The sequence below is a fragment of the Ictidomys tridecemlineatus genome, chromosome 4, assembly GCF_052094955.1.
Source record: "Ictidomys tridecemlineatus isolate mIctTri1 chromosome 4, mIctTri1.hap1, whole genome shotgun sequence".
Lineage (NCBI taxonomy): Eukaryota > Metazoa > Chordata > Mammalia > Rodentia > Sciuridae > Ictidomys > Ictidomys tridecemlineatus.
Window position 1 is genome coordinate 126462679 of NC_135480.1, and position 72089 is coordinate 126534767.

General features: G+C 36.9%; 1 long non-coding RNA gene across 1 annotated transcript; it reads right to left on the reverse strand.

Moving 5' to 3' along the window:
* Window positions 1–9083: 9083 nt before the first annotated feature.
* On the reverse strand, window positions 9084–36326 carry LOC144377242 (uncharacterized). The gene is made up of 2 exons (XR_013438016.1): window positions 12736–36326; window positions 9084–9412 (listed from the first exon to the last, which is right to left on the reverse strand). It is a non-coding gene; the product is annotated as an uncharacterized LOC144377242 (long non-coding RNA).
* Between the last annotated feature and the right edge of the window lie 35763 nt (window positions 36327–72089).

Below are 72089 nucleotides of genomic sequence, written 5' to 3' on the forward strand. Positions count from 1 at the left end.
GCTCAGGCCCCAGAAGCCAATTTCATGTAGGAAAACAGAGGGTGAAGCCTCCCTTCCAACATGCAAAAAACTTTGCTGGCTCCTGAGCCTACAGGAAGGTGACCAATGGGACTCTCTGTGCGTAAATGTTTTTGTATAGCTCTGTGCCCTCCACCATAGTAGCTTTTGCTTGGATGTTTAAAGGTTTGCTCTGGAACAGATTGATAAACATGTTCTATAAAGTACCAGATAGGAAATATTATAGACTTTTTGGTTTACATGTGATCTCTTTTGTATGTTTTGTTTGTTGTGGGTTTTTTTTCTTTTTAATAACCCTTTTAACATGAGAAGCTGATCCCTAGATTGCTGGTTATACTAAACAGGTCACAGGAGAGATTTGACCCATGGGCCATAGTCTAGTGAACTCTGATCTAGAAGATGCAAGGAAAAGAGTTTATCTGTGCTTCTTGTGATTTCCTTTTTGATCCCTTCTCTGACTTCCAGTTTATTGGAATAAACCTCCTGACTGTCTCTACCTAATACTACTACTCTGGTCTGTGCTAGACCCTGCACCAGGGTACATTCATTGCAGAACCTCACTGAAGAATCTTTCAAAGTTAGGGTTTATAAATTGAAAAATTGAGATGTACACTAAATAACCTCCCAAGATCATACTGAGTCAAGAAGCAAAATTAATCCTGATTCTAAATCCCTCCTTTGCTCTTTCCACTAAACTTGACAGTACCAGCTTTCCCTATTTCCTATCTACTTCCAATCCATTGTACATCACTTTACTCAATCAGTCTTCCTATATATCAGTTTAAAGACATTTGATCATGACATTTCCCTTGTACCACTTGAAATCCACTGTACTGTATATGTTTTCCATATAACAATGCATTCAATTTCTTCATTTTCTTCACCCAGAAAGTGTTTGGAATCTTTCGTGGCTCTTCAGTACTTAACAAATATAGTGAGAGCTCTACCACTTTGCTCTGATTTGACCTCAGCTTAACTTCTAAGCTTTATTTACCTACCCCCTATGGTTTTCTATATTTGGTCACGCTGAGTTATCCTATGCTTTCTCCCAATGGAACTTTCCCATTGCCCAAATGGCCATTTCCCACTGCCATATTTTTCTTCATGCCATCTCCTCCCTCCTCACGTCTCCACATAGAGTCATCCGTTGGTATCTGTGGAGGATTGATTCCAGGATCCTGCGGATATCCAAATCCTTAGATGCTCAAGTTCCTTGTATAAAATGGCATTCTATTTGCATGTAACTTATTCACACATCCTCCTGTACACTTTAAACCACCTTTAGATTATTGGTAATACTCAATACAATGTATATGCTATGGAAATAATTGTTATACTGTATTATTTAGGGAGTAATAATGAGAAAAGTCTACACGTGTTCAATACAAATGCTGGTTTTCCCCTAATATTTTCATCCCATGATTGACTAAACCCATGTAGAAGAATCTGCAGATTCAAAGGACCAACTCTATCTCCCTCTTGTTCATCCCTTTGTCTTCTCCAGGAAGCCTGTGCTATGGACCCTCTTCTTCCAGGTAGAGGTGGTGAGCTCCACTTAGTAGAGCTATGGCCCTTTGCTTGCAACTCTATTCCAGGAATTAAACTTGGTCAGGGAAGAAATGTAAGAAATGGGCATGGCATAGCCATCTGGTCCCTGACTCTTGGAGGTGAGGAAGTGCAGCAACCCTCACCTAGGCATGGTGATGGCATCTGCCAGCAAACTAGAACAAACACTCAAGGTCTGCAGGACTTGGCATATGTTTTGTTTGATAGTCTGCTGTTTCTTTTAAGAGCATAATTCTGCTTTAGCTAGAGTTTTCCCTAAGAGAGAGCTTCCAATTATTCACTACTCAAGCTTGATCTTGTAAGATGGAGCCTTGGCTTTGGTTAGTACTGAAACTCCCTTCTCACATTCTATCGTCATTCATGTCTTCAGCTTTCTAGACAGCTCCTATACTCATACACATCATTGTATTTACATATTTAACGTACTTCATACTTGGCACACTATTTTCAAATGTATTCTCACATTTAATCTTCATTTTTAAAAAAAAATCCTGTAAAGCCAATGATATATCCTTGGTTTATTCATCTATAAACTAAACTGGAAGAAGTTAATGAGTTTGTACAAGAATCACATTGTGTCCTCACTGAGCACCAACATTGCCTATAAATACTATCTTGTGTATATAAATGGCAGCTCCATATCCATACATGTGAACTTCCTTCTACACATTGATTAAAAATGCCTATAACCACAAAATTGGGTAGAGAAGGAAGGGGCAGAAAGAAAGGACAATAAATATCTGAAGATGGTTCTGTCCCAGGAACTACTTGACAATCTCTATAAGGCTCTAACACTTTATGTTATGAAGGAAATTTTTCTTTCCCTAATGTAACATCTTTTACTCTGCAGGCATACCTTTGCCTCACCCAATCACCCATGAGGACTTGTAACACAAAAATTCTATTTCTGAATCTGATATATCAAACAGCCTTGGGGAAGAAAAAATACATACTCCTAAGGGAGTGTGTGAGCATATGTGTGTGCATACATATATGAGTAAGTATATAAATATATTTAATAGCTCCAGGAAAGATGCACAAAGTAGATATAATTGTCACAAGGTATTGATTGCATATATCATGTGTAAAGCTGGAGAAGATGTGACTATTAAAAAGAAAACTCCAATGTTTAAATAGAGAAAAGAAAAAGGTAAACAAGAATGATAGAAACTGAAACTACTTCAATGCTCATTCACACTCACCAGCAAGAAATGAGACAGATCTGAGGTTAGCAGAATTGATATGAATGGCCTCGTTGTCATAGTTTCCAGCTAAGAACTTACCTTCGGGCAAACCATAACCAATTTACAACCTCTGCTCAGCATATCCTGAATCAAAATTATTAAGTGCATAAATTTTGTCTTTGGGGAAATTTTCTCATATCACTTCTGATGTTTGTTCATTCATTCATCCATCCATTCATTCATGCACACATGCATAGTTGCATACATTCAAGAAGCATTTCTTGAGTTTCTGCTATGAGCCACACAGTCTGGTAGGTGCTATTACTGGCAGAGAGCTAATCAAGTAGTAGAGATCAGGCCTCACAGAGCATAATAGAAGTGTCAGCTCCTATTTGTGAAGTGCTCCCAATATGCCATTAATTATCCCATTAATATGCACAAATACCCCATGCAGTAAGGTTCTTATTCTGAAAACTGTGGTAGTGAGGGTGCTCAGGAATTTTCCCAACATCCTGCCCAGTGCCCTCTGCCTTGGACCCGGGCTTCATGTGCTCTGCTATACTGCAGCACAGTTTTGCACAAATCTCATATGAGAAATGAATTTAATTTTAAATTTCTTAGTAGCCACACTTGAAAAGAGGTAAAAAGAAACAGGGGAAAATAATTTTAGTTATGAATTTTGTTTAACCCAATATATCACAAAATACTACTCTATCAATGTAAGTACAAAAGTTATTAAGATATTTCACAATTTTTCAGCTCCCAAATCCATGTATGTTCTACATATACTGAACATTTAATTGAACAGGCCACCTTTCCAGGGCTCAGTGACAACCTGAGGCTAATGACAATTGTATATCTAAAGCCTTTTCTCCTGCATTTACACTGGATCCCATGTGGGTACAGGTGATAATGACCAAAGAATAAGGCAAGGGTCAGTCTCTGTGAGGATATAGAGAGAAGCTTGGTTACTCCCCCATGGGTTAGGATATTGGGAAGAGAAGCCTTCAAAAAAAAAAAAAAGCTATTTAGCCAGACCTTGAAAACAAGGAGGGAACCGATGAGAGCAGAGGAAAGTTCTCCTAGGCTGGGTGAGCAGGCAGAGCAGAGCAGAGGGAGAGGGGCTGAGAAGCCCAGGCTGTGAACATGAAGGTCAACACCACTTCACACTGCCTGGAGCATGGGATCATGGGAAGGGATCATCCCTGGGTGCAATGTGTTCACAACTTTTTTAAGAACCATGTTTTATACACCCTCACTACCACAGTTTTTAGAATAAGAACCTTACTGCATGGGGTATTTGTGCATATTAATGGAATAATTAATGGCATATTGGGAGCACTTCACAAATAGGAGCTGACACTTCTATTATGATATGTGAGGCCTGATCTCTACTACTTTATTAGCTCTCTGCCAATAATAGCACCTTCCAGACTGTGTGGCTCATAGCAGAAACTCAAGAAATGCTTCTTGAATGTATGCATCTATGCATGTGTGCATGAATGAATGGATGAATGAATGAATGAACAAATTTTCTCATATCACTTCTGCCTATGATTTTTCAAGTTTACAGTGCTGCAAAAAAAACGTATGCATTCAGTAGAAACTATCTTCAAACTTTGAATTTTTCCATTCCCAGGCTAGTTATACACTTTACAATCCTTTCCCAAGATTCTGGGCAAGGGAAGTGAGCCACAGCTCCCATGATCACAAAGGGAGACCACCTGATGCTCTGTAGCATATTCCAAGCAGTAGTAATAGAAGAAGCAGTCAGCAATTAATTTTAGTTTTTTCTCTTGTGTGTGCAAGTGATAGGTGTCCATACCATCATTCTGCTTTTCACTTTCAGTACAGGGTTCATAAGTTTCATGAGATATTCAATTCTTATAGAATAGACTTTCTATTAGGTAACTTTGCCCAAATGTTAGCTAATATAAGTGTTCTGAGCACATTTAAGTAGGTTAGGATAAGTTGTGATGTTCATTAGTTTGGGTGTATTACATGCATTTTCCACTTAAAATATTTTCAACTTATGATGGGTTTATGAGGACATGCCCCTATTGTAAATCAACATCTGCACAAGTACACGCATGTGCATGAACACATACCCCCACCACCACATTTCAAAAACAAAGTTTTCCCCAAACTTACTTTTATATTATGTGCTACATTCTGATAGTTTCTATTAAATTCACTTCTACCATAATTCTTCAATGTTAATAGTGATCCAGCAATTGATTTCACAGTCACTCAGTGTTGGACCTCAAAGAAGCTACCAAGGAGGATATGAGTTGTCTGCATCTCTAACCCCCATTTCCATCTCTTCTCTCAATGCCATGTCCATTTCTTCAGGGAAAGTTTATCAGTGGAGCTGACCCCATCTCCATTTCTAGGAGGACACATCTAACTCCAGCATAGCCCACCAGAGAGTTGCATTGCAAGGTCATTGCAACTGATTCAGAGGTTAGTAACCAATCAGAGATTATTCTACAATTTTTCTGCAGTGTCTAGAACAAAGAAGAAACTTTTATACTATACATGGGAGAATGCAGGTGCCCCCATGGGTTGATGTCCTGCAAAAAGGGACTTCCAAGAGAGAAAAGAGGGTCGCACTGCAGAGAAAACCAAATTTTGAAAATATGATTTGATTCCTGGAATAAGCCATGCCTGATTGCCCATCCAAAATCTACCATGGAGTTTTGAAATTATGAATCAATAGATTCTCCTTTTTCCCTTAGGCCCATTTGAGTTGGATTTTCTGTCACTTGAAATTAAAAAAAAAAAAAGTTGTCTGATAAAAATCCCATATGTATCACTACCAACAGTGTATTTTATCACCTGCCCTTGTAAAGATCCAGGCATTCTTCTTTGTGGCAATTATTTGTCCTTTACAATGGTCCCTTCTACTCTAGAATTCAGAATTCTTTTCTCTATGCATTCTTTTCACCATAGTGTTAGTGTCTCTGAGCTACTTACCTAGGCTACTTCTCCTGCAATTTTAAACTCATTAGTTTGAAGAGTTATATCTAAGGATAGCATTTTAACAGTATGGAGAGCAAGTAGGGAGATATTTGGGAACAAAGATTCACCTGGTGCCTGCTCCTTCTGTACACAGGGGCTTATTTTTTTAATCAATTTAATGATCACACTTATATAGATTTTGTTGTTGTTGTTGCTAGGTGATGGGTTCTGTCCCGAAACTCTAAGCCTCCCTCTGGGGTTTATGACTCTCCAAAAATCTCTAGCTTAATTTGAACAAGGCACCCAAAGAAGTATCTTGCTAATTCTTGGTTACTTAAAGGAAAATATGAAAGATTTAAAAATAAATTCTCTGCCAAATTTTCAGAGCTGCAAAAGGTTGTGTCTAGAACTGTCAAATGTCAAAAATAATTACCAGGCTGAATGTGACTCACATATCTAGAGGGTGTGATCAAAGCTAATCCTTCCTGCCTCCATATGTCTGGACAAAGCAAGGTAGGAAAGCTGCCGGTCCGGTGCCTTCAGGCCTCATGATTTGCAGAGGAAGAGCCCTCAACTTAATACTGAAGAATTCTCTTTAGCTCCCAGGGGTAATTTTATATATTCACAGGTCAACTGCTGATAATTATATGTGTGTTTTTATATACTTGTAGAGAATACTTCATAAATGCATAGATATATTGTGTTATATTTACCAGGAGGTTTTTAAGCTTTTCATTTAAAGTAAAATATAATCCAGAAGAAAAAAAAACTATACAAAGCAAATGTAAATCTTTACAAATTATTATAATCATAACCCACGCAAAAAAAAAAAACAGAACTTTGCAGACAGCCCAGAAATCCCTGTGGTTTGCTTCACCTCAGACAAATATATATATATATACATACATACATGTACACACACACCACTGTGGGGGTCATTGTGGGGGTCCCCTGTCCTCCAAGACATGACCACTGTTGGACTCTCAAGATAATCCTGTCCTTGTGCTTCTTCACAGTCTACACTCACAAGCAAGTTCTTAGACTTTGTAGTGTGGTCTTGCCCACTTTTTCTAATTTGGAAGGTCTTCATTTCTTCTCTTCATGGGTTCCCTTTAGTCCTTTTCTTTTCCTTATTTTCTTATTGCAGAACCCAGCCTGCTGCTTTAGGGCTTTGGGTTTTTTCCTGTGTATTTCATGCCTGTTATCCCTCATCTCTTTCTCTCAGACTTAGTCACATCCCAGAACTTCCCTCCTCTACTTGACACCAAGTAACTTGTGTTAACAAACACCCATGATCCTTTGGTATTTTCTCCAAGCTCCTAAATCATATTGTTATGGTTTGGATGTGAAGCTCATGTGTGAGACAATGCAAGAAGGTTCAGAAGAGAAATGATTGGGTGGTGTCTTAACCCAACCAGTGAATTAATCCCCTAATAGGGATTAACTGAATAGTAACTGAAGTGGTAGGCTGTGGCTGGCCAAGGTGGAATTGGGGTGTGACTTTGGGATATATATTTGTACCTGACAAGTAGAGACCCCTTCTCTCTGCTTTCTGATCACCATATGAGTTGCTCTGCCACACTCTTTCGCCAGGATGTTCTGCCTCACCTTGAGCCCCAAGGAATGGAGCCAACCTTCTATGGACTAAAACCTCTGAAACTGTGAACCCTAAATAAACATTTCCTCCTTTACAGTTGTTCTAATTGGGTCCTTTAGTCACAGCAGGAAAAAAAACTGACTAAAACACATGTGTATTGATAGAAATTTATGCATGCACAGAAGTTTTTCAGGATAACATCCATATTTATTGAGCAGAGTCTACTCCTGTCACCTTTCTAAGTCTTCTTTCTAAGTCTTCTAAGTCTTCTTTTTAGGAATCCTTCCAAGTCAGCCAGTTCAGATTCATTCTTTTTGACAGCAGTATAGACATATAGGATAAAGAAATTCCAGTTTTAAAGCAACAGCTGGAGCATGGGATCAGGCTGAATAATTGTTGGACCTTTATTTTGTGTCCAGTTTTTTGCTCAATGAATAGTGCTACAAATAACGTCTTTGAACACATGCAGAATAAGAACTTTCATGTCTCAGAGATAGATTCCCAATAGTAAAATTGCTGTTTGAACCATAGGTTCAACTTTTAATAGCTGTCAACAGATTGATTCCTCAGATGTCACCAGCGGAGTACAAGAATTCTACCCCTCATCACCATCAGGAAGAATTCAGCCTCTTTATTTTTCACCAGTGTGGTGGATGGGGAGTGTTCTTTGCTTCTTTAGATTGTTGAGCATCTTTTCATCTGCTCTTCATCTTTTTCACTGGTTTTTCTCTTGGGACCTCTAGTCTCATCCTTGTGAATTGGCAAGCCCATTTATCAATTAGCAATCTAAACTTTATCTATACAGAAGGCAGCTTGATTATATACGAGCAGATTTAATTAATTCTCAAGGGCAGCAGTTTGTATTCATTCATACCAACAATTCAATTACTTCTAAAAAGTTGGTGTATTTTATTCTCTGAATAGCATGAAATGGGTTAGAATACTGCATTGATTCGAGATATTTATTCCCTGAATGTGAAGAGAGAAAAGTTAAATTTATGAGAGAGATAAAGAACTCAGAATATTCCTGGGTCCACATTACTTTCTTCTATACCTTGTAAAGGTAGCCACATAGATGACAATGTCCCTGCTAAGATTTTTATGGTGACAGATTTTCCAAGACAGTTGCCAAGTTTCACTCTGGAAAGAATTAGTCAGTATTATGGTTTGGATGTAGGATTAATATTCACCCCACAAAAGTCAAGTAGTTCTCAAGGGACTGGATCAGTTACTATGAGGGTGAGTAGTTATAATGGGAGGCTGCCCCATGTGTTCAGCCTCATCCACTCATCACTTTCACACATTCCCCTGTGTGATGCCATCTACCATGTTATAATGTAGCCAAAAGGTCCTCACCAGAGACCACCACATTTGGCCTCCTGACCTTGGAACTTTAGCTTCCAACTGTGAGCTAAAAAACCTCTTTTCTTTATAAATTATCCAGCCCCTGGTATTTTGTCATAACATCACAAAACAGACTAACACAATCAGTCAACTATTATTTATCCAACAAGGTTCTGCCTCAGAGTTTTGAATTATTTTCTTTTTAAAATTTTTATTTATTTATTTTAATTAGGTATATATGACAGCAGAATGTATTTTGATTCATTGTACACAATTGCAGTACAACATTTCATTTCTCTGGTTGTACATGATGTAGCGTCGCACCCTATGTGCAATCATACAAGTACCTACGGTAATGATGTCCATGTCATTTATTAAATTGTTTTCTATTCAATAAAGTCCACATTTCTAAGTTAATTTTCAAGGTCCCTGTTTTTATTTGGTTTTCTAGAAAGTAGAGCCTGAGATAAGGCTTTGGGTGCAAGTGATTTATTTAAGAAATGAGTCCAGGTCATGTGAGGGAGGGCACTGGGAGAGGAAAATGGGGAAGAAAAAGGCAAGGAAACCATGATATATAGAACCAGCCCCTTAGAGGAAGTGAGTGGAAAGTGCCTCATAGTTGACACTCTAAAAGAATGGAGGCTTGAGGCTTTGACTACCAAATCTCAGTTTCCTTGGCTGAGGGTCGCCCCAGGGATGGGAAATCCCCTATGCTTCAGGAGCATCGCTGCACACTTCATTCCTGAAACAGAACAACAGGGAGACACTAAGGTACACATATAATAACTGTCCACCACAGATGCATAAAAATCACAGGAGGGCCAAGGGAAAGTGATTCAAGACACAAAGGGCACCTGCTACTCCCCCTCTCAACAAGCCCTGATCTGGCTTCCTGCATCAGCCACCTCTCTTTTCAAAGATTATCTCTAACTTTTCTGCTTCCATAATATTATGGATCAATGTTTTCTCTCCTGCTATTAAAATCCTCATTTTCTTCTGAGCCCAAAATAGTTTTACCATCTTTGAAAGCTCAGATTTGAATACTACCTTTGAGTGGCAACACAGTGGTGGGACAGTTTGGACTTAGGTGTCTGCCATAGTTTGGATCGTGAATGTCCCTCAAAGACCCTATGTGTTAAAGCCTTGGTTCCCAGATTGGTGCTATTGAGAGGCAGTAAAAACCAAGAGGTTCATCCTAGTGGGAGGTCTTGGGGTTATTTGGGATGTACTCTTGAAGGGGATTGTGGGATGCCAGCCTCATTCTCTCTTTAATTTCTCAGCCACCACGAGGCAAGCCACTACTTCCACTGTGTGTTCCCTCACAAAATGTGCTGCCTCCTCAGAGGCCCAAAAGCAAAAGGGCCAACCAACTATGGACTGCAACCTTCAAAAGTATGAGCCAAAATAAACCTCTCCTCTTTTTAAGTTGATTATATCTCAGGTATTTGTTTGAGTAACAGGAAGCTGACCAACACAGGGTCCAACATAGGTGCCTGCTATGGTTCAGCCTCTTTCTGGCTATACCAGAGACCTGAAGAGCTAATTTGAGGTCCCAGAGAGGCAAATGGCTTCCTACTGCACATATACAGGGGAGTCCAGAATCCAATTCAGCCAGAACCTCTGCTGAAAACAAGAATCTCCCTCTGTGCCAAAAGTCTCAGTGAAGCTTATGCCCAGCATGTTCCAGCTCAATAAACTCTTCTTCTGTGGAAACTAATTAAATAAATAAATATTAAAAACCTTCGTAAAATAGCAACAGAGGATCAGAAAGAGCAAAACAGGAATTGATAACTCGATGAAACTGGTCTCCTCTACAATCCTTTAAACAAGCCCTCTGTCCCCTAAACGTCTCCAATATCTCTCAAAACCTACTGCCCAGTCACTGTGGCCTGAGTCACAGAATCATAATAAGAGCAATAACCCCATCTGCATAAAACTCAGGATACTTTGAGAATACAATGAAAGATGAAACTTGTCCCCTCCACAAAAAAAAAAAAAAAATTAATGAGAAAGTAGGAGGGAAGTGTTCATTACACTCACAAAAGGGAAAACATCTGGATTTGACAAGCTGGAGACAATTCAGGTATGTGCCACTGCTCACATTGTGTGAATGTCATTTCCTACTTGCCTCTGAGGCTAAAATATCAAAACTGACACTATCTCACAACTTGAGAGCTACTCCCCGCAAAACGACAATATATAAATTTTATCATAAACAAGTCAGCACAAAAGTCCTCCCCTCCTCACTTAATTTCAGAAGACACTATGCTAATCCTTTAATTAAGCAGCATGTTTATCTGTCAAACTGACTTTCCCTCTGCTGAAAAGTATTTTGTTATCACAGAAGCTGTTGATTAATATCCTGCTCAGAGAATTTATACTGTTACAGAAAAATTCCCTTTAAAAAAAAAAACAACAGCAGAATGGAAAACTTAATCTTTTAATCCTTTCAAGAAAGCAAGCACTACCCAGGCCTAATCAGGAGCCACTACCCTCATGCCAGCTTCCTGCTGAAGGAGATGCAGACATACACCCAGGAACATGGTCTCAGTGCAGGCAGCCACTCAGGGTATATTTCCAAAAGGATGTTGGAGGATTTAACTGAGTAGAAACCACCAAAAAAAAAAAATGTCTCAGATCCAGCTGAAGCATCGCCTGCTCCCAGGCTGGAAGAAGGTATGCCTCGTGGTGGGGCTAAGACTGAGTGGAAATGGGGCAGCTGTTGTTCAGAGGAAACATAGGGGCCTGAGTCCCAGCTCTGCCATTTGGGAGCTTTATGAAGCTGACAAAATCCCATAATCTCTATGTGAGGCATTTTCCAAAAGTAGGAATAGCAGCTCTGTCTGGGAAGTCTTTTGTTAGGAAATGAGAGAGTGCATATGAAAGCACTTTGCAAAGTATAAGATAGTAGTGGAATTAGCTGGTTGCTCCAGTGGATTGTGTTTACAGGTATGTAGAACCCAATCAAAAAAAAAAAAAACTAAGCTTATCTATCTTACTCTACTTAGTTCTCCTATGTCCCAGAAACTCAAAAGAGAATCAAAAAAACTTTATTCTGGCAACCTGTACATAGTTGATTATATTCTAACAATGAAACCTTTCTGGTATTAAAGCCAGAAATCAGGACAGACTAAAATGCCCAGGAAAAAAAAAAAAAAAAGGAAGGCATCTCAAATAAATGAGAAAAAAAAAAAAAAGGTTCGGGGAAAACTTGCCAGTCAAAAAGAAAAAAAAAATCAGAAAAACAATTTCATACTTCATTTCTGAATCAAATTAATTTTAAATGTATGGAAGATCTAAGCATTAAATAAATCATAAAAAGTACCATTAAAGGCATGATAAGGAATGCTTACAATTTTATTGAGGATATAATTTAAAAAAAAAAAGAAATATTGATAAATTCAACCACAAAAAGAAATTTAGTATTGGAAGTGGTTAAAAACACACACACACACAAAGCAAATACACACACACACACAAAGCAAATGTAACCAAAATTTTTAAAAACTCACAACATACCACAGCAGACAGAAAATTAATATAAAGAACACTATTTTAGGGTCTGGGGTTGTGGCTCAGTGGTAGAGCACTTCCCTAGCATGTGTGAGGCACTGGATTCAATCCTCAGCACCAAATAACAATAAATACATAAAATAAAGGTATGTTTTTTTAAAAAAAAAAAGAACACTATTCTACAATAAGAAAAAGCTGGGCAATCTAATTGGGGGAAAACATGTCAAGAGTTTTTCAATACTTTTTGAGAAAAAGAAATCCAAAACACACTAAATAAGTGAGGGGTTCTGCATGATAATGAAATTCATATAAAAACAGGCATGAAATACCATTTTCACCTATCAAACAGGAAATAAAGTGTTTGAGTATATCCAGTCTTTGGGAGCAAGAGGATAGAAATAACTTTTTGTTAGAAGACTATTATGAAAGGCCATTTAACAGAAAATTTTAAATCATATATTCAGCAATAATATTTCCAGAAAAGTATATTGCTTACAGGTGTACAAAAATTACATGAAGAAGAACATTTAGGCCGGGCATGGTGGTACGCACCTGTAATCCCAGTGGCTCAGGAGGCTGAGGCAGGAGGATTGTGAGTTCAAATCCAGTTTCAGCAAAAGTGAGGTGCTAAGCAACTCAGTGAGACCTTGTCTCTAAATAAAATACAAAATAGGGCTGGGGATGTGGCTCAGTGGTTGAGTGCCTCCGAGTTCAATCACTGGTACCTCACCCACCTCAAAATGAACATTTGTTGAAATAATGTTTGCTTTAAAAAAAAATGTGTCTTAAGTGCCCATTAGTAGACAAATAAGGTAGGAAGTATTCATACAACAGAATTCTAAACACCTATTGAAAGAAAAAGAGAAAGTTATTTATACTGACATGAAAAAATGCTCATATATTGTCAACTGACAAATCCTACTTTGCAGAAGAATACAGCTTATTCAGGTTAAGATAACATGTATTTTGATTATATAAATATATAAAATATATAAATGGTCTTATAAGTGCATAGAAAAATCTATAATGCTAACCAATAGAAGTGAAATTTAGAAAACTGGGAAAGAAAAAGTACTTTTATTTTTTATTGATTTTTAAAAAAAATAAATGACAATGGAATGCATTAAAATTCTTATTACATATATACAGCACAATTTTTCATATTTCTGGTTGTATTTAAATTTCAATTTATATATTGTAAGAAAACTTTACCATAAAGAATAGAAGGGAGGAAAAAAAAAGAATAGAAGGGAGACCAGTAGAGTAGAGGAAGAGAGCCAGGGGGCAGAAGAAGGAAAAGAAAGGAGGAGGTCCTGGAAAATGAAATTGATCAAATTATATTGTTATATTTGTGTGCATGTACAAACAAAAGAAATCAGACTATTATGTATAATTGTAATGCACCAATAAATGAATAAATGTTTTCATTAACTTTTATTAGTTTTATAATATAAAATAAGAAAAGATAGTGTCACCTTATACGTACATAAATTCCAACAAGATTAAATGAAGAATATTCTCAGAAATAAACTAAATCTATTGTCCATGATGAGTATAAAACTCTTGGGAAGTATATGAATCTTTACTTGGGAATGTGAAGAACAATAAAAACGTCAAGATGAATTCTTAAAATTTCTAGAACATGGAATATCTGCAATTTTTCTTAAATATAATTGTTCCCTATTTTATTAAATTACTTAGGAATGCCTCAATACCATTCCTAAAAGAATTTGGGACTTATTAAAATATGCAAAAGTAGTTTAATAAGATTTAAATATGTGTGAAAAATCAAAGAGGAAATGGGGGGGGATAAATGAAATAATGTTAGTAGGAAAAAAAGTATGTTGTAGCATCATGTCTCCATAACTTAATTTCTTAACATTTCTGCCAACAAGGAAACACATATCTCCCTAGACTTCATAGTGTCCATAAAGTCAAAGCAAAACAATTGCTTATGAAGAGCCTCATTATTGGAGTAGTGATTCCTGAGAAAAAATTTCTTTCATGATAAATTAACAAGGTTCTCCAAAATATTCCTACAGAAATTAATTTTATAGAGTGGTATTTATTGAGGTAAGAAAAGCAGAGAAAAAAAGAAGCTGCTGGTACTCTTTACTTTCTAGTTCAGGATCTTTTTCAAAGCAAAAAAAAACCAACACTAACTTGCCTACTTCACAGTCATGATATGCAATTCAGATCACTAAAATCTCAAGAATGCTAATGACAAAACAATTTTTGTAAACCTTCAGTCCTTGACACTTCACCCATCCTGGTACATAGTATGCATTCAAAAACTATTTCACAAAAGCATTAGAACACGGTAAACTTGGATTTTGTGTGAACATTCTATGGTCACCTGCTCCTCTGCTAGTCTTCCATGATGCCTTTCATCAATGACAATCAGGATTGCAAAGCAGTAAAACACACAAAGGAAGCTTGGAATGTCTTTCAAAACATACCTTTCTCCTGGCCCTAGGAGTTAGGAGGTGGGTACAAAATTGTTAAAAGATAAAGATTTGGGGAACAAGACCAAAACAGTTCAAAAGATGCTATTGTGCAGCTGTCAGCCAAGGGGACTGTGCTGCAGAGCTAATAAGAATGATATGGGAAGTCTGCAATTTAATCAGCTACAGACTCCTGACCCTTAGTGCCTACATGGAGATGCATCCATCAGGTGTGTATTTCATAGAGTGGACATTTAAGAATTAGGGAAGAAGTTGAAGGTGGGAACAATCATTGACCCAGGACCTCCTTGCTATTAGAGAACTTCTTATAGATAGCAGCTACATCACCTCATCATCTTTAAAAATAAAAAGGTAGATCCCCCAAATAGACCTCATAGAGGTTACTCTCAAGGGACTTGATATTCCCTCTTTACCCTTTGGTCATAAAATTCAGTATATGACACTGAAATATTTCAACCTCTAAAGAACTAATTTGGAAGGGGAAATACCTGGGAATAACATTGGCCAAATTATATTGTTACATTGTGACTATGTATGAATATGTTAAAATGAATCCCATCGCTAAAATTATAATGCAGCACTAAAAATGGGAAAAAATTAAAAAGCAAATTTTAAAAAGTTTTTTTTTTTATTTAAAAAAATTGCATTCACCAGCTAAGCAAGCAGCCTTTCCAAAATGAAGAGTAGGACTCAACCATGTAAAAGAATCCTTTGGAAGAAAGGTAAGTGCATCAAAATAAGAGGGTCAAACTGAGTGCAGCACTGCACTCCTGTAATCCCATCATGGTATATGCCTGTAATCCCAACGACTGAGGAGCCTGAAGCAGTAGGATCACAAACTCAAGGGCAAGCTGGGCAATTTAGTGAAACTCTGTCTTGAAATAAAAAAGGAAAAAGTCCAGTGGGCATAGTTCAGGGGCAAAGTGCCCCCTGGCTTCAATCCCCAGTACCATAGATAGATAGATAGACAGACAAATAAATAAGTGGGTCTGTAACTGAGATATGAAACTAGAAACACCTGAAAGCAGCAAATATTCACTATAACCAAACCAGACAGCAGGCAGGAACAACAATGGGAAAGGTGGAATTATTAAACAGGCTTCCATTAGTATGTTCCTGTCCTTGTAAGATAGTCAACTGCAGTAGCAAAAAATTAAACTCCTGTTGGCAGCTGGGGAAGCCACGCTGAGTGCCCTCAGCCTGGAAAGGACACACACACACATCAAAGGCCATCTCACCCCTTAGGTCTGTAATAAGAGGGAGCAGAGTACACTCAAGTAGCCACAGGTTTACATACTCCTTTTTCACACTTCCACTCCTTTCCTTCCCTGTTGGATCACAAGGTCATGACTTCTCTGTCCTCAACATCTGCATTATCAATAAAGAATCCTGAATAAGCTAAAGTCCACTGGTAAATTATTGATCCCATCTGAGTAGTAAATAGAAGACATCAGTGCACACCACCTAGACAAAATAAAACAGGAATTTATTCTATTTTTAAAGTTTTCCAAAAAATAAAATTCCACATATTTTATTTTGTAATCCAACCCTAAACCTTGGACTTAAAGATCAAAGTTTTAAAATTTTTTCACACAAGTGGGGGGGGGTGGTATATGCAAGTGGGGAGACTACAAAGTGGTGAAGAATGCAATAAAAATTAACTTCTTTCCCCAGAAGAGCAAAGTTGGCATTGCTGTCCCTTCACAAATGGAAGTCAACCATATAAGACAGAGCTACATGAAAAAAGGGGTGTCCAGGGCTTGGCTGGGACTGGAATGGGAGAGTACTTGGGCAGTCCCAGGGCTCTGGCTACCAAATGGCCCTCTCCTTTTTATACCTAATACCTCAGATCAATTCACTTAGCAGGCCACTGAGGTGTCACTGCTGCCAAACAATGTACAGATGCCCCAAGAAAGTTCCTTCTGCCAACAGTATCTCTTACTAGACATAAACACCTACTTTCCAAGCTTGAAATTTATTAGCACCCAAATGATGTTTATTACCCCCACACCTTGTGATCCTGTCATGGATTCTATCAACCAAGGAGACTGGATTAGCTCACATACCTAGGTATTTATGACTCTGAAGCGAGCCAGTTTTCAGAAGGAATCCTGAGGACACATGGAACTGATCGCCAACAGGTAGATGAGTTCCCCTGGAACAGGAAGGCAAAAAAACCAGCCAGGACAGAGGAGAAACTGCAAACTAATAAAGCAAGAGTCTAAACCCTAACTAGCAACTGACCAGAACTAAAAGACATGAGCTAATCAGGGTGTAAAAAAGCAACCAAATATTGCAGTAATATCATTTTTTAAAAAGTAGCAAGATTTTTCATTCAAATAAAAAATTTAAAAAAGAGCAAATGTCATTGAGATTTATTCTTAATGGAACACTCTGAGTTATCTATGTATGAATATGAGAGCAATTAAATTTTTTTTTGGTGGTGGGGACTGAATCCAGGGCCTCATGCATGCAAGGCAAGCACTCTGCCCACTGAGCTACATCTCCAGCCCTGAGAGTAATTAATTTTTAAATAGTGGAGGTTTAAAAAGTTTTTTTTCAAACCAGAAATATATATATTCTGAAGTGCAATTCAATATCTATTTAGCCAAAACCTTTCAAGAGAAAATGGAAATTTGAAGAAACACTGATGGTTTATATGCTAAATTAGGAGGTCATGGAAATAGAAGCAGAAGGACCACTATGATGGAATAAAATACTAAATTTCCAAAAATATAGATGGTATAAAATATCCTAATCACTTCAGTATTTTGTTATCATCTTCTGCAGTAGTTGTTAATTTTTGTTAACTGTTGCTCATTGTTCTAGGGAACATACAAAAAGACAATTAAACTTGGGCTTTTCTTTTGGAATCTTCACTCCAGAACAGGAGTAATTGGTATCAGAGTCTTTCAGAAAATTATTTCAGAGAGATTTACACATTTATTTCCTGGGCCTTCTCCCTACCTGACCAGTGTGTCAAGTTCTATCTTCACAGTCCCTTACTTTGTCTATTTGTGTTCCCCATCGTGTAGATTATAGGAAGTTTAAGGTTCTTCACCAATTTTGAAGATACAATAAAACATTGTTTTCTAAAATATCTACCTCTCTCTGTTGCTGCCCATCCCAAAACTTATTCTATGTCCAGCCACTAGCAAGTGAATCCATATGGGATATTTACTAATAAGTTTCTGTTTATACTTTCTCAGATATTTTTTCACCATCAGATTTCCAGCAATGTAAGCAACTGGAATGTAGGCAATCTGAAAGTTGTAGGGTCAGGAAAAGTATCAAAATAGGCCCAATCACTCATTTCTTGGATCAACATGACCCAGGTTGCCAGACGGTCTATCATTTTCTATTTTGCAGGTTTCTCACCTACCTGTTTTGCATTTTAACACAAAATTCTGGGAAGGAATTATCACCAGTATGATGAGAGAGAACTTTCTTTTAGTTTGAAATCTGGATGCTGTCAAGTCAATGGAAAAGTCAAATTAAACAATTAACTAAATAGGGGCAAAAGATGTTCATTGCCAATTTGGGTAACTGGCTGTGATTATCAGCAGGTTCTTGAATGCCCACAGGGTATATGTGCATGTCCATATGGAAAGACAACTAATGAGAATGTCTACATGGAGTCACTGAATAATGTCACCTGTCACCCTCATTCTCTACCTCTCTGTCTTAGTGGAGACTGGCCTATGTTTTCTCAGTGCAGCATCAGTCCCTACAGAGCCAGATTCCCTTGGAAGAAGGAAAAGTCACCCAGGAATGGAATGTGAGAAGAACTGGGGAAGCCAGGCTCTCCTGATGTCTAACTCAGGGAAGAACTTCAATGTGCCTGTGGCACAACATTTAACCTATTTGTGTTTCCATCTCTCATTTGTAAATAGGGTAATTATAACCTCCCTGCCTCATATGGCTTGGGAAGCTTCATTAAAGTTGGTAAATCATTTTGAAGATGGGAGTTATTGCTCATGAGTCCTCCCTTGGCATTTCCTGGCAGCTGGCTTTGTCTTAGATGGAAGACAGAGTTCTTTCCTGTCCTTCTATCAACACTGAACATCCAAAGGGAAACTTTCTTTTTTCCCAAAATCTGTGTTCTCAGTTATATATTTTTCATCACAATTCAGAAAGTATTAATGATTTGGGATGCAATAACAAAATAAATATCCTTGTAAAAAATCCCACAAAGGCTATAGAATTATCATCAATAATAATTTCTATTCATTAAATCATGCTGATATCATGTTCAAGTGTATATTTCTATAAATTCAGAAACAAAGGAATCTTGAATATTCTCTCCATTGGGATTAATACCTAAATCATTTTGCCTTTGCTATATAGTCCCTTGAAGGTCCATGTGTTAAGGTCATAGTCCCAAGCTTAGAGCTTTCAGGAGGAAGAAGAACCTTTAAGAGGTGGGGCCTAGTAGAAGTTTTATGGTCATTGGGGGCATACCCTCGAAAAGAATTGTGGGACACTGGTCTCTTACTTTTTTGCTCTTTGCATCCCAACCACGAGCACTTTACTCTGCCATATGCTCCCTGCCATGACTGGGAGCATGATGTGCTGCCTTGCCATGGGACCAAAGAAGCAGGGCCACTGAACTGAAACCTCCAAAAGTGTGAGCTAAAATAAAACTTTTCTCTTTATAAGCTGATTATCTCAAGTATTTGTTACGGTAATGGAAAGCTAACACAACCTTCTTTAAAAAAAATTACCATTTTTAAGTTGCTCTTTCATACACATATATACACACCAATGTGTAAGAAACTCTTAAATATTTTCTTATACATTGAAACAAAAACAAAAATGCCAAAATATCTTTCAAACTAATTTTTGTGTTAGACTATTTCAAAAGAACTACATTTTAACCAAAAAATCTATGGATATATTAGCTTGCTTTGGATGGTTGTTTTTAATTTGGTTTCGGTTTTGGTTGTGTTGGGGGATGATCGATACTTGGGCCTCATGCATGCAAGCATCAAGTATGTGCTCCCCCACCAAGCCACAACCCCAGCCCAGCTGCTTTTTTAGATATTTAAAAACATAAAGTTAAAAATAAATTTACTTAAAAATGCATGTTTACTTAAGTAATCACTACTAAGATGCTAGTTACATAAAATATGGTACATCCACTATGTATATAGGAACACATACATATATGCAAAGAATAAAATTCTAGATATGTTTTAATTTTAAAAAAATATAAAATAATGCTTATTTTATCATATATATTTTATTTTTATAGATGCTAAAAATAAGGAATAAATTATAACATGTAATAAAAGAAATATTTATAAAACATAGCATGCAGACTATCTCTGGAAGAACAAAAATAAAATAGGTAACAGTAGTGAAGAAATGAACAGCCTCAGTCATTTGAAGGAAACATGCTGATACTGGGCACTTTTTGCCTTTGCAAGTATAGTAGTAATTTCCGAAGGGTTTGTTCAATTTTAATCCTAAATAAATCCTAAAAGGCCTGGTGATAATTTCTGAACACACTAGGCCACGTGCAACCTTTCTCTTTGGATCTGTAAGGTTTTTTTTAATCCAATATAATTCTGTATAACAAGACAGAAGAAATATTCCTGGACATAGTGAATGCAAATTTGCCCCAAATTAGTTGCTTTTATTGTCTGAATTACTCCATACTTTCCTAAAGGCGAAATGCTTTCTATGTAAAACTAGGAATCAATATGTCCAGGAATATTTCTGCTCTCTTGTTATACAGAATTATATTGGATTAAAAAAAAAAAAACTTACAGATCCAAAGAGAAAGGTAGCACGTGGCCTAGAGTGTTCAGAAATTATCACCAGGCCTTTTCAACCAATGCCCTTATCCCTGATTGTCAATGTTAGGCAGTGTCTATATGGATTTTCTGGGATAGGACTACTTAATAGATCAGAGCCCTTTACTGATTGATACTTACCAATGAAAGAAATATTCATAATATGAAATGCCATTGCAGTTATGGTCCTGGACTCAATATCTAATAACTTCCTTGTGAAATGATAAACTGAGGAGGAAACAAATGTTGGAAATGTGGGGCCAGAATGCATAAGAGACCAAATGTTCTCTCTGATATGTGGATGCTAACCCACAATAAGAGAGGGTAAGGAAGGGAAGAACAGAAGTCCAATGGATTAAACAATGGATTAAACAAATGAAGGGAAGGGGGAGATAGGAAGAACAATAGAATTAATTGAACATCACTTTCTAATCCTTGTATTTGAATACACGAGCAGGATTACTCTGCATCATGTACAACCACAAAAACAGGATCCTAATTATAATAAGTTATATTTCATATGTATAATATACCAAAATACATTCTACTGTCATGTATATCTAAAAGAAACAAATAAAATAAAAATCTAAAAAGAAGCATATTAGTTCACTATTCATTTTGAGGAGTGAGAAATCAGGATAATGGGAGCTACTCAGTGCCCCATCTCTCTGAATCCAAGGATCTCTTTTTAAAGAAAACAAGATTTTAAAAATCACAGTGATCCAAAAGAGGCTGAAATTTCAATCCAGCCTATCGGACAACCCCCAAGTCCTGGGAAAACAAAATCATTCATTAATTTTCTGTCAAATATTCTAATGATCTACATGTTTGCTTGATCATCTATCCATAGCCACATAATAGAAGTGTATCTCCCCTCCTCTTTCTGCTCCTCCCACTAAAGCAAAAAGCATTTTTTAAAAGTTGTTTGGAGAGGTTGTTCTCAAGTTTGTGTGTGAGGTTAAATTTGTTTAACCTCAAGTTTACACTACACTTGGGGTTCTTCATGGAAGGTAGAATAACAGTCCAATCTTAAATCCCATTTGCTAAGCAAGAAAACCTCAAACCCTAGATAGGCCTGTGGTCAGCTAGACACTACCTTTGAAAGATAAGTGCCTCAGAGACTGAGGCCGAGGTCAGAATGTTCTGTTGCAGCTTGGTTCTTCTGGCTGAAACTCATATGCACTAAGACAGATCTGGCCCAAAGTGAATGTTAGATACTAAATTCTTTCTTATTATTTCCACTTTTAGCTCACTCATAACTTATTTTACATTATTAAGGCCCATTAAGGCAGGAAACCAGTTTCTCTTCTGAAAGAATTATAAATGACCTCTGAGCTTTGGCACCATTAGTTCACAAAGGTTTCTGGTTCTTTTAAAATTGTTCTTTGCTTTATCAAATAATTTTTCAAATTATAAAAGTATGCCACCATAATATATAAGAAGGAAAATCTATCCAATTCTTCCATGTGCATCTTCCATAATGTTTCTAGGCTCAAATAAAAGCACAAATTAAACACGAAAAGACACAGGATATATATTTAGATGGGTAGAATGATGGGCTTATCATTAAATCATGCATGATTTAATAGCTTTGGCTTTGCAAATTAAAATACTACTTCCATTACTCTGGTATATTTTTTGCTTTTGCTTTTCTAGTATATAAGAATAGATTATCAATATATAACTTGATCAATAGATAGCAATACATATATGATCAATAGATCAAGTACTAACATATCTACATAAATATACTAATTTTATGTAAATGAAATCCTATCATCTTTGATAGAGATCTGCTTTGTGCAACTTTTTTTTTCTTTTTTTTTGCTTGCCTTCATTTTCCCTAAGCCCATAATTCCTTAGCATCCCATGACTGCAGCTAAAAACCATTGTCTTTGTGTTCATGTCATCATAGAAATACACACCCATACACACACATAGAGAATTATTGGTCCATGTTTATTTTACAAATTGGATGATTTTATACAGTTTTTGTTCGTATCCCCTTTTTCCCCTTCTTATTTAGTAATACTCTGCCAACAAGGATGACTCCAATATATATCTAAAAATGTACCTTGGTGAAGTGATACCAATTATTCTACCAACAATTCCCTCAGAGCTTCTTTGTTTACAGCTTATATTTTTTTTGTGGTTTTGCTCTTTGCCTTTACTAATGATGCTTCAATAAATATCCATGTAAATATAGCTTTCCATATTAATTTTGGTGATTTTAAAGCCACCTACCCTAAGGAGGACTGATTCATAAGAGAGTTTTAATAATTACTGAGTGCCAAGAACATTATATGAAACTGAATTACTAAATTAGAGTTGGCTGGGCACATGAGGATAGTGTTGATCATGAGAATGCATAAGTAGGGCTTTTCAGAATGTTTACATTTCTGAGGAATACAGTCAGAGGAATGGACTGTTAGCATATGTATTTATAAATTTTAGTGGCTAAATTCATTGTTTCTTCCCCTGAACATGGTAACAACTTAACTTGTTATTAGCCATGCATGAAAATGCCCTTTTCCCAGCCACCCCACAGCAATAGGTAGGAGAGCTTTAAATTTTTGCCAGTGTTATCTCATTGTTACTTTTTTTTTTTTGTACCAGGAATTGAACCCAGGGGTGCATAACTATTGAGCCACAATCCTAGCCCTTTTTATTTTTCATTCTGAAATGGGATCTCACTAAGTTTCTGAGGCTAACTTTGAACTTGTAATTCCCTGGCCTCAGATTCCACAACCACTAGGATAACAGACATGTGCCATCATGCCCAGCTCGTATTATTTCTTTTATCTGTGTGCTCCTCATTATCAGTGGGTTTGAGCATCTTTTTATAATTCTTTAGCCCATCTGGAACTGTCAATATTTTTACTCAGTTGTCTTTTCCCACCTTGCCTCTTGAAAAGTGAGCAGAAAGTGGGTGGAAATTACAGCTAAGATTAAGAATAACCAAGAGTTACATGTGTAGAGAAAAGAGCTAGGAAAGGGAAATCACACACAATTTTGCCAAAAGGCCAGTGATGACTAGGAGGCAGTTCTACTTTACACACAGATCTATAATGGGCTTTTGTCCTCTATTTTTTTTTCAGGAACAGATCAAGAAGACTTTCCCAAGAGCCCAGGAGCTGAGTTGAACTAGATTATGGAGGAAGTGTCTAGCGAATGAAGAGGGAACAAAAAACAAAGAGGTAAAGTGAAGGAAAGGAACACATAGTGAACACTTGGGCCAGATTCTGTGAACATTTTAGAGTTATAATCTCAGTTATTCCTTGAAATAAACCTACAGGATGAGGTAGGTTCTTGTCTCCATGAAAATGCAAAAACAGAATTAGCAATGCCAAGTACCTTCTTCTGAATCATTCAATTAGAAAGGGATGGATCTCAGAGCACAAGCCAGACCGCACTCCCACATCTATGCCCTTTACTAGTCATAGTGAAGATGCCAGAGGAAACCCAAGCAATGCACTTGACCTGCCTAGAAAAGCCAGGGAGACATAGGCTCTGTAAACATCCTGAAAAGCCCTGTTTATGCAGTCTCATGATCAACACTATCCTCATGTGCCCAGCCAACTCTAATTTAGTAATTCAGTTTCATATAATGTTCTTGGCACTCAGTAATTATTAAAACTCTCTTATGAATCAGTCCTCCTTAGGGTAGGTGGCTTTAAAATCACCAAAATCAACAAATTAAAAACAAATACTGGTATTGCCACAGGTTGAATATCTCAATTTCTGATCAGTTATGATTACAGTAAGATTTATCACTTACCAATTATTATTACACAATGTGTCCTTAAAGTGAAAAATGGCTTTTGCAACAAGAACAAATATTAGACATCTCTCCAAAGGAATGTCCTTGGAATAACAGCTTCAGATACCAATCTAGATATTATATGTCTATTAAGGATTTCAGGGATTTGGGGGATTCGGAGTATTTATTAATACTCCGAATCCCCCAAATTTCTGGATAATGAGTATTATTTTCTCCGTTTGTAACTTGACAGTTACCTCACTAATCAGTACCTTTTTCTTGTCTCCTTGCTAACTCAAGCATTTTTGATCACAGAAGTCCACTAAAATTTCATTCTGGAATAAAATCCAATTGTTCAATGTTAATTCTCCATTTAGGGCTCCAGAAAATAACTTTGGATTTTTCCATGGAATAATTAATTATGCAAAATATAAATGATTACACATAATATGGAAGTTATCAGCACTGTACTGGAACAGATATGATGCAGCCAGCCCATCCAGCCCGTTTCAAAGGCTATAAGGGACAGACACCCATTTGAGACATCTGCTTCAATTTCTCATTGCATTGTCAAGCCTCATTACATAAAGGTGGTTTGTGTTTCACATTAATTAGCCAAGAGGTTTGAACATTAATCCAATACCCAATAAGCATCCCTCTGCAATGAGTTAGTCTTTGAAAAAAAAACAGTCCTGGCTTTCTTATATTTATTAAAGTGAGAAAAATAGACATGCCATTCTCTTGAATGTCAGCTGACGATATTCCTGCTTTATTCTTTTACATGAGTAATATTTCCTTCTTGTTCCATGTGCCTTGTGGGCACATCATTCAAGTGCAAAGACAGTGGGGAATGTCATCTGAAAAAGTTCAGTAAAATGAAGCTGTGTGTATATGATGAGGGGCTTTCACCAAAAATACATGAAGTACCCCTACAACTCAATAATAAAAAGAATACAATTAAAATGTCAGAAGTAGACATTTTTCCAAGGAAGGTACACAAATCACCAATAAGCACAAGAAAAGATACTGGTCATCATTAGACACTAGGGAAATGCAAACTAGAAATATGAACACATATACCACTTCATGCCTACTAGAATGGCTAGAATAAAAAAGACAGATAATGACAAGTGGTGGAAATGATGTGGCAAAGACTGAACCCTTATATGCTGTGGTGAGAGTATAAAATAGTGATTTGGAAAACAATCTGGTGGTTCCTCAAAAAGTGAAACAAAATGACCCAACAATTCTACTTTTAGGTATCTAAAAAAGTTAAATATATACAAAAATGTGTACATGAATGTTTATAACAACATTATTCATAATAGCTCAAAATTGGAAACAACCCAAATGTTCATCAACTGATGAAGAGATAAAAATATGGCAAATGAAGGAAAATGAATACATGCTACAAAATGAATGAACCTTGAAAATGATATGCCAAGTAAAAGAAGGTAATCAAAAATGTTCACATATTATAATTCCATTTATATAAAATTTCCATACCAGGAAACCTATAAAGACAGAAAGAAGAGGTTTCTTCAAAATGGGGGTAGACAGTAGGGAGAGAAATGGGAGTAATAGCTACAGTCAATGGGACTTCTTTTTGAGGTAATGAAAATGTTCTAAAATTGACTTTGATGATAATTGTGCAAATCTGGGAATAGAACTAGAAAACTATTAAATCATACATTTTAAATGGCTGAATTATACCGTATATGAATTATAACTCAATAAAGCTATTTCTAAAAACACGTAAAAAGAAATCTATGAGTTCTGTGAATATAAGACCCACTTTGTTGGATGGTCCAAGTAAAAGCAAATGGTAGGGTAACAGGAGAATTGTATTAGAGTTAGAGGAACAGAACCATGTGACTAATAGGCGATATGGACAGATGATTGATAGATAGATAGATAGATAGATAGATAGATAGATAGATAGATAGATAGATAGATAGATATAATAAAATGGGATTTGTTTATTAGATTGGCTTTCAGGACCAGAAGCTGAATAGTCCCATGATAGATGACTGCAGACTAGAGAGCTGGAGGAACCAGTATCTGCTCAGTCCAAGAAGCTGGAGTCTCATAAGAAGAGGGACCAATTTTGCACCCAATCTAGGACTAGAGCCCTGGGAACTGCCTGGAGAGTTACTGGTCAGAGGCTGCTTTGGGGAGAATAAAGGAGCTCAATTCTGATATCCTCAGATTATGGCAGTAGCAATCCAAGATCTGTTCCAGAAAGAGAAAATAGCAACTGCAATGATGTTGGTTTCCTCCTTCCTCCACCCTCCTTCCATCTATGCCCCAGTCCATTGGGCTGCACCATCCACATTCAGGGTGGGTCCATCCTCCTCATGTGCCATCCCACATGTCAATGATCTCTAGAAACACCCTCACACAAAAAAATCTCTGAATCAAATCTAGTTGACAATTCATATTAACTACCATTGGGATGTAGGAAGATAAAGAATGGAGATGCCCAATTTAAAAGGGGATTATATCCTAATAAACGCATTGTGAGTTTGAAATATTATAGGTAAAAAATGCATTTAAGTTGGAGATGTAGCTCAGTGGTAGAGTGCTTGCTTAGCTTGCATGAGGCCATGGATCCAACCTCCAGTACCAAAAAAAAAAATTATTTACTACACCAAACACCATAGCTTAGCCACATAATACACCAGAGAGTATCTATTGCTTTCCCTTAGAATCGTGTGGCTGACTGGGAGTTGAAGCTCTGCTGGCACCATGAGTGTACCATATTTCACCAAGTTCAGAAAAAGACCAGAATTCAAAATTAATTCAAACTACATGTATATTGCTTTAGCACCTCTATAAAGTCAAAAAGCATAAGTCAGGAACCATCTGTATATGTGAAGAACTCGTGAACCCATCTAATCACAAGGGGCAAACCAGATGAACAGCATACAATTCACATAGCTGGTGTGAAAGTGTTAGAAATCCACCAATTTAGTCACTCAACAAATGTTTATTGAGCATGTTCCATGTGCAAAGTTATGTTCTAAGAAATTGGGATACAGCCATGAGCAACTGTCTTAAAAAGAGACTTCTGTTTCTTGTCTGGTATGTAAAAAGCTTATAAGTTGTTGCTCCAACAAATAAAAAGCTGAAAATCTGAAAAAAATAGCAATTATTCTTAGAACCATAAGAGAAGTCACAGGACAAACGACTATGCCCATAATTGGAATTAGAAAGACAGGTGAATCAAAGGATCACAACTTAACTAGAAGAGAACAGAAACCTCCCTGGGAGCCAGTGTTGGGGTAGGCAAATCTGAATTATAATAAATTGCTTGAGGCTCAATGTGGACAAGTCTGAAAGATCAAAGATCCAGGAGACCCATCATAAGGGAGCCCCCACACTTTCATGAGTTCTATCTCCTGGACCTCTGCTAGGTTCTCATGGTGAATATCAGAGGAAAATCTCCTCATGCTTACAGAATGGGAGGAGAAAAGGAATCATTTTGAAATACCACAGACTATTCTGTTCTTAACAATGCCTGCCCTCAGGAGAAACTGTTTAATCAGAGCCTAACCTACTGGAGTTTTGTCATAGATTAACTGACCAGAGGGAAGGGAAATAGCCAATTCTCTTTTTTAAAAGAATTTTTAATTAATTTTTAAAAAAATAAATGACAGCGGAATGCATTACAATTCTTATTACACTTATTCAGCACAATTTTTCATATCTCTGGTTGTATATAAACTATGCTCACACCAATTCGTGTCTTCATACATGTACTTTGGATAATTCCACCATCCTTGCTAACCCCCTGCCCCCTCCCTTAACCTTCAACCCCTCTGCCCTATCTAGAGTTCCTCTATTCCTCCCATGCTCCCTCTCCCTATCCCACTATGAATCAGCGTCCTTATATCAGAGATAACATTCAGCATTTGTTTTTTGGGGATTGGCTAACTTCACTTAGCATCATTTTTCTCCAACGATATCCATTTACCTGCAAATGCCATGATTTTATTCTCTTTTATTGCTGAGTAATATTCCATTGTGTATATAAGTCACTTTTTTTATCCATTCATCTATTGAAGGGCATCTAGGTTGGTTCCACAATTTAGCTATTGTGAATTGTGCTGCTATAAACATTGATGTGGCTATATCCCTGTAGTATGCTGTTTTTAAGTCCTTTGAGTATATAGACCGAGGAGAGGGATAGCTGGGTCAAATGATGGTTCCATTTCCAGTTTTCCAAGGGATCTCCATACTGCTTTCCATATTGGCTGCACCACTTTGCAATCTCACCAGCAATGTATGAGTGTACTTTTTCCCCCACATCCTTATGAAGTTCACAGTCCAGAGCCATTGGTTCACTGAAAGACTGAGATGTAACCACAGGACAATAGAATGATTCTCCTCCCCAACAAGTTACACTCACATTACTAAAGGCCTGTTTACAGGACATCATGTCTGGCTATCAAGAAAAAATTATAAGATACACCAAAGTAAAAAATATTTAAAGATGGCTGGGGATATAACCCAGAGTCAGAAGGCTTGCCTAGCACTCATGAAGCCCTGGGTTCCATTCTGAGCACCATTACATCTGTGTGTGTGTGTGTGTGTGTGTGTGTGTTTAAGAGACACCAGGCCTATAGTAGGGATGTAGGGATGTTGGAATCATCAAGCTGGGAATTTAAAACAACTATGATTAATATGATAAGGTCTCTAATGTATAATATAAATAACAATTTAAGTAACGTGAAAGGCAACATAAACAAGAGATGGAAGTTCTAGGAAAAAAAAACAAAAAGCACTGTAACACAAATAAAAAATACTTTTATGAGCAGATTGGACATGGCTAAAGAAAGAATCTCTGAATCTCAGGATATCTCACTAGATACCTCCAAAACTTAAAAGCAAAGCAAAAAAAAAAAAAGAACAGCACATTCTATAACTGTAGTACAACTACAAAAGGTGTAAAACATATGTAATGTGAATATCAAATAAAGGGAAATGAGCAATGTTTGAAGCATAAAAACTACAATGAAAACTAAGGAGGTGCCTATAAAACGAAATCCATGATTCAGATTCATGATTCCTTATCTTCAAGCTTAATATTATGCAATGTGCAATATTATGGGTTAACTGTCTAGATGTAAACACCCACCGTGCTAAGGAAGTTGCATAGAAATGGGAGTTAGCTCTGAAAATGTCTCAATAACTGCTCTGAAGGAAATACAATAAAAATAGTTTTGGAACACTTGTGATAAGATTACAAAGATTGATCACTTGACATCATTGTATCTAGTACTTTTGTCCATCTAGGGACAAAGAAGTTCAGAAGTATTTCATCAACATGAAATACAAGATAGGAAATCTGTAGAGATAAGATTTTAGGACATTGCTGTATTGCATGGATTCCATTCATTCTACACAACTCCCAAACTAAATCCCAGAACTTGCTTCAAATCTGGAATAGACTTGGAACTTTTTTCTTTTTTTAATGAATTGAACTTTATATATGATCCTTCTCCTGAGTAGGTAGTACTGTGAACATTGACAGTATCATAACTAGAAAGAATATGGCTTAAGACACAATCCCAAAGCACAGAATAATTGTATTCAAATCATTGCTCTATTTCTCACTGTCTTCGACAACTCATTCAACCTCCTTGTGAAATTACCTTCCCCCTCTATCAGGTGGGAATCATGATAAAAATCACCTCTAGGGACTGCTCTAAAGATTAAACATTGATGGTGCATGCCCATAATCCAAAAGACTCAGGAGACTGAGACAAAAGGATTGCAAGTTAGAGGCAAGCCTTGGACACTTAGCAGGACATGTGTTGAAATAAAAAAATAACAAAGACTGGAAGTATACCTCAATGGGAAAGCATCCTGGTATTGCAAAGTAATAATAATAATAATAATAATAAGAAGAAGAAGAAGAAGAAGAAGAAGTGTGTTAATATATGTAAAGAATTTGAAATTGTGCCTGACTCTAAACTCTGTAAGTATATGTGCATTCAGAAATTAAAATCACAGTGTTGCCACACTTTTCCAAAACTGGTTATAATGTGATATTTTCTCTTAATCACTGAACATTCATGTTTTGATTAAATGCCTCCTGCCTACCAGGCATTGTGCAAGACATTTAGAATAATAAATTAATTAATGAACATAGTTCATAACCTCTAAACTGAATGGTCCATTGTACATTTCATAATGTGCATAGAGTACCCTTTTTACCACTGTCTCTTTTCAAAGCATATGACAAATGGAAGTTGCTATTATTGTATAACATAAGTGCTAAAGACCATCCAAGCTAGGAGTAGGATAGCACAAGCTGCATACCCCAACTACCCCAACTCAGCATTTGTGTTGTGACTATAAATTATGGAGCCTAGAGTCACAATATAAAGCAGAATAATATGATCCTGTTCCTTATGAGTTTGGTGAGCTACATTAATGCCCAGTCAAGTTTAGAGCACTGTGTCTCCAGGCAAACATGAAAATTCACACTCTGCAAGCCTGAGAGAAACCAAGGCTGACAGAAAGACCCACAATATGGATCTAACAAAAAATGATAAACTGTACACCATTCTTTCTACATCTTTTCCTGCTGAGTTTTATGGAATGCAGAGACCTCTTCAGTGTAGCTGGTTTGTGATTTTTGTTAAGCCTTTGGATTGGCAAACAAAGGAAGAGACGATGACCATGGAAATGCTCATTGGTCATTTTTTGCAGCTCAATGATTTCCCCAAATCAGTGAGGCTCAACATGAGAACTTTCTAAGCTATCTGTGGTTTCAATGAGATTTCACAGCAACGCAGCAGCTCCATACAATACAATGCACAGTATGGCCCAATAGCATGATGGTCATTCCACTCATTCCTTTGTGTAGTCATTCTGCAGGGACAGCACTTTCCATGTGCTGGATAGGGTGCTAAAAATCAATATTACAAAGGTTGTTTTAATTTTTTAATTTAGAGCAAAAATAAGTAAAAATTTCAAAAGTTTAACCTTCAGTCAGAAAAGAATTAAAGTTTCTAGCAAAATAAATACATAATTTGATGGTGCCTTTATGAGGAACCATCAGCCTAATATATCATTGTGTCATATGCCCATAGTTCAAGTGCAAATTTCTCAGGAGCTGGTGCAAAGCAAAAGTCTTGGGAAGGTGTAATTTCCCTTTTCCATCATTGTTTCTGAAGGAACACTACTCAAAATTATCCTCAGAAATGTTGCACCAACTAAGGATAAGCAATATTGACCTGGAAACGGTGCTAACATCATGCGCCTTTCTGTTTGTCACAAGACAAAGTTCAGGTGTAACCTGGTTTTGATCTGTTCTATTGGGGGATCATCCTCATGAGTAAACCTACTCATCTGAAGTCATTCTTGATTGCCTAGACTTATCTAGGGGCCTCAGAGTCATGTTATCACAGGACAGCTATAAAATTTTTATAGTAGCAAGACTCCATTGATCAGTGGGTCAACCATACATGCAGTAAAAGTTGTGTGTCAGACAGAATTCAGAAGCCAGGCCACAGAGGTCATGCCTGCTGTTTGACTGCTGGTGTAGAGTTTCTGAATGCCAAAGAATCCCTTCAAAAAATGTGTTCCCACCTGTTTACATACCTCCCTCCAAAAAGATGAATAAACAACCAAAAATCAAAATAAAGATAGCCATTTAAAGAACATTAAGTCAAATACAGACATTAGATGGTAAGGAAGTCATATTTGTATGAGGTTTTAAAGGATCCAGATATAACCCTTGAACTGTCCAAGAAAGATGAAAATTGAGGTAGAGGGTCATAGACGGAAAATGAATTTGTGATATTTACCAGACTTGTTAGGGGCAGAAGGAGGGGAGTCTCCTTTTCAATGCAGGATCACTTTGTTTTCACAGTTGTGTTGTAAAAACAACTGATAATGCCTGGAATGGCCTAATTCTGCCACTTACAAAGAAGAGTTCTCTGTGGCTTATCTAAGTAGCCCACTGGTCCCAGCCTCACACACCCTGTCTAGACTAAGCTGAGCATTATCAGCAACCTCTAAGTATTAGTTAAGAACCTACTCTGACACGTTCAGCCTAATAACCTTGGTATGATAGAAGATGTAGGAAGACAGAGACTGATTTCCATTTCCTCCAAGTTTTTCATTGATGATAACTAGGAAACAAGAAACCCCTCTGCTTGATGTTCTCCATTGCATCAGAGAGAATGATGGCAGGTGCTCTTTCAGTCTTTGGAAACAAGAACACATTTTCTGTAACTCCTTGCTTAATGATATTTCTGACTCTAATAGAAGAGGAGAAGCAGTCTCCAGCCCTTCCACCCTGAGGGTTCTCAATCAACAGGTCAAGGGCTGCACGCACATCTCAGATCTTATAGAATCCTAAAGTGCCTGCCTCTGCCACCCACCTCTCACCCAAATCTTCTAATGGACAGGAATGGAGAACAGCTGTTGATGGTTCCCTCTTCTCAGCCCCAATGGAGTGGGCCCCACCCACTTACAAGTTATGTGGTCAGCTCCACAGAAAAATTAGAAGTGTTATTCCTCACATTCAGGTTGGGAGCAATTATATCTAAAGGAATATAATACCCAGGAAAAAGAGATACTCACACGAGAACTCTGCCTATACTCTGACCTCTTTATCTGCTCTGCCCATCCCTTCTGGGGAGCTCTGTGATATAGACTGAGCAGGCAGGCCTGTGGGATACCTGTCCTAATTCAGAGATGGGACATTCATTAAGCATAAGCTATATGTCTGGCATTGTCAATTTATGGAAGAGTCTGATTCCCAAGTATGAACTGAAAAGAGGGAAAGACAGGATGACATAAAGCTGTGCAAGTGATAAGCACCCAGCCAAGGAAGTGAGTGGGGATTGACATACAGCCCATGCTTCTCCATATAGCACATGCACCATATATGGGGTTGTATCTTCCCAGAAGAGGTAACTTTTCCTACTGTCTAGTCCAATAGAGGCCCTGTGTAAGAGGTTTGGCATGTGATCAGATACTAATGGACTACAGTTTCCCATTATCAGACTATTGCTAACAGATGACATGAAAGGGGGTATATCTCTTAATTTGTCATTGCCTCCATCCATAAAATGGGGATAGTAATGTTTCTCCATATTGTATGCCTTGAGATAGTCATTTTAAGGAGCAAAATCAAAATTTATTTCCTCCTGCTGCCCAAGTGCTACTTACTAGCTATAAATCACTATATGATCATAGAATAAATCTATTTTGTAGTCCCTATCAAGGAAAATTAGTGGAAACTCTTATTTTACTAGCTAGGCAGTGGTCATGGAAAGTTCTCACTAGGCACTGGCCAAACAGCTAACTGCCTGTTGAGACTGAACTGAGATTTCAGGTCAATTCTTCATCAATTGTCCTTTTTCAATTTTAGCATGCAAACTAAGGTAATAAACATGGCCACCAACAAACTTTTGGAAAGAGATGCAGAAAGGACTTTCTTATCTCAAGAGCAGACAATGTATCTTTCTTATCCTTGGATTTCAGGGCCCAAATTGAAATGTGGGAGCTCAATCAATATTTGTTGACACATATGCTAAGTGGTCCATATATGCTCCTAAGCACATGACCCTCCTGAAGGGTCTTGAAAAATTCATACAAAATAACAAAATTCAGAAGGGTCCTGAGTAATTCATACAAAATAATTCAGTTTGGGTAGGTCTTCAAGAAAGGATCTTCGATTCCTGTTCAAAAATTTCCTCATATCTAGAAAACTCTTGCATGTTTCCCTCTAGCTTTAAAAGTCAGAAAACATAGCTATAAATTTACTGATTCTGCATATCCAGGCTATGTAAGAGACTAAAAGTTTCACATTTTAAGTTCAAATCTAATAATTCTAATATACTGTGTCTGATTTACATATGAATTGTCTTTCTAGGTAAAAATGAAAACAATTTAATGTTAGTGCCACAGGCATGCTATGACCACTTGCTCTATGTACAGCACTTCTAAATATTTTTGTCCATTTTGTCTTTCAGTCATAAGCCATATTTTCAGTCTTGAAAGTCAAAAGAATGCATATTATCTAACCTCAATAGACCTCAAAACCATAGTGGAGAGAAAGCATATTCCATGGTCTCCAGCTGAAGGTCTCATTTCTGGAGGACAGCAGAGCCTCATAACACACAGGCAAACTGCAAGTCTATTCTCTCATTTCTCTCCTAATATTTAAGGACAGGGTTTGCAGAGGGAGATTCCCATGAGCAGCCCTCACCCAGTCTTTAAATGTATTTATTCTGGTTTCAATAGCATCAATTCCCTCATCAGTGATTAAATAATTCTTTGCCACTTAGTGGCTTCATTCTTCTGGAAGCAGGTGGCCACTTGTGAATGCATTTACTGCCACCTTGTGGAATAGGTAAAAACATTTGTAAAGGGTTGACTAGTCAATTTTTGGTCACACTCAAAAACATTTTTCTCATTTTTTTACAACTTTTCTGTACAGGATCTCAAACCTAGCAGGAGAAACAACAACAACAAATTATTGGCTTCATGGACTGTTGTTCTCTGCCAAAATGGAGGTATAATACACAGAAAGCAAAATCTTCCAGTCCCAGGAACATTCCTAAACTTCACTGACAGTGCCAGGAACTGAACCATAATCCCAGACAATTATATTTACAAGAAAGGGACTGGCCATAATCTCTCCAAAAATAATGTCATTCACATTCGTTTTGTATAGAAATACAACATACATTAGTTTCGTTAGCCATGTTTGAATTTTGATCTTAGCCTAGAAAATTAGCCTGACCTAACAGAAGTGTTTAAAATAGCCTGTTCTACAATGGATCACATCATTTGATTTCAATGCTGTTCATGTCTGGCTTTTCATTGCATTTTTCCTTTTGCAAATATATTTCTATGGTTGTATGTATCTCTATAGATGGCTCTAAGAAAAGTGTTTTCTTAGAAGCAAGACTGTACCCATTTGCTAGTTAAGGTGTCACCTCTTTCTCATTCTTTCATTTCATACGATAAATCACATGAAATGCAAGTCTTTCTGATCTAGCTTCAGTTGGCCACCGAAAACGAATGAAAGCAAGCCCTTGGTTTCCAAGCTATATGAATGTGTTTTAAAGCTTGGCACCAGCAAATTTATGTTCTATTTTCCCAACTCATTCTGTAAAATATACCCTCTAACTGACCCAGGGAGTAATGATGACATTTAAAATGCCAGAAAGAGAAATATTTAAGGATTTCAGACCTGAACAAACTATTAATTCATTGGGGTTTTTTTTAGTGGTATTTTGTTTTGTTTTGTTTGTTGTTTTTTTTGTTTGTTTTTGTAGTTGTAGATAGAAACAATGCCTTAACTTTATCTATTTTTATGTGGTGCTAAGGATCCAACCCAGCACCTCACACATGCTAGGCAAGCACTCTTTACTGTTTTTTATATTGTGTCTATTATTAAATAATTTATAGTTACTGTCTTTATTATATACAGCAAACCCTATAAAGCATTAGATATCATTGTCTACATTTTATGTATGAGGAAAATAAGGCTTTATAGAGGGTAAAGAACTGCCTGAGGTAACATCTTAGTTTATATTTAAAGACAATCTAATTTTGAAGCATATGCATGTATTTAATCATTCCACTTTGCCAACTCCTCCCAGAAACTACATTCATCTGATCTGGGACATTGTGGACTACTAAAAAATATCAGAGAAGTTTGACTCATAAAATTGAAGACCTAGAAAGAACCTTACCACTAAACATTGATGTGGTAGACTCAATCCTCATGCACTGCAGAGAAATCGACAAGCTAGTGATTGAAAACTCATACAGCTGTCTTAATAGCTAACTGAACTATTGACAGACACCCAAATAAGTGTCATCTCCTGAAAATGCTATCAAATGACACAGCACTAATTCTATTGGTGCTTCCAGTGCTCAGCACATATTTAGAACATCATATTTCAGAAACTCCTTCAAAGTTCATTTACAAAGCATCTAAGAAAAGATCTCATTACTGTATAATCACTCCCCTCTTTGTCTAAATATAGTATTATCTGGCTTAATTACCCTCTCATTTACCAAACTTGGTTCTAAATGAGTCTTGGTTGTTTTCAAAACTAAATCCAACTTCTAAAGATGAAAATTACCCACCAATCTAAGAATATTCAGTAGAAAATTTTCAAATAAGAACTATCAAAAACTTTTTTAATTGAAGCTACATTTTGTTTGTTTGTTTGTTTGTGACAAGATCTTCCTGAACCTGTTTTTGTTTGTTTGTTTGGTGGTTCTGGTGATCAAACCCCAGGCTTCACACATGCTAGGGAACTGCTCTACCATTGAGCTACAGCCCAGCCACAGTTACCTTTCAGAAAATGCGCACAGTCTTCTAAAGTGAGCACACATTTTTTCCAGCTTTACGGGGTTATGATTGACAATAAAAATTGAATATATTCAAAGGGTACAACATGATAATTAGGTATATGGACATACTGTACAATGAATACCACAATCAAATTAATTAGCACATCATCATAATATGTAGTTACCATTTGTGTGTGTGTATGTCCGTCTGTAGTGAGCACAGTTAAGATCTACTATGTAGCAAAATTCAAGTAAATAATACAGTTTTGTTGACTATATACCATGCTGTACATTAGATCCCCAGAACTTATTCATCTTACAACTGAAAGTTTGACCAACATCTCTTTTTCCCAAAAAAGTTTTAGATTTTGGAGCATTTCAGCTTTTATATTTTTGGATTAGGGATGCTCACACTGTAATGCACTTTCTCATCCCTAATTATGTGCTCAATTATTCTCAATTATCTTCTGCTTACTATTTAAAAAATTTGAATTAAAGAATCCCTCCAAGAATGTCATTACAGATAGATATGGGACTGAGAAAACACCAATTTGAGCTAAATATTGATGTCAGATCAAAAATAACCTTCATGGGCTGGGGTTGTGGCTCAGTGGTAGCATGTTTACCTAACATGCGTGGGGCACTGGGTTTGATCCTCAGGACCTCATTAAAAAATAAAAAATAAAGGTATTGCATCCATCTACAACAACAACAAAAATATTTTTTTTAAATAACCTTCACAATGTTACCTTAACAAAGTTTAAGTGTACTATGTATTTGGGTGCTTTTCTTTTAACTCATATTTTAAAATGACATTGAAGCAATAAACATGATTTGTCCTCCCAACCACACTATGAATCAGCCTCCTAGTGGTTAAGCAGTCCTGGGTTCAATACCCAGTACCAAATAAATAAATAAGCAAAAGGAAGGTCAGTAGAATAGAGGAAGGAGAATGGGGAAGGGAGGAAGAAAGGGAAAGGCAGGAGGTACTAGGAATGAAATGGAGTAATTCAAATTTTATACATGAAAGATTTTGTCAAAATGAACCCAACTACTATGTATAAAACTATAATAATTCAAAGAAAGAGAGAGAGAGAGCATTGAGTGTTCAGCATTATGAATTTTCATGAATGAAACTACAATGTAACTAGCCTCTAGATCACACACACACACACACACACACATATCATCCAAAACCCAGGAACTCTACCTACTGCCTTCAAGGTTACAGGCCAGGTGTAAGCTTTCTCCTCACTTACAGCAATGTATAGTACCTATACTACATATGTCCTCTTTTGTGTTCAGTTGCATTCACTCAACACTGTTTTCCAGATTCATTCATCTTATTATTGGTAAATGTGATTTTCTCATTGTTAACTATGGTACTATTACATTGAGTGATCACATTTAGTTATACTTTATTATACATTTGAGCATTGAAATCATGTCCAGATTTGTAGATGTAGAGAATAGTGCTGCTATGTGTATTCCTATACAAAACTTTGTGCACAGAAATTATTCAAATCAATATTGAATAGTGGTAGGAATTGGTATCCTTATTTTCAATAATTGATCACTAAATATATGTTTTCTGTTCTGTGTAAGTTACATGTAGAAATTCCTTTTCAGGTTAAGAAAGTACCCTTGTATTTATGATATGTTAAAGCTTTCTCTGTTTTGTTTTGGTTTTGGTTGGTATATTAGACAATACATTTGAAGAAGCATAAAAAAATAAAATAAAATAAACATGATTTGTGGAGAACAGAAATTCGGGACACATATCTGATTTTTCAGTCAATAACTAAAGGAAAGCCTACTTTGGTTAAGAAAAAAATATTTGATGAACAATAAATCCTTAAAACTAATGATAAAAGTTATAAAATCACAGAAAAATAATGCAGAAAAGCAGAGTGATAATATCAAGTGCAACTTGAAAATGTATTTCCAGCTCTTGAAATGTTTCCTAGAAACAATATAACAACAATAAGAACAAAAGACAAACAAATTTAAAGATGATATTAATAAATTATAATATAGCCAGATATATTTTAAGTACTAATAGAGAAACAATTGAAATACATTTATTCTCAATCAACTTTGTAAAATAGTGTAAATATTACATGAGAAGATAGCAATCATAGGGTGCAATCAGAAAGCAATTTCATTCTTATTTCCCACTGTTTTTTTAAACCTGCTCTGTGGAGGGCCTCCAACGTAGCTCAGTGGGAACTTCGTTAGCAGCACTTCCTAGTATCCACAGGCCCTAAGTTCAATCTCTAGTGCGATAGATAGATAGATAGATAGATAGATAGATAGATAGATAGATAGATAGATAGATAGATAGATAGATATTCTCTATGGAGATACTTCTTCCCATGACCACTGATGAAAACTTGGTCAGCCCTTTTATTTTTCTGATCCCTTTTACATAATAGAAACCAGGTGCATTCCAAGTAACCGTAGCACAGTGTCAGGTTTAAAATGTTCAGAGTCATTTAATGGTTTTACTTTATTCTAAATTTTAAATAATGTTTCACCACCCCTAAATCTGGACCACTACTGAGAGGAAGCCTGCAGTTGGAGGAGGAGATGTAGCAGGTATGATTCTGTTTCCTCTGTTGGATCTATGTTCCCCTGCTAGCCATGGTTCCTGACCCCTCCGAGGTTGGACCGTGGGGAGAGAAAAAGAAAAGGAAGCAGGCAAGTTCTTCCTTGACTGGTATTGCTCTAGGACCTGACTGGTCACATTTGCACTTGACAGGTATTTAAAACTGACTTTCTCTCTCTTGAATACTTTTGTGGGTTTTTTCAGAAACCTTTTCCCTTGATTACTAGAAATTGCTTACTTACAGTTCTTTTTCCTTGAGCAAACGATTCTCTGGACCAGCTGGCTGCTCTAGCTTGTCCCAGAAAATGGACTTCCAGTGACACTCCTCTGGTCCTTCCGTAGAAAAGACTTTGCCCCTCCAAATGGACCTCTTTGGAAGCAATTAAGGCAATCCTACTCTGGCTTTTCTTCCTGAGCAGCCCACATCTGTATCCTTTGCTCCTGCAGACTAGACAGCAGGATTAATCAGGGAAGAAGCAAACTCTCCTGTGGTCCACTCTCACAGAAGCAGTCAGCTGCTCAGCTTTGGATTCTTCAAGCTGGAGTCAAACATCAGTTCTCTCCATCTACCCAACTGCCAGGACCTCATATTAAACTCTCTAAATTGTCCCCTTCAAGTCCATTTCTCCTGGGCTTTAGGTAAGAGATGGGCACCCACAGTACTCACCTATAGCTGAGAGAGGAATCATAACATATAGAAAGATGATCCTCAAATCCTCCATTCTAAAATCTGACTCTGTTCTAAACTTCACATGGGTAAGAAGAGTAATGAAATCAAGTTTTTCCCATATTTTTTTTAAAATTCTGCAACCTTGTTTCCACCTCCACTATGGAGATATCTCTCTCTCTCTCTCTCTCTCTCTCTCTCTCTCTCTCTCTCTCTCTCTCAGTGTGTGTGTGTGTGTGTGTGTGTGTGTGTGTGTGTACAGAGAGAGAGAGAGAGAAATATCTTGGCTAGAGCTAACTCTATATAGTATATACAATAAAGGGTTGGCTTTAGCTAGTATTTCCATTTTAATATTTCTGATTCCTTCAAAGTATCCACTGCCCAGGCTGGTTTGATTCTCCAGGTGAATCAGCTGCTAGATATGCCTGGGAGGAAAGACTCTGCAATAACATAGTAAAACAAGATCCCATGGGCCATCAGGACGTCAGCATATGTCTACTTGAGGCAAAAGGAGAAATCAGATCAACTTCTCAGACCATGCCTGACTCTAAAATACTATACTTATGATTCAATCAAACACTGTTGGGAGATCCCCTAGCCCTTTCTATAACCAGGCTTCAAGTCATTTCCAAGACCACCAAGTTTATTCCTTAAGGTCCTTACCCCCTAATACTGAAAACCCTTCAATATCTTGCCCTCCTGCCTCTTTGCTGACTCTGATGACAAATTCACAGGTTCTAAGAACAGTATTCTGGTGAATAGAAGAATTCATATCAGCAATAATTACAAAAACTGGGGAATGATAAAGGTTCTTATGGCCCTGGTAACCCTCCTGAGGAATGCAGATGGAAGTTCTGGTGTCTTAAAGCTCCCAACTTTTATTACTAATAATAATAGTCCCTAAAATTTTGGTGGCCATATAATATATCATCCATACTCAGGCATTTTGAACATCCAAACAGGTGCAAATATTAATTATTCTGAGACAGACATATTCATGAGCTTTCCAGATAAGCTTAAAGGGTGGTCATTTTCTCTTCTTTCCTGACTACCTCTGAAAAGTCTGTACAGAAAGATCACCTTCCTCCATACAGGAAGGGCACCATCCTGAACATGAATTTATTCTTGCTTTGGTTGGCCAGTTGCAGTTTTGTCCAAAACTAAAATTGATCACTCAGAGCATTTTTTCACAGGTCAGGTCTTTTCCAAAGAAAAATCTTACCTGGCTTCTGAATTTTCTCATAGTTTATAATTTTAAAAAATATACTGTAAATAATGAAACCTCTCAGTGTTATTTGAAATAATATCCAAATATTCATCATGATTTTTCTACACATATGGAAATTCTCTTCCCAGTGAAAAAGAAAAAACAAGTCCTTAAAGAAACATCTTTACGAGTTAAAGTGTGTATGAGAATTGTTTAACAGCCTGCATGATTCATTGCCAAACCCAATACAAAAACGCATGTATGAGAATTTCAATGTGAATATCCTTATCTGATTATTACACAAAACCACATTTCTTTCTCTCTTTTTTTTGGAGCATAGATCTTAACTGTATTTTAATCTAATTGTGTTAATAAATAATTATATAGTTTTTATGACAGCAGAATGCATTACAATTCTTATTACATATCTAGAGCAATTTTTCATATCTCTGGTTGTATAGAAAGTATATTCATATCGATTTGTGTCTTCATACCTGTACTTTGAATAATAATGATCATAACATTACACCATCATTAATTACCCCATGCCCCCTCCCTTCCCCTCCAATCCCTCTGCCCTATCTAGAATTCATCTGTTCCTACCATGCTCCCCCTCCCTATCCCACTATGAATCATCCTCCTTATATCACAGAAAACATTCAACATTTGGTTTTTTGGGATTGGCTAACTTCACTTAGCATTATATTCTCTAACTCCATCTATTTACCTGCAAATGCCATGATTTTATTCTCTTTTATTGCTGAGTAATATTCCATTGTGTATATATGCCACATTTTTTTATCCATTCATCTATTGAAGGGCATCTAGGTTGGTTCCACAGTTTAGCTATTGTGAATTGTGCTGCTATAAATATTGATGTGGCTGTGTCCCTGTACAATGCTGTTTTTAAGTCAGCTGGACAAAATCACATTTCTACATCTTTATAAAGTATTGATCCTTTTCTGTTACTATAAAAAAATCAGTGTTGTTTCTAAGTCTTCCACTTTTGACTTTCACAATCTTTATTAAGGAACATAAGCCTATATTATTAACCCTGACTGAAGAACATCTGTTTGAGATGAGAAGCAGAACGTATTTATATATTAATATATTTCAACTAGATAAGATGTGTGAAATACACCATTGTCAGCCAGGTCATTTCCTGAGCCTTACTGCAACTTGAACTTCAATTACCAAAACAAACAAACAAACAAAAAACGCAGGTGTTATTTTTCTATTTGCTTAAAATAAATATTATATGGATCAATCTATTCCTAACAACTACTAATATCAGGTTACTTTTCCTTTGTACAATTTGTGAAGATCATCTAAATTCTACACACTCCTTCCCATATATTTTTTCTGTAGTTGTTAGGGAAGTTCCACTTTTTTTGCACTTTGCAAAAGATAGTTTGAGTTTGTCCTGATAAAACAATTGTTTATGAAGATCAAAGACAGTTGAATATTGGCAGCACCATATGGTTCCATGTAATAGTATCTCATTTGATCCTCACAATGACCTGGCAGATGGCTATCATTATTATTTCTGTTTTAACAATGGTAAGAATGAGATTCATAAGGATTAAATTCTTGGTACAAAACCATTCAGTGAGTACATGGCCAATACTTAGGACCCAAGACTTTCAATCCTAAATCATTTTTGTTATTATTGTTTTTTCATTATGATGAACTTAACTCATGACATAGCTCAGGGATTTTGAGACATCTTGTACAGAAAGTCCAGATTCTAAGCAATCTCTTTTCCCTGTGCCCACTGATATATTATAAGGAAAAGATCCAAACCCAAGAACCACAGAGATTGCTTTATATAAGTTCTTGGAGGCAAATTCTGAAGACAAGGGGGAAAGAAGCAAAAGGAATGTAAAGAGTCCTATTGTTCTCAGAACTGTCAGGGGCTATCAGTTTTCCCTTCATTAGGGAATTAATGCATAAAACTACATGGCTTTCCAGGCCTCCTGCTTGCCCTTTAATTTAAAGTTTATCCCCTTTTCAAAAATGGATTTTTTAAAAGTGATATATAACAAGGATCAGTTCTTGATAGGGAAAGAAAAAAAAAGCCAGCATCATCTAATTTACATCCTGGATCAAGCACTGAGTTTCATTCAAAGAAGATTCCCACAGACGTCGACCCACACGCATTGCTGGTTTTCTCAACACACTGATGGCTGCTGGACGATAACCACTTTATAACCTGGAAGGCAGCCCTTCCTCCTTTTGTGGGCTGCCTCCCAAGAATTAGAACCTGCAGGTAGCAAAAAGAACAGGTCAGCTGTGGGTTCAAGAACAAAAAATAATGGATCTAAATCAATCAGACATTATCTTCATACCTCCTCCAAATTATGGGCCTCTTCCCTATGACATCTTTCACGCTAGAAATTCAGGATTGCACTGGAAAGGAAAGGAAATTTCAGATACATCTTGCCTAATTAAACAAAAGACATACTTCACTGGGCTGGCATTTTATGAACATCCTGTATTCCATTAAGAGATCCTTACCTTGAAGAAATTAAAAAAAAAAAAAAACCCTCTCACATCTGGTCAACACATCTTTAAAATGCAGCATGTTCCCAGGGAAATGGAAACATATTTATGATCCCTCAGTTATAGGTGAGTAACACAAGATAGGGAAGACCTAAATTTAATTCTCTTTTTAAACCTAATAGGTAAAATATGTTCTATCTGAGGAAAAAATAGCACAGGCTCACAGGCTCACTAAACCTTCTGGAATGTTCCAGGGTTGATGAACTCAAGATAAAAGAGTGCAGATGAGTCTGAAAGAAGAACAAAGTGAGCATAATGGGTTCTATTTTCAATTTCCATTTTTAAAAATAGGCTTGGTCTGATTTTTTTTTTTCAGCTCTGTATAAAGTTCTCTTTGGACCTGGAGCCGGGGGGATGAGTACTAAATGTTCATGGCTGGGAAAAGTGACTCTCTTCATGGAGGCCATTTTTCCTGTTTCTTATTTAAGGCACTAGAAATTAATCTGAACTGTCTCCTTCCAGACATAGAGAAACCAGATTCTCTCCTTTCCTTCCTGCCCTCCTCTCCACCCTTTAAGGAGAAATGGGAAACATTTTTTCTGTCATCATAACCTTTTTGGGGGGGGGCAGGGATTTCTGGTGAATATGGCATTAAGCTTTAGGCAGTTGGGACTCTGAGGTATCTAAATGGCAGGAAGTGATTTACTATGATTTACCCCCAGAGAACAAAGATTGGAACACAATAGTGATTTTTGTTAATAATATGAAAAGAGGTTTTCTACATACAAATTACATTGGCATATGTTTCTAGGTTAAATGTCCATAAGGTTCCAATTTAGGCTTTAAATTCTTTAAAAATCATACTCAACAATCTCATATTGTAAATTTGATATGAAATTAGTGAATTTTATTCAACAAAAAGGTTCACCTCTAAAGAGAAAACCACTAGTACAATCAGTTGACTAAACCCCAAATATTCTTAAGGCAAATTGCTAAAATATTTTCAAGAAAAAAAAAAGAATTCTCTTATACAAATTTTAGATAAATGTTAATTTATAGTGCATTTGACATTTAATAGGACATTTCTCATTAGCTGCTTTACCAAAATTGTCTGCAGATAATATATTCTTTACTTTTTAGTCAAAGAAGAGAAGGGGGGAAAATCTGGCATCCATATTTTCTCAAATTATTTTCCAAAAAATATTTTAAGTACCACTGAAATTATTTGAGTTCATTCCTTTATTTATTAACATGCATCAAAAACATGCACCTATTAGATATCAGAGACCAAAAAGGTCCTGCCTACCCTTAAGTAGTTCACAGACTAATGGAAGAAAACAGCATGTAAGCATTTAGAATATAACATCTAAGTGCTATCACCAGGACCAATGCTCCACAAACAACTCCATTCACAACTGTTCTTCTCACTTCCAAGGATAAACATCTGTGTATATAAGAAACACAGGAATCTATCATAAGCATTTTATGAGCATTATATTAAGCCTAACATCCACAATTCAGAGAGGTATTATTTATTTCATTTTACAAATAAGGAGGCTGCTGGTTCAGAATGTTTAACTCATATTAGGCAGCTTAGGCAATCCCTGAGGCTCCTCTGGTTTTACATTCCATGCCAATTTAGCCAAGCCCCATGCTATTGTCTCATTCTAGATTGTCTTAGTCCATTTTCTGTTGCTTATAACGCAATACCATAGACTGGATAACTTGTAAAGAAAAGAGGTTTATTTGGGCTCACAGTTCTGGTCCACAGTCAAGGGGCTGCATGTGGTGACTGTTATTACTTCACAATCTTACTAGCAGAGTCCTGAGATGGTGAGGGCAAGATATGGTGAGAAACAGGGACTGTACATATATATCTCTTCCAGTCTCTCTCCCTTTTCTTAGAAACACCAGTACTAAATCATGGGGTCTCCACCCTAATGACTTTATTTCATCCTTTATGAAATCCCCTCCCAAAGGCCTCACCTCTAAACACTGTAGTCACATTAAATTTCCACCCTATTAGTACCTCACAATGGAGATTAACCATATGCAAATCATAGTTTAAGATTAAACAAAGAAGAGATCCAACATGTTGGCGGGTGCGGAGAGATCAAGTCTCTGACCTCTTCAGCTGTGCGGGCATAGGGAGTCCTAAACAGTCTAAATGCTGTTTGCTCAGGATCACTAGGCAATGCTGAGCTGACTTGGATCTGGGGCGAACAGTCTGGGCCTCTCAGAACACAACTGAGCCCAGATCAGCTGAATTCAAGCTCCCATTCACCTGCTTCCTGCAGACAAACAGCTGTGACTCAGCACTAATCCATCCGGCTGAAACAACTGGTCAGCCCTTCTGATCCTACGGAGGTAAATGCCAACTGAGCCTTCATAGGTAGTGGCCACAGGTTTGAAACGGGGCTTGGGAGAGACAGTAAGGACCCATCCGTTACATTGGTCACCAGGAAAAGGGAAACGAACTATCGCCATTTACAAGAGATACCACCGTGGCAGAGAACTGACGTCACCAGACTGCAGTGGAGGAGATAACTTCATTGAAACCAGCGGCTACAGGTGTGTAATCCCCTAGCCTTCCCTCTCCACACATCGGGGAAACCTTAAGGGCCCCTCCCAGCTCTCCCGTGAGCGCGATAGCCAGACCAAGGGAATCAGGAGTGGCACGGGACCCGAGGCGTGGAACTCCTGGCTACCGCTCACACCAGTGCTGAAAACTGAGGTCTCTTGCACCAGCTACCGGGGGCATGGCTACCAGAGGGCAAGTAAAATTCGCTGAGGATTCTCAGCCCCAAGCTCTACAAACTTAGGGTCTGAGGGAATGGCAAACAGGGAGAGTGTGCCCAGTCGTTCATAAAAACAGGGCTCCCAGGAGCAGCAGACCTGGCGTGTCGCCAGTATTGTGGTGAGCGGCACCGGTGAGAGGGGCCTGGCTAGAGGAAAAGTGGGGAAGTGACTAGACACAAGAGGAGGCCCTAGGCACTCAGGAGTGGAGACTCGCCCAGGCTGGGAGGAGGAGCTGCTGCACAGTGATTGGTTCCCGCGTATTGACAAGAGAAGCTTGGCCTGGTGGGCACAGCGCCACCTACTGGAACAAAAGTTAATCAAACTCTAAGACTGCATTTATTAGTTTTTGGTTTTTTTCTTTTATTTGGGTTTTTTTTAATTTTTATTTTTATTTCTTGTTGTTTTTTAAATTTTTTTGAATTTTTTAAAATTTTTTTCTTCTAATTTTAATTTTAATTTTTTTAATTATTATTTTTTTAAAAAATTATTTTTCTTTTTTTATTTCCTATTTTTTTCTTCTTTTGTCTTTTCATTTCTTTTCAATTTTCTTATTCCCCTTCCTTGAATTCTACCTGCTTACTCTCATTCCCTTTAGTGACTTCTTCCCTTCCCTTCTAATACCTTTCCTCCCAAGCATCACATAAATTTATAGGAGTAAACAGTAACTCAGTAGTCAAACAGAACAAGAAGTAACATGAGCAGCATAAAAAAAAAAACAAGGAAGAAAAGGAGTACAAACAATGCAAGACAGCCTAAATATTCAGGAGGACCTAGAGTCATCAGAAAAATGGTCATATAAAGAACTCAAGGAATACCTTAGACAGATGGAATGGAACCTTAAAGAGGATATGAGACAGCAAATTCAAACAGTGAAAGAACACATTGAAACAAATTACATAAATAGATAAAAGAAGAAGTTAAGCATCTTTATCAGGAGATAGAGATTATTAAAAAAATCAAACAATAATTCTAGAAATGAAGGAAACTATAAACCAAATTAAAAACTCAAATGAGAGTATCACTAACAGAGTGGAGCAAATAGAAGCCAGAACGTCAGATAATGAAGACAAAATATATCATCTTGAAAAGAGTCTAGCCAACTCAGAAAGGCAGGTAAAAAATCACGAGAAAAACATGCAAGAGATATGGGATAACATAAAAAACCAAACTTAAGAGTCATCTTAAGATGATAGAGGAATAGAGATAGGGATAGAGGAAGGTATAGAGATTCAAACCAAGGGAATGAGTAACCTGCTGAATGAAATAATTACAGAAAACTTTCCAGAAATAAAAAAGGAAACAGATATACAAATTGGAGATGCATACACGACACCTCTCTCACCATTGGACAGATCCTCCAAACAAAAGTTGAATAAAGAAACCATAGAACTCAATATCACAATCAATAACCTAGACTTAACTGACATATATAGAATACATCAACTATCATCAAGTGGATATACTTTTTTCTCAGCAGCACATGGATCCCTCTCAAAAATGGACCATATATTAGGCCATAGGGCAACCCTCAGTAAATATAAAGGGGTAGAGATAATACCATGCATTTTATCTGATCATAATGGAATGAAACTGGAAATCAATGATAAAAGGAGGAAGAAAAAAATCCTACATCACATGGAAAATGAACAATATGTTACTGAATGATCAATGGGTTACAGAAGACATAAAGGAGAAAATAAAAAAATTCTTAGAGATAAATGAAAATACAGACACAACATATCAGAATCTATGGGACACAATGAAAGCAGTTTTAAGAGGGAAAATCATCGCCTGGAGGTCATTCCTCAAAAAAAGGAAAAACCAACAAATAAATAAGCTCACACTTCATCTCAAAGCCCTAGAAAAGGAAGAGCAAAACAACAGCAAATGTAGCAGAAGGCAAGAAATAATTAAAATCAGAGTGGAAATCAACAAAATTGAAACAAAAGAAACTATTGAAAAAATTAACAAAACTAAAAGTTGGTTCTTCGAAAAAATAAATAAGTTCCACAGACCTTTAGCCATGCTAACGAAGAGAAGAAGAGAGAGAGAACTCAAATTACTAACATAAGGGATGAAAAAGGCAATATCACAACAGATGCTACAGAAATACAGAAGACAATTAGAAATTATTTTGAAAATCTATATTCCAATAAAATAGAAGATAGTGAAGACATCGATAAATTTCTTAAGTCATATGATTTGTACAGACTGAGTTAGGAGGATACACACAATTTGAACAGACCAATATCAATGGATGAAATTCAAGAAGCAATCAAAAGACTACCAACCAAGAAAAGCCCAGGACCGGATGGGTATACAGCGGAGTTTTACAAAAGCTTTAAAGAAGAATTAATACCAATACTTTTCAAGTTATTTCAGAAAATAGAAAAAGAGGGAGCTCTTCCAAATTCATTCTATGAGGCCAACATCACCCTGATTGCAAAACCAGACAAAGACACCTCAAAGAAAGAAAACTACAGACCAATATCTCTAATGAACCTAGATGCAAAAATCCTCAATAAAATTCTGGCAAATCGAATACAAAAACACATCAAAAAAATTGTGCACCATGATCAAGTAGGATTCATCCCTGGGATGGAAGGATGGTTCAATATACAGAAATCAATAAATGTTATTCACCACATCAATAGACTTAAAGATAAGAACCATATGATCATCTCAATAGACGCAGAAAAAGCATTCGACAAAGTATAGCATCCCTTTATGTTCAAAACATTAGAAAAACTAGGGATAACAGGAACTTACCTCTACATTGTAAAAGCTATCTATGCTAAGCCTCAGGCTAGCATCATTCTGAATGGAGAAAAATTGAAGGCATTCCCTCTAAAATCTGGAACAAGACAGGGATGCCCTCTATCACCACTTCTGTTCAATATACTTATCGAAACACTGGCCAGAGCAATTAGACAGACGAAAGAAATTAAAGGCATAAAAATAAGAAAAGAAGAACTTAAATTATCACTATTTGCAGATGACTTGATTCTATACCTAGAAGACCCAAAAGGGTCTACAAAAAAACTACTAGAACTAATAAATGAATTCAGCAAAGTGGCAGGATATAAAATCAAAACGCATAAATCAAAGGCATTTCTGTATATCAGCGACAAAACTTCTGAAACGGAAATGAGGAAAACACTCCATTCACAATATCCTCAAAAAAATAATATACTTGGGAATCAACCTAACAAAAGAGGTGAAAGATTTATACAATGAAAACTACAGAACCCTAAAGAGAGAAGTAGAAGAAGATCTTAGAAGATGGAAAAATATACCCGGTTCATGGATAGGCAGAACTAACATTATCAAAATGTCGATATTACCAAAAGTTCTCTATAGGTTTAATGCAATGCCAATCAAAATCCCAACGGCATTTCTTATAGAAATAGATAAAGTAATCATGAAATTCATATGGAAAAATAAAAGACCCAGAATAGCAAAGGCAATTCTCAGCAGGAAGTGTGAATCAGGCAGTATAGCGATACCAGATTTCAAACTATATTACAGAGCAATAGTGACAAAAACAGCATGGTACTGGTACCAAAACAGGCGGGTGGACCAATGGTACAGAATAGAGGACACAGAGACTAATCCACAAAGTTACAACTATCTTATATTTGATAAAGGGGCTAAAAGCATGCAATGGAGGAAGGATAGCATCTTCAACAAAGGGTGTTGGGAAAACTGGAAATCCTTATGCAACAAAATGAAACTGAATCCCTTTCTCTCGCCATGCACAAAAGTTAACTCTAAATGGATCAAGGAGCTTGATATCAAATCAGAGACTCTGCGCCTGATAGAAGAAAAAGTTGGCTCCGATCTACATATTGTGGGGTCGGGCTCCAAATTCCTTAATAGGACATCCATAGCTCCAGAGTTAATAACAAGAATCAACAAATGGGACTTACTTAAACTAAAAAGGTTTTCCTCAGCAAGAGAAACAATAAGAGAGGTAAATAGGGAGCCTACATCCTGGGAACAAATGTTTACTCCTCACACTTCAGATAGAGCCCTAATATCCAAAGTATACAAAGAACTCAAAAAAATTAGACAATAAGATAACAAATAACCCAATCAACAAATGGGCCAAGGACCTGAACAGACACTTCTCAGAGGAGGACATACAATCAATCAACAAGTACATGAAAAAATGCTCACCATCTCTAACAGTCAGAGAAATGCAAATTAAAACCACCCTAAGATACCATCTCACTCCAGTAAGATTGGCAGCCACTATGAAGTCAAACAACAACAAGTGCTGGCGAGGATGTGGAGAAAAGGATACTCTTGTACATTGCTGGTGGGACTGCAAATTGGTGCGGCCAATTTGGAAAGCAGTATGGAGATTCCTGGGAAAGCTGGGAATGGAACCATCATTTGACCCAGCTATTGCCCTTCTCGGACTATTCCCTGAAGACCTTAAAAGAGCATACTACAGGGATACTGCCACATAGATGTTCATAGCAGCACAATTCACAATAGCTAGACTGTGGAACCAACCCAGATGCCCTTCAATAGATGAATGGATTTAAAAAATGTGGCATTTATACACCATGGAGTATTACGCAGCACTAAAAAATGACGAAATCATGGAATTTGCAGGGAAATGGATGGCACTAGAGCAGATTATGCTTAGTGAAGCTAGCCAATCCCTAAAAAACAAATACCAAATGTCTTCTTTGGTATAATGAGAGCAACTATGAACAGAGCAGGGAGGAAGAGCAGGAAGAAAAGATTAACATTAAACAGAGACATTCGATGGGAGGGAAAGGGAGAGAAAAGGGAAATTGCATGGAAATGAAGGGAGACCCTCATTGTTATACAAAATTACATATAAGAGGTTGTGAGGGGAATGGGAAAATAAACAAGGAGAGAAATGAATTACAGTAGATGGGGTAGAGAGAGAAGATGGGAGGGGAGGGAAGGGGGGATAGTAGAGGATAGAAAAGGTAGCAGAATACAACATACACTAGTATGGCATTATGTAAAAATGTGGATGTATAACCACGTGATTCTGCAATCTGCATTTGGGGTAAAAATTGGGAGTTCATAACCCACTTGAATCTAATGTATGAAATATGATATGTCAAAAGCTTTGTAATGGGGCTGGGGATGTGGCTCAAGCGGTAGCGCACTCACCTGGCATGTGATCGGCCGGGGTTAGATCCTCAGCACCACATACAAACAAAGATGTTGTCTGCTGAAAACTAAGAAATAAATAATCTCTCTCTCTCTCTCTCTCTCTCTCTCTCTCTCTCTCTCTCTCTCTCTCTCTCCCTCTCTCTCAAAAAAAAAAATTCTCTCTTCTCTATCTTTAAAAAAAAAAGAGCTTTGTAATGTTGTGAACAATCAATAAAAAAAAAAGATTAAACCAAAATCTGGACACAGGGATGCATGCCTGCGATCCCAACAACTCCAGAGGCTGAGGCATGATGATCTCAAATTCAAGGCCAGCCTCAGCAATTTAGAAAGATCCTGTCTCAAAATTTAAATAAATAAAAAGGATGTGACTTCGTGGTGAGGCACCCCTGGGATCAATCTCCAGTACCAAAAAATTAAACAAAACTTCACTACAAACTAATAATACTGTTGCCGTAAAAGGACCACTTGCTGAATTCTCAAGATAATTTACTTTTGGAAACTAATATTTCTTTATTCAACCATTGCATGATTTATAGTAGATCATTAAAGTTTTAGGACTTAAAAATCCATTCTAATATGAGAGCTAGAAGTAAAGATTCTAAACATTCTGAGATGCATAAGACACTTTTTACCTTATTGAAACCTTGTACATCCCAGTATATCTGAAACCTCATGGAGTTAGTTGTGCTCATAAAACTACCCCTAAAGAGACCATCAGTTTTTCAGAAGAATTAGAAAGTTGGTATTTAACTAGTTGAATTAGATGTTTATTTGTCAAACTGGTATGGAAGAAATCCTTCCTTAATGGCTTCACCCACCACTTAACTCCACATTAAACCAAACTTAGAGACAAGATGGGGTTTAGCCACAAAAATGTGGCATCTATCTATCAGAAGGCCTTCCTTCTACTGCCTACTTCCTAAGCATCAATTATGTCTTAGAGACTTAACTCTAATGGCCTAGACAACAGTCTAGGTTTACCTTCTTCACTTGGTTTCTTAAGGGGCTTTTATAAGGGGGTACTGTTTTTTTTTCTTTTAAATTCTATAAAATGTCCTCAGTTACTATAGTTTGAATCTGGAATATCCCCAAAGGCCCATATATGGTAAAGGCTTAATTTCCATCCAGTGGCACTGTTGGGAGGTGGTGGAGCCTTTGAGAGGTGGGGCCAAGTTGGAGGTTTAAGATCACTGGAGGAATTTCCCTGAAGAGAACTGTGGGACCATAGGTTCTTCCTTTTTCGTTGCTCCTGATCATCAGTATGAATGGCTTCCTTCCACCACATGCTCTGGCCATAATGTACTATCTCAAAAGGACCAATCGGCCTTGGACTAAAAACTCCAAAACTCTGAACCAAAGTAAACCTTTACTCTTTATTTTCTGTTTGTTTTTTGTGATACTAAGGGTTGAAAACAGGGCCTTGCTCATGCTCTACCATTGAAATATGCCTTTCAATCCTCAATCATTTTTTTTAGACAGGGTTTTACTAAATTGATCACAAATTCAAATTTGTGATCCTCCTCCCTCAGCCTCCCCAATAGCTGAGACTGCAGGTATGTGCCACCATATCCAGCTCACCTTTACTTTATTCTTTTTAAAATTTATTGTGCCAGGTATTTTGTTATAGTTATGGAAAGCTTATCAACATATGAGAGTACAATGCAGTGAATAGCCACAATCTTTAAAACAATTACACATACTGATTTTTTTACTCTGCACTAAAGAAGACTACATATGCACTTGTAGCAAATTCACAAAATGTGCTCTCCAAACATAGGTTAGAAAAATGTGTTCTAACAGTGGCTAACTTAAAACTTCCTTTAATTTGGCTATTGGACATACTGAAAAATGACAAATAAAATATGTAACAGAAAACTTCTCTTCTTGTTGGGATGAGGAATATTAGAAAAGTATTTCTATTAACATTTTATAATGAGACCTGTTGTTTTTCTAAAGAAAAACAACAGGTCTCATTATACCCATCCCTTTTATCTATCTCCATTAACATTAAAACCATTAGAGGTTTAGTGTTTAATGTTATATTTGAGTTGATGGATGTTCAGGGTGGGAAGACATAAGGATGATTCCAGTTCAGGAACTGGATGGATGATTCATTGATAGAAACATAAATTAAAGGAGGGTCATTTTGAAGAAAAGATAGGAATCAGAGGCAAAGGAGAAAGAATTAGACTGGAACCACAAATTTTTAAATTATTCTACAAAAGAAATGAACCAAACAGGCTCTAGAATTTTTACCCTGAAAAAAAAAAAAACAGGTCTGTCCTTTTCTGTGTGGGTGAGGCCAAGACCTTGTTCTGATCAGTGTGTTGAAAAGATTCACAAAATGCTGCACTCTTAGTTCACATTTGTGTTAGTGCACACAGTTATGCTAATTCCATTGTACTTACCCTGAAACTGTCACATCTCAAGCACACCTGAACATGTCTGAGAACGTGATGTATACACAGAGGACCAAGGAGACAACAGGGAAATAACATGGTAAGTTGAGGTAAGATCCCTGGCAGGGTATCAAGCCAAGGTAAGACGAAGCTTTTTTTCTGAATAAAATATGTGCCTATTGCTCACTTTACCCTCCCAGGCCTCAGGATCACTCATATTCCTCATGTCCTCTACTGAATCTGGTTCACTGAAAGGAAACACAGATACCGCCATGAAGCTTTAAGAACACAAAATAAAGCCACACTAGGACAGGTGCTTTTTCAGAATAATCATGGCAAAGATTAATGCCATGGACCAGAGCCCTCGGTCTTGATGGAAGTATGGCAGAGGGCATCATCCTTTCAGAAAGCATTGTGTCCTTGGCAGTGCTGTTTTGAGGGATGAGGCCATCGGGCACTGACACCCCTGAGAGACCCCAGAGCCTCGTTATCAGATGCCAGGGCAATCAGGAGACGAGTTCCTCACTTTGCCATCAGCAAAGACAGACCACATTATAGTCCCATATGAACAAAATGCCATAGAATGGCAATTTATTGTTTTAGTCAAGATTTTCATTGCTGTGAACAAAATACCTGACTAGAATAACATGGAGGAGGAAAATTTTACCTTGGCTCACAGTTTCAGAAGTTCAGTCCATGGTCTGTTATCCCTATTGCTCTGAGCCTGAGAGGAGGCCGGACGTGATAGTGGAAGGGTGTGGCAGAAAAAGCTACTCAGATCATGACAGCCAGGAAACAGAAAAAATGTGCGTCAGGAAGGACAGATATAGTCCCTAAGACCATGCCCCCAGGGAACTACTACCTTCCAGCCCCAGGGAACTACTTCCATCAAAAGGGTTAATATATTGACATAATCCAATTGTTGCCTAAAATCCCCACCTCTGTACCTTGGGTACCATGCTTTCAACACATGAGCTTTTGGGGGGACATTCCAGATCCAGACTATAACATTTATGAACAACAGAAATTTATTTCTCACAATTACAAAGGCTGGAAAGTCCAAGATCAAGGAGATGGCAGATTTGTTGTCTATCAAGGACCTATTTTCTGTTTCATAGAGGGCTCTCTCTCACTAAGTCCTCACATGATGGAAGAAGGAAGGAGTATCTCTAGGGTTTCTTTTATAAGGGCACTAATCCCATTCAAAAGGGCTCTATCTTCATGACCTAACCACCTTCCAAAGGCCCCCACTTCCTAATACCATCACCTTGAGCATTAAGAATTCAACATCTGGATTTGGAGAGGGAACATAACCACTGAGACTAAAGCAATGGCCCTAGGGATTTCAACAACACCATGGCTTGCTTTATTTGATCCTTTCTATTAGGTTTTCATGGAATTTTTAACAAAACTATAACTGTCAAATGTTATGCATTGTCTACACAAAAGTAGGACAAACCATCCCTGGAAAAATGGGACATGTTAGATGCTTCACAGTAACCCAAGAAGAACATGTTAAATTATTCCATGCTTCCAAAGCCATGTAAGAAGAACCTGAGAATTTAGAATTTTCAGAGTTTATAGAGGCAGAAGCAGAACCAGAGAAATGCTACTTTGTGATTTATTTTAATTTTAATTTTAATCTTAGTCTAGCATGTCTTCAGAAATAGAAGTGGTATACATCCGTAATCCCAGCAACTCAGAAGACCGAGACAGAAGAATCACAAGTTCAAGGTCAGCCTAGACAACTTTGTGAAATTTTGCCTCAAAATAAAAAACAAAAAGGACTGGGAATATAGCTCAGTAGTAGAATCACCCTGGATTCAATCCCTAGCAACACATGAAAAGGAAGGCAGGAAGGAGGGAAGGAAGGAGGGAAGGAAGGAAGGAAGGAAGGAAGGAAGGAAGGAAGGAAGGAAGGAAGGAAGGAAGGAAGGAAAGAGGCTATACAAACAGAACAAACAAGAAATTTTATAACTCCTACCAATTCCTGTACATTAAAAGTGTTGACATTTAAACAAACACACCACATAATTCAGAAATTTCTGATTTTTTTCTAGGAAAATATTTGAATTATATCTCAGTTCCCTATTCCACCCCTGGCAATGAAATGCTCATAGCAATTATTCCTCTCTTACCATCTTTGTAGTTGTATGGGCCTCTTATACTTAAAAACAGAAAGAAGAATGTGAAGGCTCTTGCTCTCTAAAATTCAGTGATCAGAAAAGAAAGTTCCCTAGGAAAATTCAAGGTAAGCCTGACACACAATAGCAGGCACTGTTCTCACAGCTAACTAGGAAACCTGGATGGTGCCCAGGTTTGAATCACACTGAAGTAATTATCCCTTCTCTTCACAGATAACTTTAGAAAAGCATTCCCTTAACATTCATGAACTTTTCCCACTGCATCAAGAGAAACACAGGACTGTAGCTCAGTCTGCCTTGCCCAGAGGAAGATGTTTCTCAAAATTGAGTGCATTTGTTTAAGTGCATCCTGTTTCAAAAAAAGAAAGAAAGAAAGAAAGAAACAAAGAAAAAAAAAGGCAGTTTAACTCTAGGGTTTTTTTTCAAGGGGTGGATTAATGGACTTTTATCAGATGACTGAGAAAATAATGCTAAGTATCTGATAAAGAATCATATTGCTTTGTATTTCTTTTACAAAAAAAAATCAAGCTGATTGTGCAATGAGAAGGCATCCCACATGACAAATCAGTCAAGATGAAATGCAGTGGTTTGGCATTTCTGGAAATTTAATTCTCAGGTTTTGAAAAATCTTGGGAAAACAAGAAATCTCATTGCTAAAGTGGAATAGGTTAGCATAATGGCAGCAACCCACTTGTAAGAAAAACTGATTTGCAAACAGAAAAGAAAATTTCAAAGCAAAAGGTTGTCTGTAAAGCAGCCATGTAAGAGATAATTCATACACAATAAAAGCCCAATAGCAAGAATGAGGAGGGTGCACTGGAGAAGCTAAGTCCTACACAGTTTTTATCCCTTTGATTCTTTTTACCCAACTTTCATGAGTAAGTTACACAAGTTCCTCTGCTTACGATTTTTTTCCATATTACTTACTGGTAGCATTATAATTATACACAATAGTGGGATTCCTTGTTACACATTTGCACATGCACACAATATAACAATATAATATGATCAATATCATTCACCAGTTCCTCCCTATTTCTCTCCTTCTCCCTTCCCGTAGGCCCCTACCTCTATTCTACTGTCTCCCATCTATTTTCATGAGATCCCAACACATACACACACCTTTTCTTTTCTTTTCTTTTCTTTTCCCTAACTTCCACATATGAGAGAAAGCATATGATCCTTAATTTTCTGAGTTTGGCTTATTTGGTTTAACGTAATACTCTCAAATTCCATTGATTTTTCTACAAATGTCATAATTTCATTTTTCTTTATGGCTGAATGAAACCCCATTGTGTTCACACAACACATTTTTTTAACCATTCATCCACTGATAGACACATAGACTAGTTCCATAATTTGACTGTTGTGAATTGTTTGCTATAAGCAGGTGTATACATGTGTCAATATAGTATGACTTTTTTTTTTAGTATATTGACCATTTGTATGTCTTCTTTTGAGAACTGTCTCTTTAGTTCATATGCCCATTTACTGATTGGATTTGGGATGTTCTTTATATATTCTGGATATATATATATATATCCAGAGTTCTTTATATATTCTGGATATATATAAATCCTCTATTGAAAGAGTAACAGATACAGATATTCTCCCATTCTGTAGGTTCTCTCTCTCTCTCTCTCTCTTTTTAAAATATTTTATTTATAGATGGACACAGTACCTTTGTTTTATTTATTTATTGATGTGGTGCTAAGAATTGAACCCAGTGCCTCACACATGCTAGGTAAGTGCTCTACCACTGAGCCACAACCCCAGCCCTAAAGGTTCTCTCTTCACACTCTTGTTTCCTTTGCTGTGCAAGAAGCTTTTGAATTTGATACTATCCATTTGTTAATTCTTGGCATTATTCCCTGAGCTTTAGGAATCCTATTGAGAAAGTAGTTGCCTTTGTCTATATGTTGGAGTGTTGACCCTACATTTTCTTAAAGCAATTGAAAAGTTTCTGTCTAATTCCTAGGTCTTTAATCCATTCTGAGATGACTTTTGTGCAGGATGAGAGATAAGGGTCTTGTCTCATTGTTCTACATATGAATAATCAGTTTTCCCAGGACCATTTGTTAAAAAGGCTGTCTTTTCTCCAACCTTGGCACCTTTGCCAAGGATCAGAAGTCTATATCTTTGGGAGTGTGTCTCTTATTCTGTATCACTGATCTATATGCCTGTCTTTATGTTAATACAATGCATTTTCTGTTACTATAGCTCTGTAATATAATTTGAAGTAAAATATTGTGATGCCTCCATTATTGCTTTTATTGATTTAGACTTGCTTTTGTTATTCTAGATCTTTTTTTCTTCTAAATGAATATTGGGACTATTTTTTTCTAGTTCTGTGAAGAATGGCATTGGTATTTTGATGAGGATCACATTAAACCTGTATTTTTTTTGGAAGTATGACCATTTTAACAATATTAATTCTGCCTATCTGTGAACATGGGCAGTCTTTTCATCTTCTAGTGTCTTTTTAATTTCTTTCTTCAAAATTCTATAATTGTAGATGTCCTTCACCTCTTTGGTTAGATTTATTCCTAGATTTTTTGTTTATTTGTTTGTTTTGTGAATCTTTTATAAATGGGATTGTTTTCCTGTTTTCTTGGTATATAAATAATCTATTGATCTTTACACATTGATTTTTTTACCCTGGTACTTTGTTGAATTTGTTCATTAGTTCTAGCAGTCTTCTGGTGGAACTTTTTGAATCTTCTAAGATCATATCATCTGTCCTCCATGATAATTTGACTTTTTTCTTTCCTATTTGTATCCCTTTTCTTTCCTTATCTTGCCTAATTTCTCTGCTGCCTAAGATTTGAAACAGAATGAGGACACAAATACAGGGGTAAAAAACAGACAAAAATCTGAAGCAAAAGAGAATCACAGAAAAGGAGGCAAGTTCAGAAACAGAAGAGGTGAGAGTGAGGTCATTATGCTAAGATCAGGAACACCCTGGGTCAGAGGAAAGTGCTTTTCAGACTTTTCCAAAGGACTTCGAATGACAGAGAACAGATTCATATCCTTGAAGATTCTGTAGAGCCCAAAGCCAGAAACAAATGGGGTTTGAGGTAGCATTTGTAAATACCATAATCAGAAAAAAATCATGTACAAGTTGCAGTTTGTTCCATATCTTACCTTTAAAAAAAAGATAATATTAAACCAGTTTCTTACCACTCAGTAAAGAGGACTGCTCAGGAGATAATAAAAATACAGGATAACCCCTGCCCCCATGCATCTAGGAAATTAGAACTATTTGAAAAGCACAGGGTTCAATCATTGTCTCTGGCTGTACCTCCACATGATACTGTCCCTCCCATCCTTAGGAGTAAGGATTAACTCTTCTTGATTCCACAGCCATCAAGGTAGTCAGAGATTGCAAATTCAGATGGCAAAAGGAACTAGGAAGCTAACACACTATTCAAGCAACTTGTTTCTAAGCCAATCATAATGTCTGAAAATGAAAGTCTTTCTTAGAATTCCATGAAACCCAGTGAAAGTCAAATAAAGAAGACAGGGCCATCTGTAGCTCTATCCCTTTTACTTTAGTCTGAATGTTTGTATTCCTCCAAAATCCACATATTGAAATTGTAACCTCCAAGATGATGTATAAGGAAATGGGGTTTGGGGGAGGTGATTAGGTTATGAGGATGGAGGCCTTGTGAATGGCATTAGTGTCCTTCTCAAAGAGGCCCCGGAGAGATCCCTGCTTCTTCTATCATGTGAGGAAACAGTGAGGAGAAGCTCTCTATGAACCAGGAGATAGGCCTTCCCAGACACTGACTCTGCAGCAGCCTTGATCCTGAACTTTTCAGCCTCCAAAACTATAAGAAATGAATTTCTGTTGTTCATAAGTTATCCATTGTATGGTATTTTGGTGTAGAAACATGAATAGACTAACCATACTTAACAACTTCAGGTCCCCGTCCCATAGTGAAAACTCAATCAATACTGAGTGAAAGCAAAATCTGAGAGCTGGATGGAAGATTTTTTTAAGGGGAAGAAACTGAGTCCAAGAAAGAGATAGTAAATGAAATCATAATTTACATTTTAGCATATCAAGTGTATGTTTTAGCAGATTATCCATTTTAATAAAGGACAAAATAATGTTAGTTATGGAATAGAGTTTTGCCATGAGTTCCCCAGAAAAAAAGGATCCTAAACAAATGTCACTGTGCGAAAACTTTATTAAGGAGTGTGATCCTAGGAGCAGGAATGAGGACAAGGGGAAGAAAAACAGGGTCCGGTTAAGCACCAGTACAAAGAGCCTTGCATGAGTCGGCCACCACAGCAGGAATCTGTTTCCTTGCAGGATTGTTTCAAGAATTTTATGAAATTATCATCCGACATTTCTGGTTATATAGCAGTTGGAGATAAATTGTTTCATTGCCTTCACTATTTTTAAAAAGGGATGAGGAGGAATGAGACACTATTGAGTTGCACAGGTGTGTAGCTGGTCAGAGCTGTTATGGAACTGATTATTGATTAATTACAGTGGTGGCTGGAATAAGAGATAGATGAGACCATAGGAGCCTGAAATGGAAATATATATATATATATACACACACACACACACACACACACACACACTAGAGAAACAAAGAGAGGTGCTATAGATTAGATTTTTCCTTCTTTTTATTTATTTTATTCATTTGAGTACTGGAGATTGAACTCAAAGTCTGTACTTGTGAGGCAAGTGCTCTACCCCAGCTCTGTAATTTGGAACTTTTTTTTTTTTTTTAAAGAGAGAGTGAGAGAGGGGAGAGAGAGAGAGAGAGAGAGAGAGAGAGAGAGAGAGAGAGAGAGAATTTTTAATATTTATTTTTTAGTTCTCGGCGGACACAACATCTTTGTTGGTATGTGGTGCTGAGGATCGAACCCGGGCCGCCCGCACGCCAGGCATGGCGCGCAACCGCTTGAGCCACATCCCCAGCCCTGTAATTTGGAACTTGAATGTCCCCAAAAGCCCTGTGTTCAAGGCTTGGTCCTCAGCTTGGCTCTATTGGAAGATGGTGGAATCTTTAAGAAGTGGGACCTAGTGGAAGGTCTTAGGTCATTGAGGGCATGCTCTTGAAGAAGACTGTGGGACTCCAGTCTTTCTTTGTTTCCTAGTTCCCATGAAGAGAGAAACTTCCTCAACCTCACGTTCTTACTATGTTATACAGCCTTACCATAGAATCAAAAGCAATAGGGTCAACTAACTATAGACTAAAACTCCAAAACCATGCTAAAATCAACCTTTCCTCTCTTAAGTTAATTATCTCAGGTATTTTGTTATAGTAACACAAAGCTGACTAACACAGGAGGCAAATATACCAATCTAAGTAATGCTTCAATTTTTAGATCATTATTAAATATGGTATTTTCCAACTTTTGACCATTTTCCTACCATATGACCATTTTCCTACCAATGAATTTCTGTTGTTCATAAGTTATCCATTGTGTGGTATTACTATCATAATTATTTATTTGATATTTTCTCTAAATTCACTCATTCTTCTGACTTAAATTTTGGGCCAATAATTGAGATATAATCTACCTTCAGAGTAATATTCACTCTTCTAAGGTGTGTAGCTCAATAAATTTTGGCAAACAGTCACAAAACCAACACAAATCATGCACACCTCTACCACCTCAAAAATTTCTACTGAACCCTGGTATAGTCCATGTCCTTCTGATCCCAAGCCTCTGGCAACTTATAGATCTGATTTCTGTCCCTATAAATTTGCCTCTTCCAAACTGACACTTTAAAAAAAAGGAATTGAATGTCATCTTTCTAGTTAAATTTGACTTTAAAATGGAACCATAATCTCACTATTATAAAGTATGAGTGTGATGTGCTAGTCATATTGTAATAAACACTAAAGGACGTACTGATTCAAAATGTACCACCTAAGTCATGTCTTCTACCATACTTTGGGAAACACCAAATGCATTTGGCTGGGCTGTTATGGGAGTGAGTGTAAATTAGTGTGAAACCACATGTGGGTGTGGAATATACAGGCAGCCACTGGCTGCTGAAGGCAGAGATGGAATAGAGTCTAACACACAGACAAAGGATATTTGAGCAGGAAGGTGTGTGAGGGGGAAGAAGTAATCCTTGAAGAATTGAACCCTGGGTTTCTAGGTAGGTACTCTTTGATACGACCCAAGCTTGACAAGCTGTTAACAATCTCATGAGTACACTGGCAAGCAAAGAAGAGAACTCTGAATTCAGAGCTTCTGGAACATTGTGCAAGTATCTAATAGTTGAGCAAAGAGAAAAAGGGTGTGGTGAGAATGGAGAAGCCTCTCTGAACACTACAAAAAGGGTACCAGATATAAAAGTCCCCCAGAAACTAAAAGTATATGGATTATAATTTAGAAAAAAAAGAACAAGAGATAAATGGCAGAGGGAAGCATTCTATGGCTAAAAAAAAAAAAAAAATAGTTAGCCCTTAAGGAGTTTGGTTCCTAACACATATTTACAGTGGGTCTTTAACAGTTACTTTTCTGAGGCTATAAATGTAAAGGTTAAGAACGAACATTATGCTACTTCTTTTTTTTTTTAAGAGAGAGTAATAGAAGAGAGAGAGAGAGAATTTTTAATATTTATTTTTTGTTCTCGGCAGACACAACATCTTTGTTGGTATATGGTGGTGAGGATCGAACCCGGGCCGTACGCATGCCAGGCGAGCGCGATACCGCTTGAGCCACATCCCCAGCCTAATATCTTTTTGTTGTTGGGGGGTGGGGTGGGGTACCAGGATTGAACTCTGGGGCACTCGACCACTGAGCCCTATTTTGTATTTTATTTAGGGACAGGGTCTCACACAGTTGCTTAGTGCCTCACTTTTGCTAAATCTGGCTTTGAACTCACAATCCTCTTGCCTCAGTTTCCCAAGTCACTGGGATTACAGGTGTGTGCCACTGCACCTGGCACTTGTATCTTTTTGAACTCCATGTTGTCCAAGCTTTTCCTAAAATAACATCCAAATAGTTATTCTTTCTTAGGTTTTGGATATGAAGTGTCCCCTAAAAACTCATATGTGAGGCAACGCAGGAATGCTCAGAGGTAAATTATTAGATTATGAAAGATGTAACCTAATCACTAGATTAATACAAATGATGAAGTAATAATTTGAAAGGACTATTGTACTTTATGGTAACTATAGGCAGGTAGGGTGCAGTTGGAGGAAGTAGATCACTGGGGGCATACCCTTGGGGATTAATGATATTTTGCCCCTAGTGCCCCCACCTCTGCTTCCCAGCCACCATGAGTGAAGTAGTGCTCCTCCATTACACCTTTCCACCACAATGTTATGCCTCACCTTGATATCAAAGTAATTGATTTGGCCACCAGGGACTGAATTTCTGAAACTGTGAGGCAAAATAAACTTTCCTCTTCTAAGTTGTTCTTGTCCATATTTCGATTACAGTGACAAAAAGCTGACTAACATATTCTTCAATATGATCATAAATCAAAACACACTGATGAAATATGTCTTTAGATAAAACACTATCTCCATCTTCTCAGGCTACCATACAAAGTAGCACACAGTAAAGGGCTTAAACAAAAGAGATCTATCATGTCCTAATTCTAAAAGATAGGTGCCAGCATGGTCAGCTCCTAGCTTGCAGATGGTACCCTTCTCACTGTGTGCTCACAAGACCTCTCCTCCCTGTATGCTTGCAGAATGAAAGAGATAGAGAAAGAGACAGACAGGGACAGAGATACAGTTCTAGTCTTTCTTCTTATAAGGTTATCAATCCCATCTGACTTCATCAAACTGTGATTACTGCCCAAAGAGGTTACCTGTCCAAACATGACATTGAGGGTTAGGGCTCCACTCCATTGGGAGTAGGTACAAACATTCAGTTTTAAGTCAATAATTTTTTTCAATGAAAACTAATGTCTCTGTTCCCAAGAGTAATCTCTGAGGAATCTCAGCTGGCTCTTAATAGTAGAAAGGAATAAGGTCAATTTTGACAAAGGTGGTCTTAAACACCTGGTAGAAGAGTATAGCCTAAGCACTGTTCTACATGAACATTTAAAAGGAAAAATAATCATTTTTCTGTTTTGGTACTGGGGATTGAACTCAGGGGCACTAGACCACTGAACCACTGAACCACATGTTTTTTATTTAGACACAGGGTCTCACTGAGTTGCTTAGCACCTCGATTTTGCTGAAGCTGACTTTGAATTCACGATCCTCCCACCTCAGTCTCCCACTCTCTCTCACTCCTGGGATACAGGCGTGCACCACCATGCCTGGCAATAATGTTGTTGTTTTTTTTAATGAAACTTAAGATGTACACTTGTGTTAGCCCAACCAAAAGTAAGTAAAGCTGGAGGCTATAATGGAAGGGCTCTTCTATGGGTGTGCCTAATAAAAATGATCACAAAGGACTTGAGAGTCACAAGTTTGTCCTGAGTTAATTTGAGCCTGATCTCAGAGCCTTACAAATCTTCCTAACCTTGTACATTGATAAATTCAATCTGTTTTTAACTGATGTGAGTTATTGTCTTCATGGTTTTCAGAGACTGGCTTAAATACTAATTGCTTTTGTGTTAACTGTTTACGAAAAAAAGTAATGTTTTGCTGTCTTATTTATTGTTGTCTTAGCATGATCCCTGCCCTGTGTATGCTTTGTCCAGTCACCTGCCATCTGTCACTGTGGACCTCTGGACTGCTCTGATGTTGAATATCCTTAACTGTCCACATCTCCACCCCCATAGAAAACAAGGACTTTGTGTTACTTCCCACAACTTCACCCTCTTTCAGCAAGAAGCAGCTTGGAGGTGTCTTTACCCATTTTCCATAGAAATGGAATGTAGAAATTGATAGTAGGGAATTGTAACAGTGACCCACTTTGTACTTTGAATATAGTTCTTGCTGTTCTACTACTGCAACTTATTTTTTAAATGGACATGTTTCTTTCCCTTCCTCTCTCCCTGCTCCTCCTTAATCTCTCTCCCTCCCTAATCTCAGGGGAAACAGGATTACCTTTCTTTCCCACTTTGAGGATGGTACCAGAAGATCTCAGAAATAACTAGTTCCCAAATTAACAAGTGAATTCCAACTCCAACAGACAACACATGGAATGTAGACTTTGAGTCACCTCTTTAAAAGCCCCCTATTCCAGCTGAAGGGTAGAGTCATAGCCTCTGGGATAGGAGCCCCCTGTGTTTCTCCCTAGCTAGCAAAGCAATAGATCTTCTTTTTGAGAGAGAGAGAGAGAGAAAGAGAACAAAACCAGTGTTTCAGCTAAATCTCATTTTATCTGTTTGGAAATTCTTTTTCAGACCAGTTTCTCAAGCACCACAACAAACCACTTTCGAGTCAGAATAAGGATTAGAGGTCACTTCATTTCTCAGTTAAAAGTAGGTCCTTTGTGTGTGAGTGTGTGTGTGTGTGTGTGTGTGTGTGTGTGTGTTACTGAGGATTGCTCAATCACAGAGCTACATCTTCAACTCTTTTTATTTTGAGGCAGGGTCTTGCTAGTTTACAAAAGCTGGCCTACAATTTGCAATCCTCTTGCGTCAGCCCCCTAAATCGTTGGGATTACAAACATATGCCACCATACCTGGCTAAAAGTAGTTCTTTAATTACATGCTAAATCAAAGGAGATTTTATATTGCATCCAAAAAATCCAGTAAGTGTTCATTTAGTTCCCGCAGTAGACAGAACACTTGAGAAATTACAACTTGAAATTCAGATCAATCTTCTTTACTTTGGTGGATTTTCATCTCCCCGCCCTGCCCCCATTTCCTTCCACCTAACTCCAGTCTCTGTTTGGTTCTCCTTATTCTCCACCAAAAGGTAAACTATAAGAGATAAAAAAACCAAAAGAATTATATAATCAAAAGGTGAGATGAGCCAGGCTGTGGCACACCCCTGTAATTCAAATGGCTCAGGAAGCTAAGGCAAGAACATTAAAAGTTCAAAGCCAACCTCAGCAATTTAGTGAGACCCTGTTTCAAAATAAAAAACATGGAAGACTGGAGGTGTTGCTCAGTGGTTAAGCAACCCTGGATTCAATCTCTAGTACCAAAAAAAAAAAAAAAAATGCAGGGGACATGAAAAGTGGTATATGATGTTTTCCTCCCATATGTGTCTCCAAATAGAGACACATCTCCTTTTGGAATTGTATTCATTCAATTGTCTTCTAGACCTGAGATTTCCATTCATCTCTCTCAGCAAGTTGGAGACAGTGGATAAAAAATCTGAATAGCCGGGCATAGTGGCACAGGCCTGTAATCCTAGAGACTCAGGAGGCTAAGGCAGAAGGATCATAAGTTCCAGGTCAGCCTGCACAACTTAGTGAGACCCTGTCTCAAAATAAAAATTAAGGCACTGGAGTTGTGGCTTAGTAGTAAAGCACTAGCCTAGCATGTGGGAGGCACTGGGTTCAATTCTCAGCACCACCTACAAAAAAATAAGTAAAGTAAAAGTCCATCAACAACTAAAGTATTTCAAAATAAATAAATAAATAAAATTTAAAAAATGAAAGGGCTGGGGATGTATCTCAGTGGTAAGTACCCATGAGTTTAATATCCAGTACCAAGTAAAAAAGAAAAGTGAACAGGAGATAGGGGGACTTGTGATTGAATCGTATATCACTGCCCTATCCTCATCTCAAATAGCAAATTAATACCAGGTGGGGATAATATAAACTATTTTTCATGTTTTAAAACATAATTTTTATACTTTTTAAATATAATTTCCATTTTATTTTTTTCTAGAGGATACCTCATTTATTTTGTCCTTAAAGACTTGACTCTTTACAAGGACTTTGTTGGAGACCAGGGGGCAACAGCAGCTGTTCTAAATCAGGGTGTTGGATTCAGTCTTTCTGAGCCTCCCAAGATCAATTCCTGACCACCTACCTTGCTGTGAATGGCATAACTCAGGTAGTAACATTATTTTTTTATAAAGCTTAGGAAGCACATAGGCATTGAAAATACTCATTTCAGATATGTCCCTGATGGTTGTGCCTCTCTTGGGTTTCTAATGACAAATTTCTTAAAGGTCTTGTCTTTGGACATACATAACATACAGTTGAAGCAAGAATAGCTGCAGGTGGTTGAGGCCCTTTGGGGCATGACCATTGTATCTTCTTTTCTTTGTCATCATGGAAGTGAGAACTTGAGAGCTGCATTAGTCTTTCAATATAGAACCAGCTAGAAAAATGGCACTTTGAAGTCAGAATGACCCTTAAGCCCCCTCCCCCTTTCTATAGCAGCAGAACATCTTGAGCAGGCAAGGCAATAAAAATTGGTGAGTTAGTAAAGACAATCTGCCACTCTTCATTACATTGTAAAATGTACATACCCCCTAGCTCAGAAACCTGAGTAACATAGGAGTATATACGAATGCATGTATTAGTATTTCAATTGCAGGTTATTTGTAGTGAGTTTATTTAGTATTTTGGAAGGAAAAGCTAACCAAAGACAAAACACATTGACATTCTAGAAAGAAACTGCTTTGTTTTTTAAAATATACTACACACAGATATCTTAGTGCATTGTTCATTTTAACACTCCATGACAAAATGAGCATCAATAGTTTTTCAGTATAATGTGGACATTTATGAAAACTTAAGAAACCTTGACATGAGCTATTATACTTTTGATTTGCCATTAGTTTTCACCACAACACTCTTTTGTTACTTTTGTAATTATCTAAACAGTGTTCCTCAAACATTTGAAACAGTTAAGATCCCTAAAGAGTCTACATGTGTGCAAAGAAGCAGAGTTTGGATTGGCATTAAGAAAGTTCTTCCTTTTCTCCTTGTGTGACAGGAATCTGAGGATAAAGCTGAAATATATTTGTTCTTTGAATTTTCCTTAGCCTTCAAAATCTAGCTAGCAAAAACTTTATTGTTTGGAAGTTAACCTTAATTTTTAGAAATAAAAATTCCTACTTACCTAACATTACAATGTCTACCAATTAGCTGAATAAATTGTAAAGTCCAAATAATATAAACTATCACACACTTTTATTTTTAGGTGTTTAATTAACATTTTTATTAAGTGAATTTTTCTTGTTATTATATTCATTTTATCTCTGACATTAACATTAGTGAACACAACCCTAGGGGAAAAAGGAATGGAACCACACTTATTTTTATTTCTTTACTAAAATAAATAAAATAATTAATGAATTTTAATTTATGTCCTGTTAAAAGAAAAACAACAAAAATGCTGCTGTTCACATACTTAGAAGATTTTCCTGTCATTAGTACTTTCAGAGGCATAGTATTGTACCTTTAAATAATTGGTCAGTCCCAAGTGCTTCAAAAAGACAATCGACTTTTCATAAAAGCATGGCATACTAGGTAGTGATTTTTTTTATTGTTCAAGATTCTCACATTCAGAGACTTTATCTTCAAACTATAGTTCTGTTACTTCTTAAAGTTCTTGGTCTGTTCTTCTGTGAAACTGCAATTGGTTATCCTATGTTTGATTATTTTTGTGCATTTTACTTAATGCTAATTTTAGATGTTGTAATTTGTTGCTCTGAAGGCATCTAACAGATATATACTCAAAGCAGCTCAGGTAAAAAGTGGACTTAATGTAAGAATGAATGAAAACAAAGAACTTCAGTCTTATTCAGGTATGTCTGAATAGAGACAAACCCAACTCCTAAGCCACATTCCCAATTTCAAATTCTTGAGAAAAAAAATCCAGTTGATTCAGTGATCCAGTTCATCTTCAGACCATGGTCATAGAATTCTGAGTGATCTATTTATTGGTGACTCTCAAGCTGATGATGATTCCTCCTCCAATCAACTACACCTGGGGTAAACATTTTCCTGGTACCCAAATATAACTTTTAAACATTGCATAAGAGATATTGCCTTAGGAATGTAAAAATACATTTCATCTACAATATATATTGATACTAGCAAAGGCACTGCATGTGTTGTTCATGAAATAGATTCTTTTTTTCATTTATCTATTCCACAAACACTTGTTGAGTTCTATTATCAGCAGGCATTGGATCAGGTATTAGGGATATATAACTGACTAAAAATAGGCAAGATATTTTTCATAACTCTTACCAACTTGGGAAGAGACAGATATTAATCAACTAAAAGTATGAACAAAATAATTGCAGACAGTGCTAAGTTACTGCAAAAATAAGCAGAATAATATTACAGCATAAGAATCCACAAACTTTTTCTTTATTAAGGGGTTGGATAGAAAATATTTCAGTCATTGCAAGATATATGGTAACTCATAGCTTCTCAACTATGTCACTGTAGGGTGAAAGCAGCCATAAATAGCATTAAACAAATGAGTGTGGCTGCATTTCCAAAAAAAAACCTTGTTTATAAAATCAGGTGGTAGACAGATGATGTGCTGGGTTTAACCTGATGCAATAATTTATTGATTCTTGTTATAAAGACTAACAGTGTGGTGGTTGGTAAGTAGGTGGGTGAGTATATTTACTATAGATAGTATAGTCTGAAGAAACCTCTTTGGTGCTCACTTTGGCAGCTGTTTTAACCAGCTATTTCATCACTGTGACTAAAGGACAAGGGGCATTTTTATTGTTTTTGGGTTTTGTTGTTGTTGTTGTTGTTGTTTTGTTTTCTTTTTTTGTGACTTAATATTTTTTTATCTTTTTATTGGTTGTTCACAACATTACAAAGCTCTTGACATATCATATTTCATACATTAGATTGAAGTGGGTTATGAACTCCCAATTTTACCCCAAATGCAGATTGCAGAATCACATCGGTTACACATCCACAATTTTACATAATGCCCAATTAGTAATTGTTGTATTCTGCTACCTTGTTTTTGTTTTAACAGGACAGAAATTAAAATTCTTTTAGTAAAGAAATAAAAAAAAACTTTTTCTGTAGGGGAGAAAAAGTTTATTTGAGGGCTCACAGTTTCAGAGGTCTCAATCCACAGACAGCAGACCCTGTTCCTCCGTGCTCAAGGTGAGGCTGAACATTATGGCAGAAAAAAAAGTATAGGATAAGTTGAGCAACTAATAAAAAAAATTAAAAAGGAAAAAAAAAGTTAATGGGACAACACCAAATTAAACAGCTTCTGCTCAGCCAAGAAATCAATTAAGAAGAGAGAACTGGACATAATATAAGTATTGTTCTATAGAAATATCCTATTAAATATTGTATGTCCCTCCCTATGTATACTTTGTAAAAAAAAAAAAAGTAAAATACATAAAAAGGGAAAAAAAGGATAGGGTAAGGAAGTGGTTCAATGATGATCAGAAAGCAGAGAGAGAGACAAAAAATCATGACCTACAGTAATTTTGTGGAGATATTTCCCTGTATTTTCTTCTGGTAAATTTATTGTTTCACACCTCATGCTTAAGTCCTTTATCCATTTTGAGTTGAATTTTTATATGTAGTGTGAGATGAGTTCAATTTTACTGTCCTACACGTGTATATCCAGTTTTCCCAGCACTATTTATGAAAAGACTGTCCTTTCCTCCACTGTGTGTTCATGGTACCTTCTCTAAAACTGCATGATCATAAATACTTGGTCTTATTTTGTGCTCCCTATTCTGTTGCACTGGGGTGTGTGTGTGTGTGTGTGTGTGTGTGTGTTTTCCAGTACCATGCTGTTTTGATTACAATAGCTTCACATAATATTTTGAAATCATAGAGTATGATGCCTGCAGCTTTTCTGTCTTTGTTCAAGATTGCTTTGTCTAATCAGGGTCTTTCTGACTGCATATGCATTTTAGCATTTTTTTTATTTTTGTGAAAATGATATTGGAATTTAGAAATTTCATTGAATCTGATGACTTTGAACCATATGCCCATTTGAACAATAAATAATTCCTTTATTCCATAAACATGGTTTATCTTTCCATTTACTTTGTCTTCAATTTCTTTTCTGCTTTTTATTGTACAGATCTTTTATCTCTTTGGTTAAATTTACTAAGTATTTTGCTGCAATTATAAATGGGATTGTTCTCTTAATTTCTTTTGTAGATAGTTCATTGTTACCATATAGAAATTCTACTGATTTTTGTATGTTGATTTTGTAGTCTACAACTTTACTGAATTTGTCTATCAGTACTAAAATATTTTGATGGAGTGTTCAGGATTTTCTCTATATATGATCATATCATGAGCAAAGACAATTCCACTTCTTCCTTTTTTGTGGATAACTTTTACTTCTTTTCCCTACCTAATTGCTCTGGCTAGAACTTCCACTACTGAGTGTGCATCCTTGTCTTATTCCTGATCTGAAAGAAAAAGCTTCCAACTTTTTACCAGTGAGTATGATCATATATGGTCTTTATTGTATTGAGGAATATTCTTTCTATACCTATTTTTGAGAGGTTTTTAACATGATCAGATATGAAATTTTATCAAACACCTTTTTTTTACTGGTGTGATTTTTGTCCTTTATTTTTGTTAATGTGGTGGATCACATTTACTGATTTACATATGTTGAACTATCCTTTTATCTGTGGGAAAAATCTCACTTGACATGGTAAATGATCTTTTTAATGGGCTCTTTAATTCAGTCTGCTAATATTTTGCTCAGAATTTTTGTATCTGTATTTATCATGAATACTGGCCTATAGTTTTCTTTCTTGTAATGTCTTTGCCTAGCTTTAATATTAAGATAATGTCAGACTTATAAAATGACTTTATAAGAGCTAAGCACCCTAGTGCATGCCTGTAATCCCAGCAACTCTGGAGGCTGAAGCAGGAGAATCTGAAGTTCAAGGTCGGCCTAGGCAGTTTAGCAAAGCCCTAAGCAACCTAGCAAGACCCTGCCTCAAAATAAAAAGTAAAAAGGACTAGAGATGTAGCTCAGTGGTAAAGTACCTCTGTGTTCAATTCCCAGCACTCCCCCAAAATAATAAATTAATTTGAAAGTACTCTCTCATCTTCAATTTTTTGGAAGAATTTGAGAAAGATGTGTATTATTTCTTCTTTAAAAGTTTGATAGAATTCAGCAATGAAACCATCAGACCCTGGACTTTTCTTTGATGGGAGAATTTCTATTATTGATTCAATGTACTCATGCATTATTGACCCATTAGATTCTCTATTTTTTTATGTTT